The 71,435-nt window shown below is 40.8% G+C and overlaps 4 protein-coding genes and 1 long non-coding RNA gene across 9 annotated transcripts; 3 read left to right on the forward strand and 2 right to left on the reverse strand.

Annotated features, from left to right (window-relative positions):
• Positions 1-17,635: 17,635 nt before the first annotated feature.
• Positions 17,636-35,361, reverse strand: LOC103714442 (nodulation receptor kinase-like). Of its 4 annotated transcripts, none has more exons than XM_088721040.2 (13): positions 35,073-35,361; positions 34,865-34,989; positions 33,468-33,618; positions 33,209-33,280; positions 33,015-33,086; positions 32,729-32,800; positions 32,458-32,636; positions 24,903-25,126; positions 24,351-24,477; positions 24,191-24,259; positions 22,800-22,989; positions 20,481-20,613; positions 17,636-18,282 (listed from the first exon to the last, which is right to left on the reverse strand). In XM_088721040.2, coding segments are annotated over exons 2-13 (1,626 nt in total). In that variant the 5' UTR covers positions 34,866-34,989; positions 35,073-35,361; the 3' UTR covers positions 17,636-17,946. The 4 variants fall into 4 exon arrangements, with proteins under 4 accessions (XP_088577166.1, XP_008799908.3, XP_089786598.1 ...); XM_008801686.6 differs by having other exon boundaries at positions 34,873-34,989; positions 35,073-35,354; XM_088721041.2 differs by lacking the exon at positions 17,636-18,282 and adding an exon at positions 18,320-20,200 and having other exon boundaries at positions 34,873-34,989; positions 35,073-35,356.
• A 1,002-nt stretch (positions 35,362-36,363) lies between these two features.
• On the forward strand, positions 36,364-54,508 carry LOC103714440 (LOW protein: exocyst complex component-like protein). Of its 2 annotated transcripts, XM_008801685.6 has the most exons (8): positions 36,375-36,659; positions 37,395-37,507; positions 38,199-38,293; positions 49,691-50,732; positions 52,246-52,770; positions 53,477-53,665; positions 53,758-53,894; positions 53,985-54,508. In XM_008801685.6, the coding sequence occupies exons 3-8, from the start codon at positions 38,265-38,267 to the stop codon at positions 54,223-54,225; spliced, it is 2,163 nt and encodes a 720-aa protein (XP_008799907.3). In that variant the 5' UTR covers positions 36,375-36,659; positions 37,395-37,507; positions 38,199-38,264; the 3' UTR covers positions 54,226-54,508. The 2 variants fall into 2 exon arrangements, with proteins under 2 accessions (XP_008799906.3, XP_008799907.3); XM_008801684.6 differs by lacking the exon at positions 37,395-37,507 and having other exon boundaries at positions 36,364-36,659.
• LOC148715078 (uncharacterized) lies at positions 43,705-48,394 on the forward strand. Its single transcript, XM_089927371.1, has 6 exons — positions 43,705-44,477; positions 44,811-45,864; positions 45,907-45,976; positions 46,783-46,952; positions 47,040-47,112; positions 47,205-48,394. Exons 1-6 carry the CDS (start codon positions 44,071-44,073, stop codon positions 47,510-47,512), a joined length of 2,082 nt encoding a protein of 693 aa, XP_089783497.1. The 5' UTR covers positions 43,705-44,070; the 3' UTR covers positions 47,513-48,394.
• Positions 54,509-55,720: 1,212 nt separating the features above from the next.
• LOC103714439 (uncharacterized protein PHLOEM PROTEIN 2-LIKE A4-like) lies at positions 55,721-56,206 on the reverse strand. The gene has a single exon (XM_008801682.6). It carries the CDS (start codon positions 56,204-56,206, stop codon positions 55,721-55,723), a length of 486 nt encoding a protein of 161 aa, XP_008799904.4.
• Positions 56,207-64,271: 8,065 nt separating this feature from the next.
• Positions 64,272-66,190, forward strand: LOC149768515 (uncharacterized). The gene is made up of 2 exons (XR_016406486.1): positions 64,272-64,462; positions 64,541-66,190. It is a non-coding gene; the product is annotated as an uncharacterized LOC149768515 (long non-coding RNA).
• Positions 66,191-71,435: the final 5,245 nt, after the last annotated feature.

Here is a 71,435-nt window from a genome sequence, read left to right on the forward strand (position 1 = left end):
GGATGATCATCGGGTTAGCCTGGCATCCGAGGGCCAAGCCTCGGGAGATTCCGCTCGTTGGTCGGCCAAGGCTGGCGCAAGCCGAGGCGACCGGTCGGGGCTTCAGGCTAGTCTGCTCCCGGGATGATCATCGGGTTAGCCTGGCATCCGAGGGCCGAGCTTCGGGAGATTCCGCTCGTTGGTCGGCCAAGGCTGGCGCAAGCCGAGGCGACCGGTCGGGGCTTCAGGCTAGTCTGCTCCCGGGATGACCATCGGGTTAGCCTGGCATCCAAGGGCCGAGCCTCGGGAGATTCCGCTCGTTGGTCGGCCAAGGCTGGCGCAAGCCGAGGCGACCGGTCGGGGCTTCAGGCTAGTCTGCTCCCGGGATGACCATCGGGTTAGCCTGGCATCCGAGGGCCGAGCCTCGGGAGATTCCGCTCGTTGGTCGGCCAAGGCTGGCGCAAGCCGAGGCGACCGGTCGGGGCTTCAGGCTAGTTTGCTCCCGGGATGATCATCGGGTTAGCCTGGCATCCGAGGGCCAAGCCTCGGGAGATTCCGCTCGTTGGTCGGCCAAGGCTAGCGCAAGCCGAGGCGACCGGTCGGGGCTTCAGGCTAGTCTGCTCCCGGGATGATCATCGGGTTAGCCTGGCATCCGAGGGCCGAGCTTCGGGAGATTCCGCTCGTTGGTCGGCCAAGGCTGGCGCAAGCCGAGGCGACCGGTCGGGGCTTCAGGCTAGTCTGCTCCCGGGATGACCATCGGGTTAGCCTGGCATCCAAGGGCCGAGCCTCGGGAGATTCCGCTCGTTGGTCGGCCAAGGCTGGCGCAAGCCGAGGCGACCGGTCGGGGCTTCAGGCTAGTCTGCTCCCGGGATGACCATCGGGTTAGCCTGGCATCCGAGGGCCGAGCCTCGGGAGATTCCGCTCGTTGGTCGGCCAAGGCTGGCGCAAGCCGAGGCGACCGGTCGGGGCTTCAGGCTAGTCTGCTCCCGGGATGATCATCGGGTTAGCCTGGCATCTGAGGGTTGTCAGGCCTCAGGAAATTCCGCTCGCTGGTCGTGCGCCTGTCGCTTGCCGCCCGACGGGATTTCTCCGTGGCCAGCTGCGATCGCGTTTCTCCTCTCCAAGCGTCGCCTGGGGAACACCAGATGGGCATTAAATGCTAATTGATGGGTTACCTGGAAAATCGGATCGCCAGTTGCTGCTTGCGAGGAGTGTCAGTTAAGCGGCCGCGATACGCGCGTTCTTCGAGGCGGATGCGGCCTGGGCGCGAGCGGAGATATGTGGACCTAGGGGTACAGGCCACCCGGAGTGTCCTGCACAAAGAATGCGATTAAGGAGAATAACGCTTAGAAAATCGCGGGAAGATACGCCTCGAGAGCCGGATCGGCTCCGGATTCAATGCGCCCGCATTTATTGGAGCCACCCGCATCGGAACGACCGGGGGGCCGCAGTTTGGCTATAAATATAGGTGCAGGTGCGATGGAGCTTGCCAAGCCGGAGCTGTTCAGGTTGCCATGGATCGTGGGCCTCCTCTCCGGCGCATGGTTGAGAGACCCCTACCGAAGGAACGGGAGGCGCGCCCTTCGCGACTTCCGCCAACTAGCCGTTTCATCTGGGATCAACAAGGAGGTTCTCCCCGGCGGAACTCCGCTCTAGGCGTTTCATCCGGGATCACGTCTCCCCTCCTTGAAGTTCAGCCTCCCGATTGAGCTCCGCGCCAGACGCTTGATCCGGGACCGCGCCTCCATATGCTCTTCTCCCTTGTATTCCTTCTCTCCCCTAACACTGGGGAGGACCGGAATATCCCTTGGAGGTGGCGTTCCCCTGGAGGCAGCGGGAGCTTCTTCTGCGGCGGCTCCTCGTCTTTTTCGTGAGGCGTGGATGGCGCCTCTGGGTAGGAGCAGTGTGGACTTCTCCTTCGTCCACTTCTTCTTCATCCGCGCTGGCTCTTCGTCTTTTTCGTGAGACGTCGATGACGCCTCCGGTTGGAAGCACCCACTTCCGGTGGGATTGCAGCCGCTTCGGATGGAGGTTTCGGGATCCCAGATCTTCAGCTCCTCGGAGTCTCCACCTCTTCTTTACTTTCTTTACACCCTAATTCCCCTCTGGGAATTCCTTGTAATCACACGAGCACGTCATTGTAACCAGAAATTATTGAAATGAAAAGTGTTATACATTTTTGAACTGTCTTTCTGGCATTGTCGTTCTACTGGTAATACATCCGCAGGTTAGCGGAATTCCAGCTCCTTGGAATTTCTCGACCATCTAGGGCCTCCAACTGGTAGGAGCCAGGTCGGTTTACCCAGCGAACCCTATACGGGCCTTCCCAATTTGGCGCTAGCTTCCCACCTTCCGCAGGTTGAGATGCTTTAGCTCGCCTTAGCACCAGATCTCCGATTCTGAAAAGCTTCGGTTGGACCTTGGAGTTGTAATATCGGGCCACCCTCCGCTGATACATCGCCATCCGAACCTGCGCCATTTCCCTCGCTTCTTCCAAGAGATCCAGGTTCCCTCGGAGTTGCTCCGAATTGGCCTCGGGTCGGTGCGCGGCCACCCGAGGTGAGGGGAGTCCGAGCTCCACGGGGACAACGGCTTCCGTGCCATAGGTTAGGCTGAAAGGCGTCTCCCCGGTAGGGGTCCGATGCGTGGTCCGATACGCCCAAAGGACATTCTCGAGTTCTTCGACCCAAGCTTGCCCCGTCCGACCGATTCGCGCTTTGATTCCTTGGAGGATTGTCCAATTTGTGACCTCGGCTTCGCCGTTGGTTTGGGGATGCGACACAGATGTGAACCGATGCTCGATCCCGAACTCCTCGCAGAAGTCACGGAAATGCTTGTTGTCGAACTGTCGACCATTATCCGAGATGAGGACCCGAGGTACCCCAAATCGGACAATGATGTTCTTCTTCACGAACTTCCGGACTTGCGCCTCCGTGATAGTGGCCAGCGGCTCTGCCTCCACCCACTTGGTGAAGTAGTCGATTGCAACAATCAAAAATTTCCGCTGAGCTGAAGCGACGGAGAATGGTCCGAGGATATCCATTCCCCACTGGGCGAAGGGCCAGGGTGCAGTGATTGGTGCCAAGGGGACAGAAGGGACTCTCTGGACGTTGGCGTGGCGCTGGCAGGCGTCGCATTTCCGTACATGATCCTTTGAGTCCTCCAACAAGGTAGGCCAATAATAGCCTTGCCTCATGATCTTGTGCGCCAAGGACCTAGCCCCCAAGTGTGATCCGCAAACGCCTTCGTGGACTTCGCCGAGGACGTAGGCCGCTTCCGAGGGGCGGAGGCACTTTAAGAGGGGGGCGGTGAACGAGGTCCGATACAGCCTCCCTTCATAGAGTATGTAGTGGGCGGACTTCATAACAAGTCGCCGAGCTTGATCTTCGTCTTCAGGGAGAATCCCTTCGGCGAGGTAGGCGACAAGCGGGTCCATCCAAGACGGCTCCGGATCAATCGCCATCACCGCTCCAGCCTCGCCGATGCTCGGGGCATCCAGGGTCTCCAGGTAGATCGCCCTCGACAAGTTGTGCGCGTCTGCGCCCACTAAGCGGGACAACCTGTCGGCCCTGGCATTTTCACTTCTTGGGACCTGCTGGATGTCGACACTGCCGAGGTCGGAAATGAGTGTTTGCACCTTCCGGACGTAATTCTGCATGGTCGGGTTCCGGGCCTCGAACTCCCCACGGACCTGCCCGACCACCAGCTGGGAGTCGGTGAAGACCTTCAGGCGCCGGATGCCGAGCTCCTTGGTGAGTTTGAGTCCCGCGACTAGGGCCTCGTACTCCGCCTCGTTGTTGGTCACTGGAAATCCGAACCTCAAGGCATACTCGGCTATCACTCCATCAGGACTGGTAAGGACCAGCCCGGCCCCTCCACCTTCGGGGTTCGACGACCCATCGATGTGAAGCGTCCAAATCGGGAGGTCGAGGCTGGGTGTTTCCGGCGACCTAGGTTCCGCCTCCTGCACCGTGCACTCAGCGAGGAAATCCGCGAGCGCCTGGGCCTTGATGGCGGGTCGGGGCTGGTAGCGGATGTCGAACTCACCAAGTTCTACTGCCCACTTCACCAGCCGTTCCGCATTCTCAGGATTGCTGAGGATCTGCCGCAGCGGTTGATCGGTCAAGAGGGTGACAGAATGGGCCTGGAAATAGGGGCGAAGCCTCCTGGTCGCGGTCAGCAGCGCGAAGGCGATCTTTTCAGCCTTCGTATACCGCGTCTCGGCATCCCGTAGGACCCGGCTGATGTAGTACACAGGCTTCTGGAGCTTTGCCTCTTCCCGAACCAGTACCGCACTGACTGCGGTTGGGGAGACCGCCAGATAGAGGTAGAGCATCTCCCCTTCTTGCGGCTTGGACAGCAGGGGAGGAGACGCCAAGTATTCCTTGAGCTGGTTGAATGCTGCTTGACATTCGGCCGTCCAGAGGAAGTCTTTCGGGCGTTTCAACACCTTGAAGAAAGGTTGGCAGCGTTCGGCCGATTTTGCCACAAATCGTCCGAGCGCGGCGACCCTCCCAGCGAGCTCCTGAACCTCCTTCACTTTGGTCGGAGGGGACATATCTTGGATGGCCTTGATTTTGTCCGGGTTGGCTTCGATCCCCCGCTGGTTGACAATGAAACCGAGGAACCTCCCGGCCGAAGCGCCAAAGGCGCACTTCGCTGGGTTCAGCTTCATGCGAAACTTCCGCAAGGTGGCGAAAGTCTCCTCCAAATCCGCGATGTGCTGGTCTGCATGGCGGCTCTTCACCAGCATATCGTCCACGTACACCTCCATGTTCCGGCCAATTTGCTCTTTGAAGATTTTGTTGACGAGGCGCTGGTAAGTGGCGCCAGCATTCTTCAGACCGAAGGGCATTACCTTGTAACAGTACAGCCCCCGGTCTGTTATAAAGGCAGTTTTCTCCTCGTCCTGTGGAGCCATCATTATCTGGTTGTAGCCGGAGAAGGCGTCCATGAAAGACAGCAGCTGATATCCGGAAGTCGCGTCGACCAGTTGGTCTATCCGCGGAAGCGGAAAGCTATCCTTGGGGCATGCCTTGTTCAGGTCGGTGTAGTCGACGCACATCCTCCACTTTCCGCTCGCCTTCCGGACAAGTACGACATTTGCCAGCCATTCGGGGTAGCTGACCTCCCTTATGAATCCTGCCTCCAAGAGCTTGTCTACCTCCTGGTCGACCACTCGGATCCGATCCGGGGCACAGTGTCTCTTCTTCTGTTTTACCGGTCGGTGGGTCGGGTCGACGTTGAGGGCGTGAGAAATGACCTCCGGGTCGATCCCAGGTACATCGGCCGCCGACCAGGCAAACACATCGACATTGGCTCGGAGGAATTCCACCAACCGGGCCCGAGCTCCCGGGTCGAGATTGGCGCCGACCCGGATCGTCCTGTCCGGGCGACCTTCCTCGAGGGGAACTTCGATCACACCCTCGGCCGGCTCCCCGTGCCGCAAGGCCACCTCGTCTCTGGCGTCGAGGGACTCGACGCTTAAGGCTTCTACGGGCTTCTTCCCTTTGAGAGTTGCTAGAAAACATTGCCTCGCGGTCGGTTGGTCACCTCAGACCTCTCCAATCCCGGCCGCCGTGGGGAACCGCATGAGCAAGTGGTACGTAGAGACCACCGCGCGAAGGGCGTTCAGTCCGGGTCGTCCGAGGATAGCGTTGTAGGCCGAGGGAACACGGACGATCAAGAACCCGAGCCGCACCGTGGCTTCTGCGGGTACAACGCCCGCAGTCACAGGCAGCTCAACGACACCTTCGGCCGAGATAGCGTCACCAGTGAATCCTATGAGGGGGGTGGATGTTTTGTGCAACAATTGTCTGGACAAGCTCATCTTTTGGAAGGCCTCGTAAAACAAAATATCAGCTGAGCTTCCACTATCCACAAGAACACGCCTTACATCATAGTTTGCCATAGTGAGGGAGATCACCATGGCGTCATCGTGGGGGGTCTGAACCCCCTTTACATCTTCATCACAAAAAGTGATTACATTACCGACCCTTTGCCTCTTTGCGACGGCTGCCCCTGACGCTTCAGTCGAGCCCCCTGCGTTCCTCTCGGGCCGGGGGCAGCCCCCAGTGATAGTGTGGATCACGCCCGCGACGGGTCGATTCTGCTCCCGAGGCTCCTGAGGGGCCGGGTCGGCCGGACGCGGGTCTGCGGGGGGACGTCGGTCGTTCACATATCGACCGAGACGCCCTCGGCGGATGAGAGCCTCGATCTCGTCCCGAAGCTGGAAGCAGTCTTCGGTGTCGTGGCCGTGGTCCCGGTGGTACTCACAGTACGCCCGAGAGGGCCTCCTCTCAGGAATCTTCTTCATCTGTCTCGGGACCGGGAGGTCCTCCCGCCCCTTGATTTCCATGAGGATCTGGGCCCGGGGAGTCAGGAGAGGAGTGTACCGGTTGAAACGTCGGGGCGGAGAACGAGGGCGTAGGGCGCCGTGGTTCCTCGCCGGCGACAGGCTTCTGCGCCGACGTTGAGGCGTCGGGCTCCTCCTCTGGTGTGCCTCTTTTCGCCTTTTCTTCCCGAGCTTTGGAGGGATCTCGGCGGCCTCCTTGCTCCGGTGGGCGGCCGCCTCCTCGGCGTCCGCATACTGGTTCGCCCGGGACAACAGCTCCGGGAAGCTCCGCGGCAGGCGTTTGTCCAGGGAGAAGGTGAGTCTGCCCTTTCGGAAGCCACGCTTCAGGGCTGAAAGAGCCACCTCCTGGCTCAGGTTCCGGACTTCCAGCGTAGCCTTATTGAAGCGGGTAAGATAATCCCGCAAGCTTTCTCCCTCGTTTTGCCGGACATCAAAGAGGGAGTCGGAGACCAGTCGCCGCCGGCTACTGACGGCGAAATGGGTGATGAAGAGGCGAGTAAACTGGTCGAAGGACTGGATTGAGTTAGCCTCCAAGCCGGCGAACCACGCCCTTGCCGGACCACGGAGGGTCGCCGGGAAGGCCTTGCAGAGGAGAGGATCTGATGCTCCGTGGAGGAGCATAAGGGTCCTGAAACTCTCGACGTGATCCCGCGGGTCCGCCGCCCCGTCATAGGGCTCGATCGCCGGCATTTTAAACCCCGGCGGATTCGGGGTCCGCAGGATCCTCGAGGCAAGCGCCGGCTGGGAGGAGATCTCCAAGTCGGCGAAGGGATCTTTGGAGTGGCCCTTCAGGACCTGGAGTTGTCGGTGGAGATCGTCCACCCGCCGGTCCAGGGAGCGCGACCGATGGGTGGGAGACAAGGAGCACCGAGAGGGGGACCGACTGGAGCGCGGGTTCCTTGAGGACTGGGGGGTCTGGGAACGCGCCCGGGCCCGCCTCTCGTACCCCGCGCAGCTCCGATGGGAAGGTCCCGGCAGAATGGACCGTGCTCGAGAATCTTCCTCGCGCCGGCGCTCCTCCCCATGGGAGAGGAAGGAGCGCGGGTTGAGGAGGACAGGTGAGCGCTCAGGGAGCAGCGGCTCCTGGGCCCGCTGCGGCGCCCGAGACATCACACCCTGCAGGTTCTGCACTGCCTCCGAGAGGGTGCGAACCTGCTGGGCTAACTGGTCGAACTGAGCGGCTTCGACCATCTGAATGGGAGGTGGAGCGGTGGAGTGTTGCTGAGAATGTGTTGGAGACGCAGCGGCCTCCCGGCCAGAGGCGCGAGAGGCCCCGCGACCGGAGGCATTGGAAGCTCCACGACCACCTCGCCGTGCCATTACGATCGCTCTGAGATTCGGCCCTTCCTCTAGCGCCAACTGTTGCTGGTGGTCCAAACCGAGAACGATTGGCACAGCGGTGTGAACGGGGTTCCGTTTGAGTTGCCTTGGTTGGTGTTGATTGCGCTCCACCTTCCACCGGGAAACCTGCAAGCAAGCCTCGCACCACCACTAGGGTAGCGGGGGCCCTCCGACGATCAAGTCAGAGGAGATTGGAGGATAAGGAGAGATAATAGTAGCAAGTAAGAGAATGCTCTGGAAGTTCTTGCTTACCTCCACCCCCCTCCTCCCCCCAGCCGCATATATACCAGGCTGGGGGGTCTTTCAGGGGGGTTCGTCATCGTGGGGCACGATGGAGCTGCCACTGACACGGCCGTTACAGGGCGTCGTGGGGCAGCGCTGGGTACGGCCATGACAGGGCGTAGTGGAGCTCCGCCTTGTACGGCTGTTACAGGGGATCGTGGAGCAGCGCCAGATACAACCGTTGCAGGGAGTAGTGGAGCAGGAGGCTGCGGCGTGCCTCTGGGGAATAGCCTGTCGTTATCGAGAGATGTCCGACTCGGGGTCGGGCTGCGGAGACGAAGATGTCCGACTCGGGGTCGGATTGCTGGATCAAGGGGCAGCCGACTCGGGGTCGGGCTGCGGAGCCGAAGATGTCCGACTCGGGGTCGGATTGCTGGATCAAGGGGCTGCCGACTCGGGGTCGGGCTGCGGAGACGAAGATGTCCGACTCGGGGTCGGATTGCTGGATCAAGGGGCTGCCGACTCGGGGTCGGGCTGCGGAGCCGAAGATGTCCGACTCGGGGTCGGATTGCTGGATCAAGGGGCTGCCGTAGTCTTCCTGGGCGCGCGTGCCGGTCACGTGGGGCATGGTGGCTAAGTTCCCCCGTAACAGTACTGAGTGGAGTTTATTGTTTCTATATCTAGATATGATTCATTAAAACATCAAAACTGCATTTGACATTGACTAAAATTAAAAGAAACTGATCTATTTGCTATGATGCATAATTCATTTGGAGTAAATGGAGCTCTTCCAGCTCTAACCACTGAGAAAACCACAGAAAAATGTAAAACCTCAATTATCTTGACCTCCTTCGGAAAACATAAAGATAGGTGTACATAATGCTACGGGAGGGCTCTACTAAAAGGAAATACAATTAAATTAACACCCATAAAAAATGTAATAAATACAGAAGATTACAAGTCTGGTCCTTCCGTTATTGTTTGGGAAGGAGAATTAGAGAAAAGAAAAACCATATACCTGAATAATAGAACAAGAATATCCTGCCACAGCATAAGAAGCAATACTTAAAGCCTTATCATCCCTAGTAGCATGTACAAAGCAGGTAGTGGCACTAGCATAAGCCAATAGTTGGCTTCCATTCCAGTTTCATAAACAAATGGCAGCACTTTTTCAGGTTCCTAAATATGAACTCGTTGAGCATGTTACAGTAGACAGAAGCCAAGAATATAGCAGCAGCAAACATGTACGACACAGATTGTGGTGCCCAAAAATGTGGAAACACCACAACAATAAGCATGTGGTATTTGCAAGATCTATATGACACCTTGAGAAGTTGTCAGGTCTCAGCTTCTGCATTTCAGATCCTCTAATTAATATCACAGCATGACTCTCAAGCATTACTAGATCTGTCTCTGATCATTGTAGCATATGAAAAAGAATCTTTATTCTGGCTCTGTTTAAGTAACTTGTACACATGCATGCTGCATCTTAAGCTAGTTCTAAGGTTCTAACAACTTGTATCCCTTCCTAGCTTGTCATTAACTCCATATCACTTATAGGGCACTCTTCTGCTTGCTACCTCATTTTATTTTTAAAACTTCAACAATTCAACCAATCCATAAATTTGATCTTATCATATTCCTGAAAACAATTCTAAGATCTCACTAGCAAGCACTGATATAGAGAGGGCAAAATAATGAGAAAAGAAACCACAAAAATTAAACAATGTAAAGATAGAAGTTGTTATCAGAACCCCATGAGCATACAGAATCACAAATCCACTCCTTGATTGTAGAATTTGAAGAAAGTAGCATATCTTTAAAACGCTATACAATATTTATTAAAGAATACCTCTAAATATGTCACCTTATAAACAATCATATTTAAGAACACAAAAACAGTGCAGGCTTGAGCGTTTCTTGCAAGACATGGTTGCCGGAAAATGGAATAGTATTCTACTTCTACCACTAGAAAACAGATAATAATCGGTACAACAATGTATTCCTAGGTTTTCTAAGGGCGAAGAAGCAGAAGAGGAGGAAAAAATTGTTTATGCTTTATTGAAACAGAAAAAAGGATGTACAAGATTAAAAAAAGAAAGAAGAAGAAAAAAAATGAAAGAAGAAGAAGAAGAAGATGATGATGATGATCCAAACAGAAATCAGACAGAAATCAGGCTTAACATCTTTGTGCATGTTCTGAAAAGTAAACCACTATAAACAAGTAGATACAGTAAGATGATTAAATAAGAGAAAAGGAAAAATTTTTGAAGAAACTAGACTAGATTAGGAAAAAATTTTGAAGTAATTGTGACTAGATTAACTAAACCCATGTATAAGTCATGTGCGCCTTTCCTAAGGTACCAAGAATAATAAATAAATAAATAAATGGTAGAAGCCAGCAGTACTCCCCTACAATTTCTCACTTGGAAGCTGAAATAATGCCTTGTTAACCATTTAGGCCCTGTTTGGAAAAACTTTTGATGGGCTAGAAAGCTTTTTCTGACCCTCTAAAAGTACTTTTGGATGATATAGTGGTGTTTGGTAAAAAAATCGAGAAATTATTTTGACTTTGTCAGAAAGCTGAAAGTGTCTATTTGGAAAAAACTCTATTTCAGAGCTTCTCCCCAAAAGTGCTTTCTGGCCATTATGGAAAAGCTATTTTGATTTTAATAAAAATTTTCTAATGACCAAAATGCCCACCAACAAATCTCATGATGACATCTTATATTATATCATATCATATCATATCATAATATATTATTATACTATAAATATAATATAATATAATAATAAATTAATAAAATATTATATTATTATATAATATTTTATATTATTGTAGTAATACATAATTATAATATAATATATTCTTATTATAATATTATTAATAATATAACAAAATAATATATTAGATTATATTACATTATATTATATTATATTATTATAATATAAACATAAAATATAATATAATTGTATTACAATAATACAATCTAATATAATATAATCTATTATTAGATTAGATTCTAATCTGTTGTATTATATTATATTGTTATATTATATTACAATATTATTATATAATATTATATTATATATTGTCATAGTTATAATAATATTATATTATATTGTATCATATTGTAGTAATATTGTACTATTAATAATACATGATTATATCATATCAAATCATATCATATCATATTATGTTATATTATTATGCTATAGTATTCAATATCATATTATACTATATTATAATAATATTTTAATATGTAATAATATGTAATAGTATATATTATATTATACTTCACAATGCAATATCCTTTATTGTCATTTTATCATACGAAAAGCATTTTCTTATTTCGGTTACCAAACATATGTTAAAGTTTCATAAAAATGTAATTACTAAACAGCAAATAGCTTTTTATAAATATTCTACTTCCAAAAGCTCTACTTTCCGAAAACTCAACTTCTAAAAGCTCTAATGCTAATAGCAATCCCAAACAGGAACTTAGACTACAAATCCCAATATGCAATAGTCTTTTGGGGCTTTCTATAAGCTTTTAGAAAAGACATTCATATGCTGCATTGCCCTAAAATGCTCGATTCACATGGACCCAATTTGTCTGAAATCGACAAACCTCACTAGATAATGTTCCAACACACCCAAAACCTGATTTACCCCAACTTTCAGACTCCATAGGGCTTTCTCAATACATACAACATCAATTCTCCTCAATTAAGGGCCTATTTGGGAAATCCAACAGGATTGGGCTGGATTTTCTGTTGGATTCATGGATTGGGCAGTCTATTTAGGTAGAGCTCATATCAAACCAATAATCGCCTCGCCCAAATCTTATGGGAGGCAATCCATGCATCTTTTTTTTCTCCTATAGGCCTACAGGCCCACAAACAGGATTTGGTCTAAAACTAGAAGGGGCCTACAGGCTGAGCAGGCCAACAGGCCTGATTCCTGCAGGATATTCCTGCAGGATTTCCCAAGCAGGCACAAAATGAAATTTAACATTTTCATCATCTATCAAGTAGTTGTTGAGTTATGACTGCTCTCGTGCAAGAAAGGACATAAGTTCCCTTAGTGGCAGAATCACTCTCCCAATAAAAATTCTAAGATCAGCAAAAGAGTGTCAGAGGTGGTCATTCAAAGAACAACATATCATGCCCAGTCTGTAAAATACTTGCCTCGAGCAAACTAAGCATCGAAGCTTTCCTACCAACTTGCTGCCCTTCCATAACTAGTAAAATATTATGTATAAACAGACAGAAATGTTGATGCAGGCATCATAAATATATCAAGTTGATTCTTCCCTTTTAAATTATTTTGAGTTGATTCTTCCCTCCTTTTTCTGTTTTTAAATTATAAGTTTCAGAGTGGTGAATTTGACTGAGAATAAGTTCATGAGTTGTTAATTTGACTGTAAAATAGGCTGTTGATGTGGAAGCTATTTAAATCCCCCTCTATGGATTGTAACATGACTAGCATAACAACATTTAAGCACCATACAGGTGCAGTTGTAAAATGTGTGCATGTGTTTGCAATGCGCACCATAGACTCACTTATGTATGATGGTCCACCTTAAATTGATCCTAGGGACATTCCATAAACTAATAAAATCTCTCTATTAACCTAAATAGATCTAATAACGCCCCATTAACCATTTAAATTGCGCCCATCGACCCTGAAAATAACTTAATTAACCACTCATTTCTCTCTTTTCCTCTTAGGCTGAACCAAGATACCTTGTACAGATACAACAATTGAAGGGTCAAATCCCTGAATATTTTCCCCTCCTTTCCTCTCTTATATTTATATCAGTATTTTACTCGTCTTGCCATCTTCCACACCTATCAACTACTCCTTTTCCCCTCTTTCCTCTCCACTTTCCTTTACATACTCATCTTTTCCCTTTCCCTTGGCTACAGCAATAACTAAGGTTTCTCTTCATGGCATTTCCATTTATTGGATGTGGATATATGAGGCTTCGAAGAGATATCTCCTTTCCCAACATGGCATGGAATGCTCTGTATTCATCTAGCAGGCACCAAGGTCTTCTTCTTCCTTTTTTTCTTCCAGTGGACTTAAGCACCTTGCACCCTCATCCCTCATTCTTTCTTGGATTTCATATTGAACATGATATGGATCTATAGAACCTACAATGATTACAGCACTCTTCTACAGCAATTTCTTTATTTCAGCCCACGCCCTTTTTTATATTTACGATTGATGAGACAGTTGCTAATAAATTGTGAGGACCTATGTAGGTGTGTGTTTAGTCTCACATCGGTTATTTGCTAGGTAGATCTTGAATACTTATATATGAACAAGAAATCCAAATAATACTTTCCGGCTAGCCTTTTTAGGTGAGGTATTAGGTTGTTATAAATGTTATCAGATTTAAATAAATTTGAACTCTTAGCCTAGCGATGATGCCAGAGCTTAAACAGGGGACTATATGAGGATTCGTGTTACACTAGGTAAATCTTAGGTACATATACAAGACCAAAAAATCCAAATAATATCTTCTGACACAGACTATACTGTAGTGTTTCTTTAGGGTTGTTATAGGTAATATGTTTCTTTAGGGTTGTTATAGGTAATATCTAGTCTCTAATCTAGACTACTCTCAAGAACAAGACAGAAGAGAATAAAGTTGAGCATAACTATGAATTTTATCTAATCGTTCATGCTTTCCTCTTCAAAATCAAATTTTGATGCAAGAGAACAGTCCCAATTCAGTAACAGGTTACCTTGAAGGACCCATTGAACTTTGACTCCCTGTTCCATTCCAGCCCGAGATGCTTGGACGACGTCTGGTAGGTGGCCTTAAGCGAATCACCCCCTTCAAACTTTCTCGTCACCGCAAAATCCCACGAGTTCTTCGACACGTCATAGCAGGGCTCCAGCACTGTCCTCCTCAGCACCCCGTGGGTGTACACATACTTCACCTTACAATTCCCCGAATCCAGAGCATAACTCACCGACACCTTGTTCGCCGGATCGAACGCCACCGAGCCGTCGATGCCCACCCGATTGTCCCCGCGGGCATGCGTGTAGGTCAGATTCACCGTCTTGTCCAAAACCCTCGCCGAGTTCATGAACTGAAACCTAACATCCTGAAGACAAACAAGCAAATATCAGAGATTACACAAGAAATCACAAACCCTAACCCTAAGAGTCGAAGCTTGCGAGGGGAAGAGGGATTGGGGGGGGGGGGGGGGGGGGGTGCGACGGATTGCCTTCTTGGGGACGTTGTAGTCGATGATGAAGGAGCCGGGCTTCTCGAGGGAGAGGGCGAGGCCGTTGAGGGAAGGGCCCTGGACGAAGGTGGCGTCGGTCATGGAGGCCTTGAGCTTGAGGTCCCCGGCGTTGACGGCGAAGGTGGCGGTAGCGGAGCTCTTGTCCACCTCGTATCTCCCCTTCACAGTAGCCTTCATCTTGCTATCTCTCTCTCTCCCTCTCGCTGCGCTCGTTCTCGTGGCCTTGAAAGCGGCGGACGGCGAGGACGGCGAGGAGAAAGAGAGGAGAAAGAGCGGCGGCTGTGGAATCTCCGCCGGAACCCGTTCTAATTTATATCTGCTAGCGGGGACGAGCGGATGGCGCTGGTGGGGTGTAGGAGACCCGGGGCCTCATTTTTAACCTTTTTATCGCCTACAATGCTAGAGAGACCTTGAAACGGACTCGGAAGGAACCAACTCAGATAGGGGCGAGAGATGGAGGATTAGGTGGATGGGCCCATGATTGAGAGAGAGGGTTCGATGGCTGTGTGTGAGGTCAGGTTGCGAGGCTGATAGGTAAGGACCGGCTCCGTGCGTTGCGGTGCTCTAGTACTTGACACGTGAAATGCACGAGATCGATGCAGCCGTGCAGGAGGATTGAGCTTGGGGTGTACCAGCGTTCGATGGATGGATGGATGGATGGGCTTGTATGATTCCCTTCAAAAAGGTCGTGATGTTATTATTGTATAAATAAGTTGATGGATACTATCTTACTACCAGGGCCGGCTCGGGCCTTAGGCGACTTAGGCGGTCGGCCCCCGACCCACGGTTCCCACTGCATAGTTTTTTTTTTTAATTTAATCTGTAGCCTTCTGCCTTTTCCATCCGTCTCCAATAGCTAGAGTCGTAGCTGGGCGCTGGCCTGGGCAGTGGGCCATCAGGAAGAAAAGGATTTGGTTGGCTTGATACACGCCTGAAGCCACTCTCATCTTTCATCCCTTCTCTTTTTTGGTTTTGGTCTTGGTTTTCTTTCCCTCACATTACTCCTGACCCAGCCGGGCCATCAGGAAGAAAGGGGGATTGGAAATGGACTTCTTGGAGGGTGGAGATTCTTTTAATTTTCTCCTCTCGGTTTCTTCTTCCCTCTTCCCTCTTGGGTGGTACAGAGAGAAAAGGAGGGAGGGGGTTCAATGGCTGCTGTGTGATGTTGCAGGCGCTGCTTGGGTACTCATTGGAAGGGGAGATGGTGGGATGGGACTTTTATTAATTAGATGGAGTGAATTTTCCATAATGCCCCTACTTTCTTTTATAGGGAGGCCCCTTTCTGGACAAATTCTTTTTTTTTACCTTGGCCATGAAGTGCCATGGGATGACCTTTTCCTATTCTGCTCTTGCTTGACGGGGTAAATAGTATTGTCAAGCATTATCTCAGTTATTTAATCAGTTTCATGGCCCTTCTTTTAGGGTAATTATTTTTCTGTGCTCCCATTGAAGAGTTATATTAAATTAAAAAAGTTTCTTGTCTGTTTTTATTAGATTCATGCATCTTCGTTGAAATAGTGTACTTAATAGCTATCTATTTTCATATCATTTTTTAAGTATTTTATATTTATTAAAAAATTTATTATTAAAAAAAAGGCCTCATTTATTGGATTCGCCTTAGGCCCCCAAATGTTTTGGGCCGCCCTTGCTTACTACCTCGTGGATAATATGTCAACCTGTTTCTCTTCTCACCCTGAAACCTTTCCATGTTTTTTTTTCAAGGTAAGCCACATCTCTTCACTATCTCTATAAAACTCAACCCTCTCCAAAATTCAAAAAAAAAAAATTAATATTTTAAAATATATATATCTAAATATATTAGAAATTATCAGGAGAGAAAAAATTTAGGAAGTCCTGATCCTTTTAAGAATATTTCCCTCCATACATATAGAGAGAAAAATTTAAAATAAATTTCATCATTTTAGAAAGCTGTGTATATCTAAATACGTTAGGGATCACCATTTTGTCACTTTCAAAAATATTTCTCTCTACCCCAGTAGAGTAAAAAATAAAATTTGAAATAAATTTGGTGATTTTACGAAGTACTATATATCTAAATATATTAGAAATCATCATATATAGATTTTTTTTTTAGAAAGCCATATTTCTTTTGGGAATATTTTCCCCTATGCTACTAGACTTAAATACTCTTCTTAGTTTTTTTTTAAAAAAATTGAATTTACAATTATTTTATAAAGTCATTAACTAATTGATTGCATGTAGAAGTAAAAAATTGAAAAAAATAAAAATAAGTTCTTTTTTTTTTTGGGGGGGGGGGGGGCTCTTCTTACTTATTTCAGAAAAAAATTATCGTAAAAAAAAAATAAATTTTAGATTATTCTAAAAAAATATTAAATGGTTTAGAGTCCATGCACAAAAAAAAAACAAAAAAAAAAAATTTCTCCATGCACATAGAGGTAAAAAAATAAAAATAAATTTTATAATTTTAAGAAGCAACGTATATCTAATTATGTTAGAAATTGTCGCGCATAGGAAAAAAAAATTTAGGAAGCCATATTCCTTTCAAGAATATTTCCCCCAATGCATGTAGACTTAGTTCTTAAATTTTTTAGGAAAAAATCAAATATAGAGATATTTTAGAAAGCCATTAACTAATTCCATGCATGCAGAAAAAAATTTTCAAAAATATTTTAAATAAGCTCTAATTTGAGGGAGACTCTTCTTAATTATTCTAGAAAAAATATTGTAAGAAAAAATTGAATTTAGATTATTTTAGGAAAAAAATATTGGCCATTTAGAGTCTGTGCAAAAAAGAAAAACAAATTCAGAAATCTTTTTCTCCAATGCAAAGGTTAAAAAAATCAAAATAAATTTCATGATTTTAGGAAGCCAATTTTCCAATAAAGAATATTTCTCTCCACAAATTACTTATTCTTTTAATTATAACTTGATATTTATAATTTCATTATCTTTCTACACATTGCTCAAGTATCATACTTGCAATATCTTAATTGCATTGCTTATAGGCACTGTATTTTGGTTAATATTAGGATAACTATGAGCACTAATACAGTGGAACTTCTCTTTTAGCACTGATACACAACTGCAAACGCAATCTCGTTGGTTAGGTTTCTAGAACTTATTCTTCATTTTCGAAACACCTTTGTTTTCATTTTTACCATCAGTAAAGCTTCACAAACATATATACATAAAACATAGCAACAAAAAATACGCAAATAGCAAATTACTAAGCATGTTTTAACTGTTATGGCTCTTCTTTGAGTAAAAGACTATTATAACTTTTTAGAAAGGCTTAAAGAAAGGGAAAAATGGGTGCACTTATCAATTCCCACATAACTGTCTGTTGATTATTCCAATAGACTATAGCAGTACATGCCCCTACAATAACTATACATTCCCTTTCCCACGTTAGTGCTCTCAAAAAGTAGATAGCACAAATAGTCACACAAGTGGTTGTTAATTAAAAAGCAACAGGATGTAAATTTGGCATTTAGTAGCGAAAGATGGTTTGATGTAATTTTCTCAGAAAAGTGGCTAAAGCATTGATAGCCACAAATTGTTTATACATGTACTGGTGATAGAAAACCAACACAAGGATCATGCACTTCCCTGCAATTCCTTGTGCCTAAGATGCCCCACCAAGTTTTCCCCAAAAAAAATTAAGAGAGAGATGCCCCACCAACTACTTCTCATTTACCATAAATAAATACATGAAACTGAAAATGGTTTCACAACAATCTGTTTGTCTATAACTGAATTTTGTTTAGTGTTCCACCATTTGTCTGATGATCCATGCATAACTATCTGGGAAGTGGAGCAGCGATGGTTTGACAGTGAGTTGAAGATGGTTCAGTAGGTACTGAAGATGGAGCAAATATTTTCCTCTCCACTGAAAAGCGATTGGACCCTCCCATGCTTTCAATGGACCTCATATATTCCGAGGCATTGTTCTCAATTATCAATGCATCCTCCAGCTCCCGGACAATATCCACCATGCTGGGACGGTAGGATGAGAAGGGCTCGGTGCATGCTAATGCAGCCTCTACCACCCTCCACATTGCCTCTGAATGGTACTGACCCTTTATACTAGGATCTACAATTTCTTCAATCCTTGATTCCCTAATGAATAGTTTTGCCTAGATACAAATAATGCATCAGTTAGAACTGAGCTTTGCAAGGCAAGATTTAAGATGGAAGATTTCTGTGCTGTAAAATGAACTGCTATATTTGAATGGAAAACATTTTAACTGCCAAAATCAATTATTCATTTAACTAAAGAAAACACAAAGTGGTGATTGTCACATGAGATGTACCGTCCATTTCTTATAACTAGCTAAACATCTAAAGGAATCACGCAGAACATCATATCATGGAGCATTTAAAAATTAATGTATTTGTGAAGTATGGTTCTGAAAGATGTCCAGCATATCCAGGTGATAATGTAGGACATTCACCTCACAGACTATAGGTTGGACAAGATATGCAAGCAGAAGGGTGGGAGTACCTCAAATCCTAGTATGATATTGATGGACGATCATATCCGATATTTGCCTTGAAGTCAAGAGGAGAGATCATACACAATGACCACATACATCATGAACAAGACAATGTTGGGTCAAAGTAGAAGCATGTTGAGATGATATGTGGAAGGAGCTCAAGAGTTGAAGGTGAAGTCTAGGGCTAGGTAAGCTCAACTCAAGCTTGGTTAGGGATACGAATGACAAGAGATAAGACCCTAAGCTTTGTGAAAGCATTGATCAACAGAAAGATTGCTATATCAGTGATCTCAACAAAAAAGGCAAGATTGGCATAAATGGTGGAGCAACACAAGATTGAAAATGGGGGAGGGTAAGATGATGAAATGGTATGCAATTGGGTCAAAACATTGTCTCTGTGTGACAATGCGATTTCTAGTTCATGATGTTCACCACGGTGAACATGAACAAAAACAAATTCAGGTCATTTCTCCCAAGCATGGGAAAATAGAAACCTATGAAGGGCAGGTACAAGGAAAGAATTTCTACAAATTACTACATTCCCAGACTTCATTATGATTTCTGATATCCAAAAGGAGACTGCATGTCTTGTAAGAGTTGTGTAGGGAAACAATAACTAATGTCAATCATTTTTAAATTTGTGCTGCTTGTGTTTGCCAACCATCTTTGAATGAGTAGGATTTCTGTAAAAGGAGGAAGACACCAACTTTAAAAGCAAGTGTAGATCTGCAAGAAATCCATGTACAGTATAATTTTTGTCCTATCATCGTCTTGCCTGTCGGATTACAAGTTGTACAATGATAATTCTTGCTATCCAGCCAAAGATGCATATTTCAGACATGATGCATGTGCAAATAAAAATTGTCCACTTGCCACATGATTTTTTAGCACAGGAGAATCACATAGCTGAGATCTCTACTGCTAACCAGCAACATACTTGCAACCAAGGTTCGCCGTACCGGTATCGAACCCCGTACCGATGCCGTACTAGCATAGGCGTACCGAGTATCAGTACGGTATGGTATGCGGTACGCCAGGCGTACCGACACTAGCGTACCGATACCGGTACCCATCGGTACCGGTACGGTATGCCCAGTACCGGCTGGTACCGATCGGTACAGCATACCATGCTTGCAACAATAGAAAATAAACCATGTAATAAACTTTAAAATAAGTGTTTGTAACTTACTCTGAAAAAGTGTTAGAAAGTGATGATTATAATACATAAAAAGAATGACCACAAGTTAAAAAAAAAAAGAAGAAATCATGTCTTGTACCGAGTTCTAAAGAATGGGAAAATGGTGTTATAAAGGAAAAGGGATTGAAAAAGAATGTTTTCTTTATTTCTTAGAAAAAAATGAAAAGCATTTTCTAAGTGCAGATGCAAAATATATTTTAAGAAGGATGGTCCCGTGCACAAGATTCCTACCATTGTAGGGCTGAGGAGGATCAGATGTATGTAGCCTTACCCTCACATGTGGAGAGGTTGCTTCCTTATTTCAAACTAATGACCTCCAGTGTATAATGGAGCAACCTTATCGTTGCTCCAAGGCTCACCCTTAGATGCAAAAAACATTTATTAGGGCAAAGTTATTCATAATGTTTTCTTGCAAATGCATATTCTAGCAAAATTATTCCATCAGAAAATGCTAAGACAAAGCAATTCTTCACCGGTTGCCTAGCTAGGAAGGCTGCAACTGCCAAAACTTCATTGTTATCCGAAGAAAACTTATCTTTGTAGCAAGCTTTATAAACAGAAAGTTCAGATATTATGTTCAGAAAGGAGTATGCACTTTTTTTGGGGGGAGGAACAAGTATATAAAACTTGAAAACCATACCCATTCAACTAAGCTCCACTCATTGCGTGGCCTGTGTATATTTAGAGGCTCTCTTCCAGTTATAATTTCTAAAAGAACCACTCCAAAGCTGAAGACATCACTTTTGGTTGATAGCTGCTGGGTCGAATAATATCTGCAATAAAACAATGTGAACATTACAACTTGTATTTATATTTCCATCTTCCAATAATTTTCTGGTCACTGAACATGACAGGTTTAGGAGAATATAATAAAGCTTTTGGTTTCAGATTTGTTATAACTTTGTGTCTTGGTGGCCTAGCAATCATTCAGACTCAGAAGTTGCTTGATCACAACGCTAGAGTTTTGATCAGCTTGCTTCAAATTCTGTATCATCTTGCAATCAAACTCATGGGCTAAGCTGTAGTACACAGACCAACAGATGCTGCTTGGGAAAATGTTTTGGATATGGTTAAACATAATTCGAGCTTATTAGTGTGCAGCTGCAAGCAATGCAATTGCTTACCAGAGAGCTGAACTTGATTATGCAGCAGTATTTTAATAACTTAGATGACTCATAATAAAAAAAAATCCCAGAATTCAAGTACTCGAGACAACTGAGCATTCCATTTTTGAAACATAATCAAGACAAGAAAGTAGAAACTACTGTTGCAAAAGATTAGATGACAATTAAGATTGCCATCTGACTTATTAAATTTCAATTACTTTGATTTTCCAAACTTGGGTGCAGCAAGCGCCTTTCTCTACAGAGAGATACTGAGGTCAAAGAAGCTTGAGTTTTGAATGAATACAAAGAAGTTAAGCTTGACTTTTACAAAACAAATTGACTTGGAGCTTACAAAGAAAATACATAGATAACAGCAGCATTAACAACAAAATGCGAATGGAGAACACAAGAACACATGAATCTTTTTGAAAAGAACACATAGTTGGGACTCAAAGAAAGAAATTTTCCCATAAAGTGTCAACCACTTTCTTGATGGCTTAGGTACCAATGCTTGTAAAAACACATTCTCCCGAACTGTAGAACTTTCTTCAATGATAACAATAGGATCACTTCTTTACTTCAAGATAGGCAAATTATCATGCAAGGATAGCAGCATATAGTTATAGGCTTATAGCACTTTGCGAGTAAAGAATGTACCAGCCAATCCCTCTTCATCTAAAAGATGAAGGTTATTAGCCCATAAGAGGAGGCTGAGGGCCAGTGCAATCAATTTATCACCATCTTGTTACTCTCTTTTCAGTTTCAGTTTCAGTTTTTATCTAAAAGATATTAGTAAGTCAAAATGAACAAGTATTGAGAAAGCTTGCACAGTTAGTTTTTTAAAAAATTTTATGGATACCATTTGTGTTGGCAAAAGGCTTTGGACCAAGGTCCGCCGTACCGGTACCGGTCGGCGTACCGGTGGCAGCCCGGACCGGTCCGAACCGATCCCGTACCGGTCATTCAACAATAAACTACTGGTACCGAATTCCACGCTGATCCGGTACCGGTCTCAAGCCAGACCGGAACGTTCCGGCCTGTACCGGCCGATACAGACCAGTACGGCAGACCATGCTTTGGATATTTGAACGTCTTTGGAGGCTTTATAGAAATAGGTAGTTAAAGCCACATATGGAATTAACAGAACCAGATCTGCAGCTCCTAGCAAACTTCTCAGAGAGATTGTAATGCAATGAACATCTTGATACGGGAACTAGATTAGAGGGAACCAATGGAGCTGGAGCTATTGAAGTTTAAAGGAAACGGGCCAAACCAGGTCATGTTTAGTGGTCTGTTTTTTTTTGCATCTAGTTTGTGAAATCAAACATGCAATGAACCTTGTTTACTTAGGTGAGACCAGGCATATGGGTTAAGAGATCAACCCATATGATGGGACTTAAGCGAAAGTCATTTTCAGGTTGGAAAACCTATTTTAAGTTTTATAGAAGCCTCACAGAATCTTTGTTCAGTTGTCAAAAGAAGATTAGAAATTCAGTCTTGAACAAATGTAATATTGGATGTTCTTCTTGATAGTCACTCTTTTTGGCCCGAGTTAGGCCTTATAAAGTGTTACAGCAGTTGTTATACTCCTCGTAACCCGACGTCCAAAGTTTGAATCTTCTCCTTGTTGGAGAGAAAGCTTTAAGGTACAAACTCTTCTATGACTATACTTGATATACTTATCAGCTCCAGTTGACTTCAATATCAATCCACTATAAGATATCTCAAAACATGAGCAAGATACAAAATCAGAACATAAGAGTAACATCTAATGAGGGCTTAAGAATGTGAGTTAAAAAGAATATCTATAGAAAGTTTCTTTCAACCATCTAAGAAAAAATATATAAACTTACTCTGGATCCAGGTATCCAGCAGTTCCCCTCACTTCCAGAGAAGCACCACTGTCTCCCTCTTGTGGTGCATATTTAGAAAAGCCAAAATCGGCCACCTTGCCACACATGGTGTCATCTAAAAGAATGTTGCTTGACTTTACATCCCGGTGTATGATGCACCGTCCAGCAAAAGTGTGCAGATACATTAAGCCTGAATTATATTAGAAAATAAAACTAGATGTCAAACTATTTTTTACTTACCAATACAGAAAAGGATTTAAAAACCATCCATATATTAAAAGTTAAACAATTAAAGAACAAAACTTGCAAATACCAATTAAAGTTTCCAAAGGCTTGCCTGTTTGCCAGGTCTAGAGTGTACACATACAGTTGGTTTGAATATATATCTGTTCAGACAACTTGTGACCGTTAAGCAGTCTAAGAGAACATAATGGACAGCTTAATCATAAGAAATAAATGTTATTGAAGATTGACCTAGACACTGAAACACTATGCTGACTTAAACGAATATTATATAAAACCTAAAATATGAGTTAATTTGATCAAATTGTCATCTTTTTTTCATCTTTCTTTGATGAAAGGACAGGTTAACCCACCAGTTTATTAAGATAATAAGAAGTTCTGGGTAATCCTATTTTGGTGATTAAGAAACATGTGAATATTATCAATTTATCACAATTGGTAAATGAATCTACATTTACAACTGGCTAATAAACTAGCTGTCTGTACCGTACATGACATATACTTTATATCATAAAAAATTCCAAAGATGGACCATCAATAAATCATTGATTTTAATAGCTTCACCATAATAAATTTATGTAGGCACATATCCCATACCATATAGCAAAGAGATATTTCTTGAATTTTTCAGGAAGAGTAACATGAGCTAATTCATTCACCACCTCTAACACAAAAGAGTAGAAATGATTTTATGAGTTCATTTATCATAAGATGAACAGGAAGGCAACGAGAACGTTAAGATACAGTGAAGACTTGAAAGCAAATTTAAAATGAATAGAATGAACTTAAAGGATAAACCGGCAAAGAAATAATTGAGATGGCATGCCATGTGCAAGATAGGAAAGAGGTATGGACAAGGACAAGGCTTGATTCATGTTACTCAGATTTTTTTTTTGATTCTACTTTTATAATATTGAAAAGTATGAAAGAATTTTTTTTCTCAACATGAACTTATTCCTTCTGTCTTTCTACAGTTCAATTAAAAAAAGAAAAATATCAAAGGCAATATTAGATGTTTTGTGAATATCCAGCCAAAAATTATAACGGTATCTAGCAATTAGAAGTCAGCAAAATTTACAAGATTGACCTTCCACCGCCTATACCCAATATGATCAAGTAGAAAAGTAAATCAATAGGAGGATACTTACCTCGTGCAGCACCAAGAGCAATTGAGAGTCTGGTTGGCCAATCAAGAGCCTTTCTTTTGGCTGCCTCCCCTGTAAACAAAGAAAATCATGATTAAGAAAAAGAAAAATATAAGGAGAAGGCAAATTGAAGTTAAATAGTCCTTCATCAGAAGATAACTACCATAGAGACGATCTTGTAGTGAACCATTAGACATGAAGGGATAAACTAGAATTTGTTGATCATTTTCACAGCAGTATCCAAGAAGTGGGACCAAATTCTCATGCCGAATAGTCGAAAGAAGGTTTACCTGGGGAAAATGTCATAGCAAAGAATGCTTAGAGTAAGTGTGCTCTTTTGGTTAAGATATTGATTGCACAAAGTTGTCAGGAGGTAACTGAAAACCAAAACTCATTCAGGAAAGTAGAAAAAGCACTCATCATGACCACCATCCCATTAGGTAGTAGTGGTATAGGAATATAAAGCAATCAATATGGAACCTAGCAATGACAGACACTCCCAAGTTCCAAGACTCCTACTAATGCCAGATTTGGCTGATGCACCAAAAGCATGCACCTAAATTAAAGATGCTCGTATGTTCATAATAAGACTACATTGTATAGAACCCAAGAATAATATAAGCTTAACTCTCTGTAGTTAAAGAACGCAAAACTGTACCCCCCCCCAACCCAAAGTATACAACTAAAAGAAAGATGCTCTATAATTTTTTTTTACCTCATTATCAAACTCACGGGTTCCCTGAGTGGAGGTGGCTGATCGAACCTTTACTGCTACTTCTTGACCATGTGGCAGAGTACCACGGTACACAGCTCCAAATCCACCCTCTCCTATCAAGGTTTTGTAGTGGCATGTGGCATTATCAATATACTTAAGAGAGAACTGCTGTACCACAGGGCTTGAATGAGGGTCAAGAGTGCTGGACTCTGAGAAAACTGGATCTGCATGTATGAAGGTGTTTCACATAAAAAGAGAGCATCAATTTAAAAGCGATAAAATCATAAAACAGACCAACTAAATCTACAACCGACATGGTAACCAAGGGGTGCTTGAACATTGTAAAACATCCAGAGGGCTGTAATTCTAAAATATACTTGAAAGTATATTTAATTTGCATATACGAAAGTATGATATTAGGAAACAAAGAAAATGTCAAATCTTGGAAAAATGTAGATACCTACTCAAAAGTTGGAAAGGATCTGGGGATAGATGTGAAAGTGATTGATTTATTCATTGTTATCATAAAAACTTATTCAGTTGAGTCAGCTATGGAGCACAAGCATATGCAAGCAAATCTCCTCGGCAACAAGCTCTAAATAAGCAGCACCTAGATATGGCAAAGCAGAATGATGCAAGATTGTCCCTGAAAGGACTCAAACTATGGTAGAAAATGCATCAGAAAAGAGAAAAGATGTTATCGATCCTGACACTTTGGTAGCTCAGACATGCACAATGCACAAACACAGGGCCCCATGCTAGTCAACTCCTGCCAAAAGTCCATCATGAATGAATAAAATACTTTACAGCAAGCATCTTGGAAAGCAGCTGTTGCATAAGTTGATATCCTGGAGCATGTCTTGACTGGACATGGTGGCTGAGTAATCCCACATGTCATGAGCCGTCATGAACTTTTCTAGGCAAAGCCAAATAGAAGGAGCCATTCATCGTGATGTAATAGCCATGATATGGTTATCTACTATTGGCCACTGCACTCTTTGGATCACCATCCGGGGTAGGCTTGGGGTCTGTGCCATCAATATGGCCCCACATATCTCTACCATGAAGATACATCTTGAGAGTCATGGACCATGCTTAATAGTTAGTATGGTCCCTCCGACTTAACATCAAACCCTCCAATAACATCACTAACGCCATGATGCAACGAATGTTAACACTCAAAAAGAAGAAAGGAAGGCCAGACAATCACTAAGCACATGGTGAAGAAAGATGCTCAATAATGGCTTCAAAACAAAGGATCAGCTAGTGTATCAACAGTGGCTAAATTTGGAGGAATATGGCCTCAATATTATGCATACAAAGGTGGATGTAACAGCACAAAAGATGAGGGCTGAAATATGAGTGAGAACCAGCAACAAACGACAATTGATGTGCTAGCTGTAGTATAGCTGCAATACCACTCCAAACAATAGGTAAGCAGTGACTGAGAACACGTAGTGAGCGCGGTGTCAATTACATCAGATATAGCAGAAAGCAATGCTGCAGAAATATTACTAGAAACCACATAGAACCACATAAGGATAAGATCAAACAGTTGACATGCAACATAATGACAGCACCAGCAATTCAGCAACAAAGCAGCAACAGTGACATAACAACTACAGCAATAACAGATGAAAAAAAAAGGGACTGATCTGAGCACAAATAGATCTGTGCAAAGATGATTGATATGTTGGAAGTTTGGGGATGCTCTCTTGGTAGTTTCAAGACCGATCCAAGCACAGCTGGACTGATTCAATTTAATAAGATGATAGTGGTCTAATGTTGTCTAGGATGATTTTCATGGAGGCCCTGATACCATGATAGAAGAGCTAAACATATAAGAAAATTGAGTTACTCAACATGGAGCAAGAGCTCAAGATATATATACATATATGTCTATACATGCATACATACATAGAGAGAGAGAGAGAGAGAGAGAGAGAGAGAGAATGTGGTCACCCATCACCACCATGCCAAGCTGTACAAGAGAAATAAAAGATAACTATATATATAGATTAGGTCCAAGTTACACATGATGTAACTCTTACAGAGTCGCACCATTTTTTGGAATTGAATAATGAGGGTCCTACATCAATAATCTAAGCTACTGAATGTGATCTACGATCACTAACTGCTTATTTGCAAAAATCATATGATTTTGAGACCCTGAGCCTATGCATCAAGTGGTCAATTGTTTGTGTTATTTAAACCATTCAATTTTTGATCACTTGATACATAGGCTAGGAATCTCCAAATCATTAGTGTGTATACAGTTTAAAAATAATAGACCATATTCAATGACACAGATCAAGGTCCGCCGAACTAATACTAGGATCCGTACCGATTGGCAGACAACTCGGTATGGTACTGGTTCGTTACCGTACCGACACATGGTATGCTTGGGCGTACCAGTTCCGTACCGGCATGCCTATTTTTTTGAAATTTTTTAAGTTGATTTAATTGGTAATCAATTTTTTGAACATTTTCAATGATTTTAAGTCCAATTTGATACTTTTTGATATTTTTTAATATTTTTTGATGTTTCTATATTTCCGATTGAACCTGAATGAAGTATATGATTGTTTTAAAATGATGCAAAATATAAAATAATTAGTAAAATGCTGCATGCTACAAGAAACAATATGAAATATTCTCAATTCAAGTAGTAAGATAAAAAATATAAAATAATACAATCAATTACATATATTTAAAGTACAACATACATATTGATATCTAAAATCTCGTCGAGTGGCGATGCCTCTCGTAGATATCCAGATTATTAGCATAGTCGGAGACACATCAGCCTACCCCTCTAACCAAATGGTATTGTAGTCTTGTATGTTCATCCCATAAGGAACACGCTCTAGGTTATAAGCACTCTCGAATCTCTTGCTAAAACTCTGGCTCTGAAAGGTGTCCTCTATCCAATACACTGGCTAATAAAATAGCTGTGAAGGAGCACATTCGAATAAGCCGGCAGCAAAATTCAATTTGTAAGATGCTCCGAGCTGCACAGGATAGTAGCCACTAGAAGGTACCTCGAACGTACATATCCATATCCGTATCAGTATGGATCATAGGCTGCTTGTGGTTGTGGGTAATAGGATCCAGACTCGAAACTTGATACATCTAAAAATTCTACTCCACGTGCGAGATCATCTGCAAGCTGCATCATGTCTTTCTGAATGACCTCGAGGAGCCCGTCTCCTATATACAATTGAATCCTCGCGGGCTTCACCAAATCATGCACCATGATCTCTAGCTTGTGTAACATGCGTAAACTAGGACTCACCAGTGAATCGAAGACCACACTGTAGCATAAACGGTGGTCTCATATCCTCTCCTCTCTTTTTGGTCGGCAAATCCATGACTACTAGAACTACTACTCCTGGTCTCTTAATCTGAGTGAACTGGCTCTTCCTCCATATTCTCCATTGGGGCTGTAGGTACCTTTTGTTTTCTTTTTTTGGTGTATTGGGCAGCTGCCTTTTTTACTCTTCGTGCTACTCGCTGCTTTCTTACCCTTCGTGCCACTCGCTGCTTGCTTATCCTTTGTGCCACTTGCTGCCTGCTTATCCTTTGTGCCACTCTTTGTCTGCTTATCCTTTGTGCCTCTCTCTGCCTGGACATGTTGGAAGGATGTATATCGCCCTCCTGACCAAATTGATGTTGGGATCCCCGCACGCCGTAGAAAAATCAGAGATGCAGCGGAAGAGGCATGCGCGGATCCGTTCATCGCATGAACGTATTTTAAAACCGACGTTCGTAGATAGATTAGGATTAAAACTTTTTTATAAGATTAGGAAGATCAGATCTTTATCTTGTACGGATAGACGATCACCGCAAACTTTTAATCGTGGTATTTGTTGGAAGGTTCGCTTAAAGCCGTACACGTGTCCGGCCTCTATGGATATCCACACGAGGCAGAGAACCAATCCAAATGCCTGAATCTCCCCGGGGCGCTAGCTCCCTTGCAGAGATTTGTTTTGATGGTTGAAATTCTCTCTTTTGAATCAACTCTTGATTGCCTTAGAGAGGTGGAAGAAGGACTAGAAGGGGAGAACCAGATTCACCCTTCTTGCTACCTTTTTATTTTGGTGGAAGAAGGAATTAGATGGAGGCCACCAACACCCATTTTCTTTATTCCCTTATGGCTGGAAAGAGAGACCTTCTCTCTTGTATTTCATGGCACAAAAGAGGGATGAGGAGAGAGATATCACGGCTGAATGGAATAGCCTAAAATCCCTTAAGGGGTCCGCCCCTTATTTCCTCTCTTTGGGCGTGTGGAGCTCCTAAATTTTAGGAGCTCCATCCTTATCTCCAAGGAGGGGCGTACGCCCCTCCCTTTGTGCCGCACATAAGGAAAAAGAGAGGAGGGGCCCTCTTGTGTGCACTTAATCCTCCTCCAAGGAGGATTAGATGGCCCTTCTTTAAGTGAGTCCTAATCTAATTAGGTCTCCTTTAATTTATAAATCAATTTGGACTTATCCATAAGAGTCCTAATCCAATTAGGACCCAATTGGATCATGACTCAATTTGAACTCTTCAATCCTAATCTAATTAGGAGTCATCTTGATTTATTAAATCAAAATTAATTAGGACTTTAGGAATCCTAATCCAATTAGGACTCATTTAGTTTTAGTCCTAATCCAATTAGAACTTTAGAAATCCTAATCCAATTAGGATTCTAATAATTTGAAGTCCTAATCTAATTAGGACTCTAGGAGTCCTACTCCAAGTAGGACTCTTATTTAATAAGATCAAGCCCAATTAATTAAATCCAATTGATTCAATTAAATTGCAATCCAATTATAATTATTCCTTCTTCAACTCACTAACTCTTAGTAGGTTAATCAATTATCAATCAAATTGACAATCTTGAACTATTGTGATTCCAAATCATAATTCAACCATCGGATCGGTCAATACCTCTAATATGTGTGACCCCATAGGTTCTATTCTGTCTGGTAGTGAGATATATTGTGATCCCTATCACAATATCATTGAAACTCCTTTCAATGGGTTGGAACAATTCCAACTATTCTCATTCGGGTTCACTGATCATCAAGTGAATGCCTTTGAGTCTCACAATCCATCAATGACACCTAGTAGCATGTAGCGGCAACCCAGCAGAATGGAATGATGAACCTCTAAGTGCAGTTATCGTATGAGACAGTCCTTATATCGTAGATCCCTACAGGACGGAGGAATAACTCGTCAAACCCCATCATCTGTTATATATCAAGATTTATTCGACTTAAGTTCGAAAGTGGAAAACTCCTTTTCCACTGTACATACTATCCTGGCCGAGGTCTTATAAACTCAGTCTTATAAATCATATAGGATCACTTCTTATCTACCAAGATCGATAGATTCCATGTAGGTGCATACCCTACTCCTACAGTGAACCTACTGCATCCAATCTACACCACAAGAATCCATATGGCTGGAGACCATGTATACGTGCAGTCAAACTACAGCAACCTCACTATGAATAGCCGAAGCACCGCAAGTTAAAGAACTAGTCACACTACTGCAACATCAAGCAAGTCACTGACGAGTGGCTAGACATCCATGTGACTTCTTGTTTTTGGTCACACTTAGTCCTCTTGTTCTCTAACAAGCACCTGCACTATCACTTCAGTGTCCCTACACTGTGCACTTGAGACTCGTCCACCCAAAAGAAAAATGATTTGTACACTAATCTCATCGGATCAATCACCATCCTCGTGATGATCTATCGATCAGAAGCATTTAAGAATTAATCACCAATGACACATAGCTCAAATTCTCAACTCTTGAGGATATGCATCATCATCTTATTAATTTTTTGGACGATTCATAGACACATACACAATATGAATGAAAAAGATGTCCATTTATTATTCAATAATAATAAAGTCAAGTATAAAACTATATCTCAGAATTAATAATGTGTCAGCCAGATTGGCTTCTAGGGCATACATCTAACAGTCGACTGGGTAGTAATGGCCTCATCTAAGCATCTTTCGATCATATCTCTAAGAGGAGTCATATGGTGATCGCCTCTCCTATAGCTATGGCAGATCAGCTGGAAAGAGGCGTGGAATATTGCTCTCTGCCCATGGTCCTGCATCGACCCTAGCCTCGCTGACTACGAAACTGGCCAGTCATGGAGGCGATCCTTGCTCATCAAGCTACATATATTTTTCGAGCTCCGTGAGCATGCATTAAAGGATACTTATGTCTCAATTTTTTTCAAATTTAGACCTAGGCCACTGTGCGCGTGATCGCATCAAAACTTGAATAAATGGACATCAAATTTTGCTGGAGAGTAGCTTGCATGCTCCTAAATACACTTCTGATTTTATATTTTTTAATTTTATTTTTTATATATATATTTTAAAAAAGTATATATAATTTTAAAATTAAAAATTTTATGTCATCGTATAGATCATCTGTAGATCTATAACATATAGTAAAATCAAGGCCAAATAGAAAATTTTGGCATGAACTCTCTTTATTTTGCAAATTTCGAGCTATTTTTTCAAACAAAAAAAATAGAGAGAATGAGATAGGAGAGAAAAAGTACACCTTATTTAGGCTTGGATCTTTCTTCAATCGCACTGAATTAGTGTGATGTCGCAAATTGGAGGGAAGAAAAAGTTGGTGGAACTTCCAAAACAAACTACTGGAAAGGACAACACTTATTTTTAACAAAAAAAAGTAGAGAGGGAGTAGGCCCGGTTTCGAACCGGGTCGACTCAGCGCGAACCATCCGGTTCACACTGAGTTCAAATGGAGCCAGCCAGTTTCGAACGGTTCCGGCCGGTTCGGTCTGCTTCAGACCGGCCGATTCCGGTCGGTTCGGAACTCGTTCCGACCGGTTCGATGCCGGAAACGATTCCAATAGGCAAACCGATCCGGTTTTCCATCGGGTTGGGTCGGTATGGGCCGAACCAGGCGGTTCGGTCTAGTTCGGCCTACCCTGACATGGATTATCAATGTGGAATCCACATTGTTCAATTCAAAAAGGTTGTAACTCTATAAGAGTTACACCAGGCATAACTTGATCCTAATCTTTCTATATATACATACATACATAACATCAACTATCAATTAGTGGTACAACTCCTGGGTAAGGCAACTTTAAGCAAGAGAAGGACCTTTAATAAATCTAGAAGGGCATTTACCAGTATAAGATCAGGCAACCAGAGAGAAACACTCCAAGCTTCCCTTAGACTCGGAAAGATTCTAGACAAAATTGAAGATGAGATTTGATATAAGGGATTATGTTCATCTACCTACCAGTTCATGAAAAAAAAACATAAGCATGGGCAGGGAAATAGCATCATGCAATTATTTGTTATCATTCAGGCTGAAGTAATACCATACCCTTTTTCCCTTTGACATTTTCACACCATAAATTCTTATGCTACATTTCAGAACAACTGAAAATGACTAATAAAAGTTGAGAAAACCTGATAATCTTAATCTGAACATATCTTGCATCACCTTCTACAAGTTTCTTATTTGAGCTTGAATCGAAAAGGTGAAGTTTTGGTGAACATACTCTTTATAATTGGGAAACTTCGCTTATCAGGTTGGCGTGCACGTCTGTGGAAACAAGTGAAAAATATTCCAAGCACAAGAGTAAAGGCCACAGATCCTCCAGCAACAGTACTTATCAAGTAAACAGTTCGTTGAGAAGACTCTGGGTGACAATGATCTCGATCAGCACAGCTTTCAGAACTGACAATCATAGTTAAGAGGCATATGAGACAAAAAACAATATGTTGCCCTTTAATTTGCTGATATAACATAACTCTGGGTAGTTTGCATACCCTATAGTAAGATTCGCCGTCACTAAGGCAGGCGGGAGTTCACTGCTTAAGTGTCGGTTGCACCCGATATACCTAAAAATGGACAATTTAAATTGTTAAGCTGAACTCTTTTTGTTAAAAGACAATTTCCATAAACATAGTCCTTGTCTTACGTAAAAAAGGAAAACAGAGAAACATGATTCAATTCTTCTTCTCATTACAGTAATATAGACCTGGTTTAGTCATGGACCAAATTGCCATATTTGAGACAGAAAAATGAAGATAAAAGAATATGTCACCATCATACAGTTTTGATAAATGGTGGAGAGAGGCAAAAGATTCCGGAATGGACCCTGTGAAGTTATTGTTCTGCACATCCCTGCACGTAGAATGAACTATTGGATTCAGAGAAAAGAAAAAAAAAAGTCAAATATGATAGCTCCTCTAATTCTCAAAAAAAAAAAAAAAAAGATCTCGACAATCAAAAATAGTCAAACGTACAGCTCCTCTAATTCCGTTAGGTAACCAATGGCTGTAGGAAGTGGCCCTTGCAAACTCTTCGATGACAGATTCCTGAGTATATATGAGATTGTTTGCCATTTAGCATTCGGTAGTCAGAAACTAGAATGTAGCTTACAAAGTTCTAATGAAGAAGATGTAGAAACAGCATACATTACAATCAACAAATCTTAAGTGCAAGCAAAGTAGGAAAATGCGGTAATATGGAAGCATGAATCTGTGATGTGTAGGAGGCACTTACAGCTTAGTGATGACAATCATATTATTCCTCTTCTCGCAGGTCAAACCTTCCCAAGGAGAAGGCAAGCACGGGTCCCCATGCCATTTCTCCAGAATTTTGTTTCCTGGGTTTCTCACCAGCAACTGATTCCTCAACTCCTTCGTCGCATCCACTATAAAAATTTGTGCCAGTACATTAATTATTCAAATGGTTAGCAAGAAAAGCTAAGGTCAACTTTAGAAAGTGTCTTGTATCGAATTCCAGCATTTTACTTCTTAAATTTTCTTTATGAAATTATCATTGTTTTCAGATGCAATTCCTATCAACTTCCTATGCAAATGAGATTGTATCCACCGGCCTAATATGTACATACACCCTACACTAGCCACCAAATTCTATTCCATCACTGGCATACAAAATTTACAATACATTGTTTATGTGAATTTACTCAACAATTTTGTGAGCAAAACTTAATTCCAGTTTTCACAACCCTGATTGATCTCATAGTCTTTTCCTTTGTTGAGATGATAAAATGCTAACCTAATTAACAACATGGATCCTTCTACCAAAACTATCTCCCTCAAACAAGAAATGTAGCTCAATTATTCAGCTTTTGTCAGTAATGTCATTAATTTTTCTGAAAAAGGAAGACTATTAAATCCTGAAGTCCGTGTTCCCTGATCATTGCATGTTTTGAGCCATGAATGAGTTTTTGTTAACAAAAGATAATGTGCTCTTTTTTTTTTCTGAGAGCAAGAGAGAGAAAGAGTTAATGTTGGAACTATCTCGACAGAAAAAATTAAAAATGAATTAGCCAGTAGTTCACCAGTCTGTGGACTCCACGGCACAAACCCAATCTTCACGAAAACATATCCTGTAGAAAAAAAAGGCTACTCGCTGTACAGCAATGAAACAAAATTTACTATATGAAACCAATTCACAAGGTGATCGCAACCAATTAACCCTGGCCTCATAAACATACTAGCTAAATGCAAACCTTTTGATTTTCCTTATAATTTGCCATATCTATCCTCAGTAATCAGCAAAATTTAAGAATGATTACAAATGATTGTTACGCATCCAAAAGACAGCCAAGATATATCCTGATACCTTTTTGAATGCATCCAATGTTAATTGACATATCCTGAAATTCCTCAAGCATAATCTCTCATCAATTCATCAACCACTAACCTTTTTTATCCATGAAATTTTTTCAACATGCCCATAATTATGAACTTCTAGCCCTTATAAGAATCCAGCCCTACGCGGCTATAACTCAAAGAAGGCATAACCAAAACATTCAAATTCTCCAAGTTAGCTATCATCAATTTATCATAAATTCCAAAAAAAAAAAGAAAACATCTCAAACTTGGGAAACAAACAATAACATGTAAGCATGATCAAAAAGGAGTTGTAACTTTGTGACCTGGCCGGTCATCACCACAGGCTCGTTGAACCAGAACCAGGAGAAGAAAACAAGCGATCCTCGCAGCCATCTTATCTACAAAATCGCCATGGCCGGCTTCCCACCATAGCCCCAGCTCTGCGATAACAAAACAAACACTACACGATCAAAAACCCTCTTCGCGATACATTCCACAAAGCATCAGTTTTTCGGATTCAAACCCCCTTCGCCGCCGCCTCCGGGCTGCCGGAGATCACCGAAACAATCAGAGCAAGAAGCTCTTTCGATCTGCCTCGGTGTGGCTCCGATCGCCGTCGCTTTCCCTCGGTCGCCGGCCTAAGCTGCCGAAGGTCCACTCCAGAGGAAGAGACGAAAGAGTCTCTGTGGGTTAAGTCGCGGAGAAGTCTCTGGGGGTGATCGCATCTTAGCACCTGTCAACTGTTAAATTTCGGATCTTTATCAGTCAGGTGGTCAAAAACATAAAAGTTGGTGTTCGACGTACTTGAAGGAAAAGTTCCGTCTTTGACCAAAAAAAAGAGGGAAAAGTTCCGTGATAGAAGGTACGCACGGGACCTCTCGGCCCCCACTAATGCACAGGAAAAAATAACAAATTAAGTAAAAACCAATATATATAACAATAAATAAAAAAATAATATTAACTTAATTGTGCATATTGTTTTATGGTTCGATTGATCTACCAGCTCAACAGTGGATCTGATCCATTTCAAATTTCACAATATTACTCGATGCGATAGATTGTGGACTTTGCAATCTTTCACAGGTATGCGTTTTCTTTACTTCCATTGCATCGTGGAGGTAAAAGAAGACTACAATAGCATCAACGTGAGGCACAACATTTTGATCCGTTGGAAGAAGGTTGCTTGTTTAACGATATTGGATGCCTCTGGATGTGTTCTAAATACAGCTATACTTCCCTACTAAGCTCTCTAATTTCATGGGGTGGTATGGTATTAGCACAGCGCATATGTGGATATATGTGGGTGTCAATTGAGGTCCTAGGTATCATTCAGTCAATTCTTCTACATGGGACAAATGAGATGAGCACGGGGAGGGCTAGTTGGGCAGAAAAGTACAATTTTTTCTTCGTGTAAAGCATTCATAATATTTGTGAATTTAATGAGAGAGTATAGTGAGCACGAATCCTAAGGTGTCACCAGGCGGTGCCCTCTCGGACCTTTCGTCAATGCTCTTCCTACCTAGCCCCGCAAGAGGTCAAGCAGCAAGACAAAGGTGATCTGGGGACCTCGGCATCTTAACCCTTTTTGGTATACCTACCATAAACCGTACCACAAGGCGATCCAGACCGTCCAATGAATCGGCCCTTCTCATGCACGTTGACCGTTCCCTCAGAGGGAAACGCGATCCACGCGACAATGCAGATCCAACGGTGGATCACGCCTAGAGGGTCCCGCCTTAGAATAAGAAAATCAAACTAAACGCACCCATTAGTGCCCCCAAAACCGGACCCATCGCGGAAAAGTCGACAGTGGTGTCCTTTCCGTGGGTTTCTTTTTGGACGCCGAAAGCCATGGCCCGGTCCCTTTCCCTTCTCCAATTTCCAGAACTTCCCCTTCCTCTCCCCTGCTGTTCCTCCAGCCTGCTTCTCTGTGGAAGTCAGCAGCAGAGGAATTGATAACTAAGAGGAGAGAAGGGGGAAGGAGGGGAAGAAGTAGAAGAGAAAAGAGAGTAGGATGGAGAGCAGCGAGGAGGAAGACGACTTCCTGACGCACGAGTGGATCACCCCCCAGTCCAGCATCAACTCCATTTACCAGTCCGACACCGAAAAGGTTCACCCGGCGCTCTTTCTCTATTCCATCTCTATTTGGAAGTGATTAAATATAAATATATGGTTTCTTCTCCTAGCACCTATAATTAAGTTGTAATGCCCTAGGGTGAATTACCCTGGAAAATGACTTCAAATGCGGGCGGGGTTACAACGTTGTGGTATTTGGAGAAAATCGGCTCGCGATGTCTTATTCTTCTCGATAAACTGGGTTTTTTTTTGTTTTTATAATATACGAGGGACGTAGGGTCACTAAATCTCCATCGACTATCACATACGAGTTTTGATGGATGTAATCTGTGGGCACTTCGAGATCAATGGCCTAAAAGATGAATCAAATGCTTGGGGTTGTCTGGCCTTATATTCTCGTTGTTTGAATTTCGTGCTTGGTCCTAATCTGTGGTCTTTTTGCTACGAAGTCTTCGAGATTTTAGAAGGATTGGCTAGTTACTGGTGTCACTGTAGAAGTAAGACCATTAGATTGGAAAGGAAGGACTATTAAGTTTGGTAATAGTGTAATACAATGACCTTTGTAAGGATTGTATTGGCTTTGGAACTAAAGCCTAAATGGGATCCAACTAAAGCCTAAACTCAGATGGCCGTAATGATATGATCCTTATTTATTTAATTTTGTTAAATATGTAAATAGAGATGAAAATTTTGTTTCCTAGCTTGTGGAAGGAGTCCTTTATGAGATTGCTATGCCAAGTTGTATTGCCTTTAATCTACTTTATTTCAGATGGCTGGGATATGCATTACTGGAATTAACGATTCCAACTGCAATTTATGTCATCTATATGATCCTCCAAGAACAAATCCTCTGTATTCTGCCTAACAGCTTTGATTAGAGAGGTGCAGTATCTTTTCTTCTCTTTATAAAACCAATTTTAGCTTGTAATCACCTCTTTACCCCACTTACAACAAAGAAAAAGAAAGTTTCTTGTTGGGCGTGCTTGAGGCATGTTTGGTGTTGCTTGTAAAAGGTACTTCTACAACTTCTAAAGCAAAAAACTGCTTCCTCAAAAAATGAATAAGTAATTTGGTAGCAATTTCTGAGAAGTACTTCTACAAGAAGAAAAGTTTAAAAAGTGCTCTTAAGAGAAGCTAGGAAACCTAGCTTCTAGCTTCTCCTTTTGTGACAGTAATTTTTTGGAAAGCATGAGGAGTGCCTAACATGCCCTTGGCGTTACTTCCAAAAAGTACTTTTGCAACTTTTAAAGCAAAAAAACTGTTTAGGTGTTTGGTAACAATATCTGAAAAGTGCTTCTAAAAGAAGAAAAGTTAAAAAAGTGCTTCTAGGAGAAGTTGGAAAACCTAGTATTTGGCTTCTTCATTCGTGAGGGGTTGTTAAAAAAGTCGAAGCAAAACCAAACATGCATGTTATTTCATTTTTATGTGATTGAAGTAATTTGTTATACTTTGTTAGGGTTGTATTCATTAGCAATGATTTCAGTAACCATAGGATACCTACATATCTGTGTTTTTTTTCTTTGCTCATTTGTGGCAGCAATTTCACATCTTCTGTTGTCATCTAAATATACAGGGGATCAGGAAAATCTGTTCTGAGCTTTTGGAATTAAAAGATGCAGTGGAAAATTTATCTGGGAACATGCATTCAAAGTACCTATCCTTCCTCAGGTAATAATTGAAAAAAGCATTATCCTCATTATTTAGCATTTACTAATGAAAAATTTTAATCAGCATTATGAGTGGAACATTGGACAACTTGTCTTAACTATTCTGTAGCTGTCTTTTCTTCATGACTTTGAAGCTGTTAGGTTCACCATTTCACAGCTTAAAAATATATGTGATAAAATACATAAGTTTTTGGGGGCAATGATGCCTTTCGTTGTCTGGTTGTAAGTTTGCTATTGCATTTGGGTTTCTAGAAATCGTTGCAAGTTAGGGGAAAAAAAGGAAAATCATATGCATTGAAGGGAAAAACTAATTCACAGCACCAACAGTGCCAGTTCTGCAATTAGTCAGATAATTGAACCGTATCTGCCCAACCTTGATTATCCTTACAGCATAAATACTCGTGGCACCAAATATGTGACATATATATTATCCCTCCTTTTTGGTGGTATCTTTCAAATTTTAATAGCAGCTAGAATGCACTTTCTGATGCTTTGTGCGAGTTTTTATTTTAGCGTGTTACAAGGTTATTTTCTCATCTTTTGCTGGAGAGTTTCACTACATTCTTTTAGTTTCCATTGTTGAAGCTTAGAGAATTAAAAGCTATGTGATGTTCTCATATTTGATTTTTTGGTGTGACCTTTTGGAGCTTCGGTTCATGTAAATATTATTTAATTAGTCTTATTTTGTTTCAGTTGATAAAAGGTTGTTATTAATAATTGCGAACCTATGGTTTATGCTTATGAATATCATTTTTTTCAGCTTTTCCTTTGTTTGGACTTTTGTATTTTTGTAATTTCATTATTTAAAATTCTAAAAATGTACCAAAAGACATCAATATGTAATATGGAAAAATATTGTGTTATATTCTAGATATGATAGTATTCTCTTTCTTCAAAATCTTGAGTTGCAGCTTGAAAATGCAAGAGGTAGAGTTCAGTATCCTATTAACATGATTAAACAAACCTTTGTTCTTCACTTTTGATCATTTGTGATAGTTACAAGGGCAACACTTAGTAGAGGTGGTTATCACATTATAAGTTGTTTGTAAAGAAAATTTTTATAATAGTGTATGTGCTTTTGAAAAATAAATAAAGGGCAAGGATATATCTCTTGAATGCATGTTGCAGCACAATTTATGCTAAGCATTGGGTGTAACTTTGTAAAATCATGATGGAACATGAGATACACAGAAATAATCAGTGGCACTTGTCTTTCAGGTTATCCAATAATAGGGTATTTGTATTGCTAGACTGTTTAGCCAAAGACTGCCACACCCCAGATCCGGAGCATGACATGGCTATGCTACCGAGGGGTACAACCTATGATAACACGGAGCCAAACGTTTTTTTTAACTTCCAAAATTTTCTCAAACAAAATATAATAAATAACAATTCAATTTCATTATCCATTAAATGCAACTACTATTGGTTCAAAGCGTCTAAATCCAAACATAAATACCAAACCCATAATCTTCGATATGCAGAAAATTATTAACTACAAATTCATAGTCAATTTAAGATATTATTTTTTTTTACAAATTAGTCAAGCTTGCTAGTGTGAACTTCAAGCCTAGACCATCCTTCATTCCTATCGAATCTATTCGTTTGGAGAGAAAAAAAATAAAAATAGAGATATATGAGCGATATAGCTCAGTAAGTAAATCTTTCATGATCTTACTAGAACAAGCATAAGTTTTTGCATGAGTCGATGCATTATATAGAGAAAATAACAATTATTGCAAAATAGAATATATCATAGTATCATATGATAAAGTAAGTCATAAAGTCAATCATGCATACATAAATTATCAATATGTCATAAACATGATTCCAGATGTATAGCATAAAATCATAAAGTATTTACTATTTAACCATATCATTGATCAAATTACTACTCTCAGACTAAATGCTAAGGTCACTATTATACCTATGATAGGACCGTAATCGACAAACACCAACTAGTATTATCCACTGGCAGGATCGTATGCCAATTACTATTATCCGCCGGTATGGTCGTATTTTAACTACTATTATCCGCTGGCAAGATTGTATGACAACTATTTTTACCCGTCGGCAGAGTCGTATGGAATTGGATGTCGATCTACTCCACTTTCTAGGGCCATACATTGCTATCCGAGAACCTTTTTGCCATAGTTCTTAAAACAATTTTTCTTAAGTCATATTTCTTGAATCATACATGAATAAAATACTAAATGGATTGATAGAGTTCATAGCCCATAAATAAGCATTTAACAGTAGAATAATCATGAAAGTATTGTTTTCATAATAAAAATACAAATTTTATAAATATAGAGTTCCTAGTTCATAAATAGTGCTTAGCGGTAAAACAATTATGGAACAATTATTTCGCAATAAAGCATGAGTTTCATAGTATCGTATGCTTGATTCTTGATCTTAAGAAAACATGATATCATCAATATTTAATGCTATTTTCATAATACCAAAAAATAAGTGAAAAATTAAAAACTAATAAGGAGTGTTAGGGTTTTTTACTTTTTTTGTCTTAGACTTTTAAACTTCACTAGGCGAACTTGCTAAACCTATTTAAAAATATTAGGAGTAAGATTAATTTTCATTCGATCACTTTAATAGTATTGAAATAACAAGACAGAGAACGTTTGGCCAGATGACGGTGGCCTGGTTATGTCAGGTCTAAGCAACTCGATCAATGAATCATGGGGCATGAACTCGATTAGGGCCAAGGCCATTCGATGAGGTTCATCAATATTGGGTTTCATAGGTACTTAACAGCGCAAGCTGCCCGAGCACCAGGGCAGATTAGGACCCTTTTGCAAGGGTCAACTTGGGTCCAGTGGGGAGATGGGACTTGGTTCATAGATCCATGGGTTTTCTTAAAGAGAGAAATAAGGAGATGAGAGAGAAGGAAGGGATAGAAAATAAGAGAGAGATTGGTTCTCTCTCTCTTCTTGTTTTCTTCTTTTTTTACTCTTTTCTCGTTGGCAAAACGGGGGAAGGAGGCGGATTGGTGGCTACGATCATGTTGGTCTGACGAAGTAGGAGAATTTTGGCTTGGTTGTCCTCGGGTCCCGGCCCACTCGCCGACGGCTGCGGGGTCCGATTTTTTGTATATGTATATATAGGAAGTTGAGGCTCCGTTTTATTATTTGTTTTGTAGAGATATAATTGCTCCAATCTATTTTTTACTAAGAAAATCGGCAATAGCAGCAGCTTTAGCTTTAGCTTTTCAGTAATCTTTAGTCAGCAGCTTTCCTTTCATATTTGGGAGGTATATCGCATTTTAAGCTTTGGGGCGTGCCAGAATATATAGAGATTTTGTAGGGAAGTAATCAACTTATTTTTTTGAATAAAGGGGGTGGGAAAGCTGCAGTAATATTTTGGGGTAAGGGATTGCAAACATCTTTTCTTTTCAGAGATTAGGTTTTCAAAAGATATCCCAACTTACTAAGGAGGGATCTTAGGTGTAAGAGGTCTTTAACACGCGTTGATAAGGCTTTGCTGATGCGATATAGCATCTGCCCTCTTCCACTTTTGCAATCCGGAGTTCTTTGAATTGGAAGTGAGGAGGTGGCGAAGCTAGTTCCATTTTGGATTTGCCAGCTACTTATTTCATGGCTTTCATTTGAATTGCGGATAGACGGAAAGATTTCATAATATTTATTACAATAGGGCGAAGATGAAATTGGCCAAGCAACTCAACCAAGGTCTCGACATTAAGAAATAGTAGCATCGGTGGCCGAAAAAGAAGAAAAACTTCGGCCAAAAACAAAGGGGGCTTGTTCGCGATCAATCTGGCGATTCACTGGCCAAATTCAAGGTAAAATTGTGGCCTAACAATCGGAGAAAGGAAGAGAGGAAGCTAACCTTGCCTCTGTTAAGCTCTCCCGGACAGATTGACGACGAATCCTCCAGTATTCCCCATGAAATACTTAGAGATCTAAGCCTCTAATGGAAGAATTCCCAAGGTTGATGCAAAAGGAGGAGGAATGGGGCACTTCGATAGCTGAAAATAGGGCTCAAACATGGAAGGATCGACCCGCTTCAATCTCCCCCTCCCAGCGGGATCAGAGGAAAAAGAGGACTCCTATTCGGAGTCCAACTTCTTCCTCTCCCATAGCAGGTTGCGTGAACCTTTTCTCACGTGGGCTTGCGGCCCAATTCATGTGCGGGCTGGTCAATGGATTGGGCCTTCACAAAGACTCTTCTATTGCTTTTATATTTCTGAGGCCTATTGGCATTTGTGTGTCTGCATATTGAATCTTGCCCTGCTTCCACATATATATGCTGCTACATTGCTTTACCTGCATGATCCGTCACTGAATAAGTGATTGAGACATTTCTGGACCCTAAGCAATTTGAAATATGTTAGTGTTGCACTATGTACTTTTGTTTCCAACATTAGTCACTTTGAATATGAGTGATCGAGACATTTCTGGATCCTAAGCAATTTGGAATATGTTAGTGTTGTACTACGTATTTTTGTTTCCAAGAAGAATTTATTTTGTTAATCGTGTTGTTAAAGATGCATGTTAGAATAGTTAAGTGACATCGGCAGCACCAAACACTATATGCAAATTAATCTATTCTAGTGTGGGAGGCTGTTATATTAGCACATAGTGTTATGGATCGAAGTAAATCGAAACAAGAAAAACATGTAGTAATGCTAGACTCAACAGCGCTTAATACCGTTGTCATGAGCATTTGGCACAATATGCTGCTATGACATGACCTCTTGATAATATTAACTAAAAAATTATTCTTCAAAATAGCTAGAGAGAGAGATTAGCAGTAAAGGTGAGTCCATAATTAATACTGAATTCTCAATGCTTATGATGCTTTGACCATAGTTGTTCTGTGCGTGCCGGTACATACCAGTCCGGCCCTAGACCGGTACCGGATCCGCGTGGAATCCGGTACCGGGTTATCTTTTTAGCAGAACCGACCGGTACGTGCTCCGTACCAGTCGGTTCCGGATCCGCGTGGAATCCGGTACCGGGTTATCTTTTTAACAGAACCGACCGGTACGTGCTCCGTACCAGTCGATACCGGCCGGTACCGCTTGGTACCGGTCTCGTATCAGTGCGAACCGACCGGTTCGCACCGGTACGCTTTTTTTTTTTAAGAAACACAGCACTTCGCACTGTGGTTTTTGAAGCCACTGCGCGGCGCGTCGCTTCAAAAACCACGCGCTGCGCGTGGGTTCACAAAGAAGTGGTCCGACTGGCCACTTCTTTCTTTTCAGGAAACACTCGGCCACTTCTTTTGGCCTCTCGGCCACTTCTTTTTTTTTTGTTTTTTTTTTTTAAAAGAAGTGGCTGAGAGGCCACTTCTTTCTTTTAACAATAGTCAAGAAGTGGCCTCTCGGCCACTTCTGCTTCTTTTCAAAAGCACCAGAAGTGGCCGAGAGGCCACTTCTGCTGCTTTTGAAAATGAATCTTGATGGCTGAGAGAGATTATGGTTCTGCGCCTTGGCCTCACTCGTTCGATTATAAAAACCGAACGAGAGCATTCAATTCAAACTTCAGAATAACTCAAATTCAGTTAACCTCTGAGGAGTAATCAGAGAAGAGAAGATTTGAGAGATAGCCCACAAATTCAAGAGGAGGTTCTGCCCAAAAAATCCAGCAGAAACTATTTAAGGTGCGGTTTTTTTGTCCTATGTTATGTCATTAATTTTGATAATAAGTAACTTAAAAAAATAGTTTAGAAATTACTTAAAAAATAAGATCATGCAAAAATTTACTTCATTAGCTTAATTTTTTGATATGTTGTACAGTTATGGTAGAAATGGAGCCATCAAGAAAAACGAACCCTACAAAGCGTGATATTAGCTGGTCTTATGGGCGAAGACTTGGAAGAGAGAGGCAACGGCACCAGTTTCAATGCAACTTTTGCGACAAGGATTTCAAGGGAGGAGGGGTAACCAGGTTGAAGCAACACTTAGCCAGAAATTCCGGTGAGGTTGCTACGTGCCCGAATTGCCCTGGCGAGATTCGTGTGCTGATGAGGCAGAATCTCGTTGAGGTCAAAGAAGCGAAGGAGAGGGCTTCCAAGAAGAGGGCGGAGGTCGATCGCCGAGCGGCAGAGCCACCTTCCTATCATTTTAGGGAGTCAGAGGAGGTTGAGGATCTAGATGAGGAGGAGGCAGATATTCAGGCGGCCATGCAGGCAAGCCTGGATGATTAGTGGCAGCAGGAGGAGGTGGCCAGGCATAAGGCTCGATTTGGGCCCTCTGCATACGAGTCGGGCGGCGGTTCTGAGAGCACTAGACAAGATCCAGAATTCTTGAGGATAACTTCAGTCAAGGAGGGCGTCGGCAAAGAACGTGGCCGGATTGCATCTATGCTGGGTAGTTTTGGTAGCCGAAAGAAGTCATCTAGAGGAATTCCAGAAGGAGCGACAATTCATGATGTAGATCCGCATGCTCTCCCCAGCAGAGATTCAAGGCAGCAGAGGGTAGACACAATGTGGATGAAGGATAAGAAGAAAACTATGTGGCGAGCTATTGGATCCTGATTTCACTTCAGCCACATCTCAGCGAATGTGGTAGACAATACATACTACAGGTCTGCCATTGCCGCCATACAAGCTGCCGGTCCCGGTGCAGTTCCTCCAGATCCGAAGGATATATACGGTGAGCTTGTTGACAACAATAAGGAGAAGCTGAAGAATTGGATTGACTCCTACAAGAGTAAGTGGCCCATATATGGACTAACCATCATGTGCGATGGTTGGACCGATCCGACCAGGCGGAGCATCATCAACTTTCTGACATACTGTGATGCGAAAATCTTCTTCCACAAGTCGGTTGATGCTTCGGCTTATGTGCACAACACCGGGTACATGCTGAAACTTATGGAGGATGTGATTGATCTGGTAGGAGAGGAGAATGTCGTGCAGGTCGTCACGGATAATGGGCCGCAATATAAGGCTGCCGGGCAGGTCTTGATGGAGCGGCGACCACATATTTTCTGGACCCCATGTGCTGCACATTGTATCGATCTCATGCTGATGGACATTGGAAAGATCCGTAGGGTGCAACAAACGGTGGAGACAGCCCAACGCATTACCAGATATATTTATAACCATAACTGGGTTCTTTCACTGATGAGAAAGTATGCAGGGAGAGAGATTCTTAGACCAGAAGTCACATGGTTTGCTACCAACTTCATCGCACTTGATAGCATACTCGAGAAGAGAGGAGGCCTACGTCAGATGTTTGCCAGTTCCGAGTGGTATGATAGTAGATATTCTTATGCCGACACTGAAGGGAGCAAGATAGAAGACTTGGTGACGAGACAGTCATTCTGGCAGCGGGCTACTACAATAGTCAAGATTATCAAACCATTATATAAAGTGCTGCGGACGGTAGATAGCGAGATCTACCTTCAGGTGGGGTTTTTGTATCACATAATGGTCAAGGCAAAGGATCAGATTATTGAGGCAGATCCAGCACATGGCTGGTCGTACATCAACATCATTGAGCGACGGTGGGGAGCGCAAATGGGTAAGGAATTGCATCTAGCAGGTAAGCTAAGATATAATTATATTTTCACAATTATAATGATGGATGTACTTATATAATTATGCTAAGATAGTCTCGTATATGTGTAGCATACTATACGAGAGGAGGGACCTAGCTATTCTGTTCCGGATTACGCCTTTCTTCTAGTCCTTTATTCCGGTTCTATACCCCATCTCCCTTTAACGCTGTGTCAAGGCCACAACGAGTGGAACGGACATTGTCCTGCCATAAATTACCCGAGGGAAATCTTTCATCTTTGAATGGTTAGCCCGAAAAGCCAGATCGGGATAGCCGCGCTTACCTCAATGGCGGGGGAGACGGGGTTCTATACAGTCGAGTTAGATGGCATTACTCGAAAGAAGAAAAGTAGGATTGATTCCTAATTAGTAGCTTCGTCATCATGATCGTTAGTGCTCTATGAAACCGGGTCATTTTAATAGGAAAAAGAATGGATCCGCAGGGTCCCAAATGAATTGGCTTATTCGAAAAAAGCCTTGTTCTTTGGAAGAGCTAGGTTAGTTAGGAGCTCGCGAACTAACCTAGCGAACGGAACACGGAATTCTGAAATTCCGTGTTCTAGAGGAGTGAAAGAGGTAACGGATTTTCATGAAGCTTATCGAGGGCAGCGTATGATCTTTCATCTGGGCGGGATTCTCATAGAAACAGAAGCTTGCTTGAACGAATCTGCTCTCTTTGCTGTGAACAAGAGGAAGCTCTGCCGCCTCGGGACCGGCAAAAACCTCCCTCGACAAAGGGAACTATAGATGCTAACCCACCCGCTGATGAAAGTGTCCCGAACCAAGCTGGGTAATCTCAGGCAGGAACCTCACTCGTCTATTGAAAAGAATAAGAACTGGTCTCTTTGTTGGCTTGTCAAAATCCCTGGTCTGCTGGACAAAGAAAGTCAGATGGAAAAAAAGGGTTGTTCCTTTTGGAGCAAGCAAAATCTTCGTCTCAGCAATAAGACTTTTATTTGATAGAAATTCAATATTCAAGAAATTCTCTATTCCTAATTACTGCGTTTCAGTACAACATAGATGGAATTGGTATGGATGAAACACTTCTGGATGCTTTGCGTAATGTAATTTACAAGATGGAGCATGATTCAGAAAAAGCGGCCCTATGTCTTGAAGAGGTAATTATGATTTAGTAATTACCAGCATGTGTAAGTATACCGACATTTTCAATTATTAACATGGTAGAACATGCTTATTTTTCACAGAGCAAATTATTTAGAGAGGGCAGCTACAGTTTTGGCCGAGCGGCTGTCGTCAGTAAATACAATATGAATCCAGGTACGTGACACATCAGGAAGACATTCATCTGGTGTTACTTAGTTACTAATATGGAACTATTATATATGTAATTTTCATAAATATTTTTGCAGCTGAATGGTGGATGCATTTTGGCGGATCCGCGAAAAATCTAAAACGGATAGCTATTCGGATTCTCTCCCAAACAGTCTCCTCTAGTGGCTATGAGCGCAATTGGTCCACCTTCGTCCTTATCCACAGCAAACGAAGAAACCGTTTGACGCAAAAGTGCTTCAACGACCTTGTTTATGTGCACTACAATTTGTGGTTGAGGCTAAAGTGCATTCAGGAGGAAGCGGAGCTCAAGTATACAGATCCGATTTACGGGACCTTCATCGATGATGACGATGATGCACTACTCGGCTGGCTTGTAGGCCAGTAGCAGAAGCCCGAGTTTGACGAGCCAGGATCGCCTTCACGACCAGCTAGCTTCATAGCCACCGAGGCTAGGGTCGATCCAGAGCAATGGGCTGAGCGCAATATTCTACCCACTCCCAGAGCTGATCAGCCGTAGGCACAGGGGAGCCAGTCACCACATGATTGGTACGAGACATCCTCCGAGAGAGCTGATCGAGAGATGCTCGGCAGACAAAGGCAACATAGCCAGACAGAGAGGGATAGGAAAGGAAAACAAAGGGTCCCAATGGAGAGTGTCGAGGAGGAGACTTAGACCAGCAGTGATGAAGGTTTTGGTGGTGATGGATCTTCTAGCCATGGAGGGAGCGGAGGACAGTATGGTACTTATAAGACACAGCCGGAGGGTGGTCTTTATTTCACCAGTGAGTCCCAATTTACGGGTGCTACACAGGATACGAACCACGGTCGACCACCTGATAGATTCTGTGAGGATATCATTGGATATAGAAGATGGGCTCCTCGAGGTCGTTCAGGAAGATAGGATACGGCTGCAGATGAGCTCGCATACGGATACAGATTCTATTATCCTCAGCCTCAGCCTGACGAATATGGATATGGTGCATCAAATTGCTTGCGCCATATTTGGATGCACCCCTACACAATCAGAGGACACCTCTCAGAGCTAGAGCGCCGGTGAGAGATCCGACAGTTCTTATAATCTGGCGCGCGTTCCTTTTGATTGGGTTGATTTGCTTCCTCCTGACTATACTTATGATCCGGATATCTATGAGAGCCATCGGCACTCGTCCCGATTTTAGCTATCCGAGAGTGCTTTAAATGTATGTAAATGATTGTATCTTAATTTGAAGATATTTTATGTGTATCATTTTATCATTTGGAACGGGAGGAGCTAATAACATGCATCATCTATGTTTCAAATTTCAACCCTAAATTTAAACATAAAAACATCAAAAATCATGAAAAAAGCAATAAAAAAACATCAATCTTCACTTAATTTAAGATCCAACAGAGACAACATTAAAAAAAAAAATCCAGATTTCTTGCTCGCGGTACCGGCCGGTAAGTATCGGACCGGTTCGGTACCGTACGGGTCCGGCCAGCCACCGGTAAGCCGACCGGTACCGGTACGCCGGACCTTGGTTCTGTGTTTGCTTTATATTACAAGAGTGTTGCATGTGAGGCCATATGTTTTGGTTAAACATTATGGCATACAACGTATGTTGTAGATTCTCACTAGAACCATAACTATGCCTTAAGAATTTGTGAATTTTTCTCTGTCATTTGTTTTTTGAGGGGTACATCTTGGTTTTGTTAAAAAAGAAATTACATGTATGTTCCACATTTCGCATCTAGATATTATTAGAACAAAAGATGACATTTTCTTTAAAAAAAATTATTTGGTTAATGTCATAGTCTCCAAATGATTGGGCTTCCATATGATAAATGGTGATATTAATAAGTTGAGATATAATCATGTAAGGGGTTATGGGGTTTGTGGTGGCTTGCTTCCTGTAATTTGTTTGTGGACAGCACATGTCAGATCTGCATGTTTTAAGGAAAAGGAGTGGTAAGGAGTAATTTTCTAAATTCTCTAGGGCTAAGGGTTGATTGAAGGCTGGAAGGGCTAGAGATATATAAGAGAAGAACTGGGATTGTGGAGATTTCTACTGCATTGCAAAGAAATTTAGATATGTTTTAATTGAATTCTGTGAGAGAAAGGGAAATAAATGTTTGCTTCAAGGTTATTATGGTTCTGAACAGCCAAGGATTGTTAATGCATTATGCTGGCTATAATAAGGTAACCATGAAATGGTCTGTAGCCTAATGGAATCAGATCTGCACATATCTGATCCTTAAAATGTTTAATCAGCAAAGCTGATGTTTGAAACCTTATTTTTTTGGTTAATATTAAATTTACCAAGACACATCGATATTCCCACATGAAACAAAGCAACCTGTATATGTGGTCTTGTTAAACCTTTTATAATAACTGGATGATCCTTATGGTATTTATTTTGAGATAGCCTTTTAGTCTTGTAGTTATGTCAATGTAATGAATATGATTCTAGTGGCCAAGTAAAGATGATATTGCCTCTCTTGTTCAAAGCTTTTTCGTTTCCTTTTTAAGTTTTTAATTTTCATTTATACATGTGCTGATTGCTTCCATACCAACTGCATGCAGAATATCTGAGGAGGTTATTGAAGTGGAGCAAGAGTTAATCGAGCTACAAAAGCACGTATCTGCTCAAGGAATTCTTGTACAGGATCTAATAAGTGGTGTTTGTCGAGAATTAGAAGTGTGGAACAAACAAAGCAGTGAGGAACAAGATGCTGAGCTAGACCCTCAAATTTCTGAACTTGATGAACTCTTGCATGCTGATAAGGAGGATCCTAAGGTCACTTTTTTGCAAACTGTGGATGTTTTGTTGGCAGAGCGTAAAATAGAAGAAGCACTGTTGGCTTTAGAGGCAGAAGAGAAAAATTATCCAGAGTTGAATGACTTGGGGGAAAATCCATCTGTTGAAAGTTCTTCATATAAGACAGCATTCCTTGAAAGAAAGGCAGTGCTTGTGGATCAGCTTGTTGGGATTTGTGAACAACCATCTGTTTGTATTGCTGAACTGAAGAAGGCTTCGTCTGGTTTAGTTAAACTGGGGAAAGGTTCTCTGGCCCATCAGTTGCTGCTAAAAGCATATGGTTCTCGTCTCCACAAAAGCATCGAGGCTTTTCTTCCTTCATGTTCTATATACTCAGAGACATATACTGCTACTCTTTCTCAGCTTGTTTTTTCAACAATTTCATTGATAACAAAAGAATCTGGTTTAATATTTGGAGATGCGCCAACTTATATAAATCGAATTGTGCAATGGGCTGAATGTGAAATAGAGTCTTTTGTTCATTTGGTGAAAGAAATTTCTCCATCACCTGAGACTGCTTCTGCTCTTCGTTCTGCCAGCATATGTATTCAGGCTAGTCTTAGTCACTGCTCAATATTGGAATCGCAAGGACTGAAGTTCTCAAAGTTGCTTATGGTATTATTGCACCCTTATATTGATGAGGTCCTTGATATGAATTTCAGACGAGCAAGAAGAAAGGTTCTTGACTTGGCAATGGATGAAGATGAGGTGCTTCTGTCCCCTCGAGAAGGTGGTCCACTTACTGTTGCTGCCCCATCAAATATCATGTTTACAAACAGTGGGAAGAAGTTTATGTTCATCGTCAAAGTAAGTAATCTTGTTGCTTTAAGGTGTGAGTGCTGCCCCTGCATCACATATTATGTTTTTAAGTAGTTGGAGGAAGTTTATGTTCATAGCCAAAGTTATCAGGTTGCTCCAACATGCAATGCTGCCGACTTAGTAGGGTGCAGCATTATGCAGCAACTAGAGTTATTGGTCACTAGCTGTAACAACATACTGTTTCGAACATCTAAGCATTAGATCTTCTTGAATACAAGTATACCACTAGATAACTGAACTGGAGAAACCATCTGCTTTTGTTTGTCTTCGAAAGGCCTACTTTCTGCTTTGACATTATTCCATTTAAACATAATCTTGTTCTGATTCTTCGAAAAAAGAATAGTTTAAAGCCTTAACACATTAACATAAACCCCTAACAAATTTTGTTGGTAGTTTCCTTTGAAGTTTGGTTGTTTATATGCCTTCAACTACCAAAAACGATAGGAACGCCATGCATCTTTGAGGACAACCAGAACTAATGCACTGTTTGAGTTAAGTCTCAAGATGGTTCATGTGAATGTACTCTCTGATATCAACATGTACCAGTACCCACACGATGACAATATCAGCCCTGTATGTTGTTATCCTATTGTGCCACTTAAATGACTCTTAAAGTAAAGAACCTAGATCACTTGATTGCTATTCATCTCTTACTGGGCATCCAGCTAAAGATTCATGTGTGGAGTATATGAGTGCACCCACTAATGTTTATGGCAGTGGTATACATCTTCTCATACACTCTGCACTGCTTGTATACTGTGGAAGAAAGCAATAAAATTTAGGAAACCTACCTGTAGTGGCTACATTTACTAGATTGGAGCAGATCAGAAAATAATATTATTTCTCTAATATTTCACTGTTTAATGAGATGATACATACTAAATAGGGCATCTGCATTGGAGCTTGATATATTATGGTACCCTTCTCTATGCACGAGTCCTTTATGCTCAAAACTCTCATGGTTGATCAAGTGAAAAATTGAACCTAATGAAAGTTGTTATTTGATCCTTCATCTCTCTCTGCCCCTGCCCCCTCTTCTTTCCATTTTTTAGTTACAGCTGTACCCACTATGGACTAAGCTCAAGTTCAGCAGACTGATCCACATGGAGCTGCTGTTCCAAATTCTGACCCAGACAAGCCCTCTTGGGTTTTGCCTTTTCTGGGTCTGTTTAGGTCTGAGTTTAAGGAAAAGACCTAAAATGAACCCATATTGAGTCGGGAATCTAATGCCTAATCCATCAGGTCTAAGTTTCTGATGTGATTGATGCAAATATTTTCCTGTATCTGTAAATCTACTTGTGGCCCTAGATTCTATTAGGATGCAAAATAAGAAGATTGAAGAGGATGGTGCAAATGGTTTGAGAATATTGTGGATGCTTTTGCACACTTCTATTCTTTCCTGTAATGTTGATTTTAGTGCTTTTACTATTTAAAGTGAAGATCTTGGTATAACTAGATATATTTATTAACATGACATTTTTGTCTTTTGTACCTTTTACAGGATTTATTGGATCAGCTGACATCAATGGCTATACTGCATTTTGGAGGGACTATATTAAACAAGCTTCTCCAACTATTTGATAAATATGTAGAAACATTAATCAAGGCCCTACCTGGCCCTTCTGAAGATGATAACCTAATGGAGCAGAAAGAGTCTATAATTTTTAGGGCTGAAACTGATGCTCAACAACTTACACTTCTAGGAACTGCATTTACAGTTGCTGATGAACTGTTACCAATGGCTGTATCCAAAATTTTTAGTCCACAAAGTGAAAGCAAGGAAGCAGGTGGTGGGTCTTCTGAGGGCATAGGTCCGGTCGCGATTAGTACCGTAGAATACAAGGATTGGAGGCGCCATCTCCAACACTCGCTGGATAAACTCAGAGATCATTTCTGTAGGCAGTATATCTTAACCTTCATTTATTCTCGTGAAGGAAAAGCTAGATTAGATGCTCGGATGTATTTGGAAGGGAAAGGAGAAGATCTTTTCTGGGATTCTGATCCATTGCCTTCCTTGCCATTTCAGGTGTTCCAATTTTTTTTAACTCTTTAATGGTTCTATATGTTGAAATGATGCTTGTAGTATAATTATTGCCTGCCAACTTCTGGAGTTGATTCCTTCGTGCCATTTTTAAAACCATGGAAAATATCCATAGGCTCTATTGTTAGATTTTATCGTAATATAACTTTATTGTTATTTTATTTTAAGCTACTTTCAAATTTATTTTCTTTATATGTGTTTTCTATAATTTTTTTCAGAAATCCTTATTTTCTATAATTTCTAAATGATCATGATAATTTTTTACACTATTTCATAGGCTCTATTTCCTTTTTTATAAACTTTTGGAGAGCAGGATGTAATTTGGAGCTATATACTACTAATTTCAACATAGGTAACAGCTAGACCCTTTTTCCCTTCTGCTTATCGCAGTTTGGACAACGTGGTTAAGACTGTGATGGACCTTTCCCTTTAACTAAGGATGGCATCATTTTTTGTGCACCATGTTATTGAACTAATAGCTAATTCCCTGCCTAGGAGACTTTGAATGGTACAGAACTACAGATTATTTATTTACTTTCTGTGCTAGGTTCTAGCTAGCTGATATGTAAATAGCGGAACTGATTAAAGAAGCTTTGATCTGTACTATGGCCAATATTTTCCTAGTTCAGAGGCTTCTTGATGGTTTTATCACAGAACTTCCGCTTTAACATTTGTTATGTCATTGCTGCAGGCTTTGTTTGCAAGGTTGCAGCAATTAGCAACTGTAGCTGGTGACATCCTACTTGGGAAAGAAAAGATACAAAAAATTTTGCTTTCAAGGCTAACAGAGACTGTAGTGATGTGGCTTTCGGATGAGCAGGAGTTCTGGGACGTGTTCGAAGATGATTCTGTTCAGCTCCAGCCATCTGGGCTACAACAGGTGTGTCTTTTTATTAAGCAATCGCCTAATTATGGACCTATTGAGCTGTCCGGAGTTCTAAACTCTCATCACTTGTTTCTCTTCCCCATCAGTTAATACTTGATATGCGCTTCATTGTTGAAATTGCTGTTTGTGGGGGATATTCATCGAAAAATGTTCACCAACTTGTGTCGGCCATTATAACAAGGGCTATTGGAACGTTCTCTGCTAGAGGCATAGACCCTCAAAGGTAAATATTCTATCCATTTCCAGCTCTACTTTTTCTGTTGCTTCTGATATATTCTCTTGATTTCTCGAGTCTAACCGACCATTTCTTCAGTGCACTTCCGGAGGATGAATGGTTTGTTGATGCTGCTAAGTCAGCAATAAGCAAGCTAATGTTGGAAACTTCGGGATCTGAGGAGTCTGAACCAGATGAGCATATAGCAATACATGATGAGATATCAGATTCTGATGAGACCCCTACAAGCCCATCAACTGTAGAGTCTACAGAATCTTTTGCTTCTGCCAACATGGGCGAAACTGATGGCCCTGTTTACTTTACAGACACCGAATCTTGAAGAAAGTAATTCTGGTAGTGGGGTTGTTGAAATAACCACAGCCATAAGTCCAATCCGAACAGTGTGGACAGGAAAATTGTTGTTTTAAACCCAGAAGATTTTCCGCCAATATTCAGACATGGCTGTATTTTTGTTTTAGCAGAGAGCTCATGCCATTAGCTTCGTTCCATGCTAGGTTTCTGATACCCCAGCCTTTTGTTGTGCTCTTGTACAAGACAAAGCAGACAATGTTCCATCAAATTAGTGCCTTTTTGCAGGCATATATTTGCAAATAACTTAACTAGCTGTGCGTTTGTGATGGTAATTTCAAGGTCATTGTATCAGATACTATTAAAGTAGTGTTTCATCGGACACCAATTGCAGCTTCAAATATTTGTTGGGAAAGGGCTGTTGGATCCAGCCTCCCGTAGACCTGTTATAAGGTGGTCAGGAAAGAAACTGAACAAGACTATAGGAAAAAAAGGTGGTATGATACACCATATGTTTTCGTTTTCTAATCTATGAAGTAGTTTGGATTAATCCATCTTACAAAAATTTGGCATATAGAGAACCCAAAATAACTTTGCTCCATGCGATTATACCTCATATTCTTGTGAATGCTTTTTGAATTTTTGCTTTTGTTCATTTGAATAATGTGAGTTCTGCAGTGTGCCATCGCCATTTTTGAGGCCTAGTCACTTTTTTGGTATTTGATGGGACGATGCTTATGCTGCATATAGGCCATGCAGTGGCTCGAGGGCTTTTGAACTTCACTAGGAAATGCCTGATTTAACCGAAGAAGCTAAAAATTGCTCTGTTTTCCTAAGTGATACAGGTCGTTTACTCCCAGTGAAAGGTCTTAAAATGCAAATAGAAGATTACTGGCATCACTTTGTTAAGATCAAACATTACCTACCTTCAATTCAGTCTGTAATTGATACCGGCAGGCTTATGTTTGAATCAAGCATATCATTGTAGCTGATATATTGGAAATTTTTGTTAAATGAGCTTTACTAAATAATTGGTAAACAAGTTTTCAGTCTGCAAATGTCCAAATCCTCCTCCTTTGAGAATAGCGGATGCATGCCCAACATCTGAAGAAAGGATTTACTCACTCACTCTCTTAGGTGAATTATAATGACTTCAAGCTTCGTGCTGCCTTTGATAATAATTTCCCCCAAGCCCCCCTAACCCCATGCGTGGATTAACACTTAATTGCAGTCAGGAACAAGTCCACTTCTGTAGACCGGAATGTAGACTACAAATGTATTTCATCCATCTTTAGACAACTAGTAGTTTAATTAGTACGATATGGCAAGATAACTGCAGCTTCCTTATGTTTACATGCTATTACACAAACCAGTGTCAGCACTCAGCAGCAAAGACCTGACTGCTATTTTTAGATCAAATGATTGAAAGCATAAGTAGGTGCAAATTCTGCTTATTTTTTACTCAAGAGAAAACTGGTACAAGAGGAAGACTGCCACCTATATATATATATATATTATATAGACGTTTAAAGTTGGCTAAATTTCACTTCCTTGATCATCAAACCTTTCTTCCACTTCTCACCCCTAATTTCATACATGGCAAAGGAAAGTTCCCCAGAGACGTCCTTAGGTACGGTGAACTGCATCCCTCCTTGAGGAACATCCACCCAGTCTTGTCCCATGTATTCATGCAGTTTGACTGCTTTTGACGACACGACCGCTCCCGGCATTTTGAGACTAAATATCACCGGAGAGTTGTCCCAACCGGAGGCCCCTGGCTTGAGCTTGAGGGTAACGAAGAACGCGTACGTGGTGCTTGGGCTGAACTTGTTGAGGGGAACTTTGCCGGTGACCTCGAGCCAGTAGACGCTCACGAGCTCGGCGACTTCAAAGGAGTTGATGGGGGTCCTCCGCCAGTACCGGCCCCTGCAGCTCTCGCCACCCCATATTATACTGATCGCTTTGGTGTTGAGTGTGATCACTTCCTTCTTCCCTTCTTCTTTGCTCTGCATGCATCAGTCATCCAGGCTTCATTCCATCGTGTTAGCAGTTTTGGGTTCTATACTTGAATTTGTCATGATATTTATGAGCAAAGAATATATATCTATGCATATTTATATATCCATACGGAAGGAAGGAAGGGAAGCTACGGAGATATTTCATCTGATAAAATATTAGCCAAGAGAAAGGTAGCACTGACCACGGTGAAGTTGCTATCAAGAACACCACTCTGATGGGGGGATGCCATGGTTTAATTCCGATGCAAATGTCTAGCTCTAGCACGAGGCTGCTGCACTCCAATTCCTTGTACATGCTAGAACTTTATACTAATTTTTTTGGTATCTAACGTGCCTCATGATCGACCACAATCCGCACAAAAAGGCCGGTCAACCAAAACTTGTTATGAAGCCTATGAAACAACAACCAGAACCTGCCACGTGGTAGGCCTAGAAGTGCACGGTTGATTCTTTAAATTTCAAAACCTCCACGGCTGGCAATACCTTGGTCATGATCTTAGATAGTTTCCAAAATCGCACCAGTAAAACCTGTGGGGCATGATATGCGTGCATAAGGTCCGTGCTTAATTCTCAGGGCGCACGGAGACATGCCAACCACAGCCAACCCACTGTCTGAATATCTGAGCAACGGGTGCTAATTTTTGCTTATATAATCTACTCTTCGGAGGATCTTTCAGATAAATGCTCAAGTACTATTATTATGTTGTCACCCATTGAGAATCTTTTATAAATTTTAAGTATCGTCTTGACCTAGGCATCGAAAAGTCTCTACAAAACATACTTTGGTAAAAAAACTCCCACATCTTTGTTGTTGCAAGTCGGAAGATAGTTGCAAATCAGGATCAGACACAACCGTCCATTCTAAATTGTAGCTCGTCCGATCCAAGTAGCTCAACGCTAGGTCTTCTAGCATCTTCTTCTCTCGGCATATGGGTTAAGTGGGTCCACATCGGCAACAATACGGCCAAAAGAAATAAAGAAGAAAAAGAGCCCCTGTACTTGAGGTGATTGATGTTGCCTTTCACGTTGAAAAGAAAATTCTTTGCGCATGTACATCTTCTCGAGCATGCTCTTTGTGCAGCCATGTCATATTTTGGACGTGAAAACTTAGCTCAATAGGAAATTGCCGTGTCAGCACCGGAGAGGGCCTACTAGCCAATCACAGCCATCCGTAACTGAAGCGATGCTAGGCAATCTCGTGCATGATAGGCACCAATGTTTGTGGGCCGCATCAGAGTTACTAATTAAGTTAGTATTAATCTTGCTTTGGAGGTTTTTATTTGAATATTCTTTTTTACATGGCTGGGGTTGATAGACCTCCTTGCAACTCATAATGAAAGCATCATGCCGTCTAAATGATTATGAGCAGATGGTAAATTTATCGTTACTACAACTATTATTATTATTATTATGTAATTTTGAGAGAAAGGAAGGGAGGCTTATCTGCTCTTTCAACATTCAAGTCAGATTGTTAGAGATTACGTACCATTCGGTAACCAAACCTGGAACCATTGATTGATGAGTATAAAAAGTGCGGCTCTCGAGACAAGCCATGGTTTACCACACCTCTATTATTTTATATATATATATATATATATATATATATATATATATATATATATATATATATATATATATATATTGTTAAAGCGGATGTATTATATATGTCCGATACGGATATATCTAAAAAAATCAAAAAATAACAAGTTTCAGAAAGCACCGGATAATTTTTTCTTCTCTAGCCATAAAGTCTTTTCAGAATGGTTGGGTACATATGAGACTACCTAATTTGCTACTCCGTTAGCCTCACGATATATATTTTGCTTGCAAAGCTATTCTATCACTGATTATAGTCAGGATATTTTTGAGCAGTGGGTTGGACACGTTTGGTCCAACAAAACTTTTCAACTAACCTAGTTGCTGCCTGAGAGGAAAGGAAAAAGAATTCATCAGCCAAAAGCAGAAGTGCATCCAGAGAATAAGAGACCCGCAATCACCACTTCCTCTCACGAGATCATAGTCACCACTTAAACCCAGGAATAAAACGTCACCCTTCCCTCATCTGCGTGACGTCGAAGGAGCAGGTGACTCTCTCCATCAGCAGTTACTCAAAAAAATGGGATGGTAGCTTCAAAAGTTATCCTTTCGTGGGTTCCTAAAAGTAGCGAGAATCTGATGAAGTGGGGTTAGCAATAATCGAGGGATCTGATGCCTGCTTGCTGCTCTTCACGTAACGTAACTAAGAAAGCAACATGGAGGCCTCAGAGCATCCAAATTGCTTGGGTGGTCTACACCAGAGTTGCGTTGTTGACTGAAAAGAATAATTGCAGCTGTGAAAATTCCAGCTTTTCATCAGTAGATACCCCTATCTTTTTCGAATTGAAATGATTGGAACATGTCAAGTGCTAACTGGGCATATGTAGGTATTGGAGAGTGTCAGTTGAACAAGGGGAATGGGGTAATGATGTTTAGCACTTATAGCATGGAGGTCGGATCTAGCTTTGACTTGAATTGGAGAGGGCCAATCTCCCCCTTATACATTGCATGTTGATTGTAAATGCAGTATTTGGGTCATAGTGTTCTACATGTGACTTATTGAATCATGATCATTAATTGCATGGTGCATAGATGAATGACCAATGACCATGATGGGGAGATCGGATCTCTTTGGTTTGACTTGAGCCATAGAGGATCTAAACTCTTTCTTATTGATTCAGTGAGGAAAAACATAGGCACCGATGGAGAAAATATTAGACACTAACCTCGAACAAGACCATCCTCGACCTCGGACAACTTTAGCTCCAGTCGAGGAGCCGCCAGCCTGAGGTAAACGACTCTGACTGTAGTCGAAGATCTGACCACCCAAGGTGAGCGACTTTGGACCTGACCGAGGAGCCCGTCAACATGTGTCGATTTGGACTGACAAATCTCAGCAACCGACAGCCTTTACAGCACGCAATCGTGACGACACCACAATCTATGCCTGACCAGCGCTACACGCCGCCCACGCGGACTGACTCTATGCCGCAGTAATACTACCGGTCGTCACCTATTCATCAGTGTACACCACATCAGCCTATATAACGAAAAATCTAACTCTCCTATATAAATGGGCAGTCTAGGGGACCTCAGGTATGCATGCCATATTACTCACAGAGAACAAAACTCTTCTGAAATCTTCTTCCTTCCATACTATTGCCCATCTATTCTGACTTAAGTATCGAAGGATTCTTCACCGGAAACTCTCCGACAAGCGGACTTTTTGAAGGTTGCCTCCGAAGGAGACCGACACCTGATGCCACCACCAGTTTGTTTCCAGCAGACCTCGGGATTATCCGAGCTAAACTCCGACCTTGGTCTAGATTTGGCAGCAACATGCACTTAGGAAAAAAATTGGATCATAATTGGTGAATGAGACTATTGATGATGAATTATTTGGGCATCCAAGAAAACCTACAATTTCAATGAAAATTCCAACCATAAGAGCCTAGCACTGTGGTACTCAACCATTCAATACTTAATGCCCCCCCTCCCGATATCCGTAAGTCATTTCTTCCATGTTAGGAATTGGCCTCGCACCGACATGCTAATGAATGGATATTGTTTTGCATGTTTCGGAAGGGGGTCTTTTAAATATTTGACATTTTAATATGGATTAATTAGAGAATAATTAGATTGATGATTTTTAGGTAGGGACATGGGCAAGTTTGGTTGTATCAGACTTGCATATTTCAAATTAAATAAGATCTAAAATTAGATTCGACCTTAATCTTGTTTTTTTTTGGTTCGGATGATCGGTGAAAAACAACCCAAAGTGTATAATAAACATTGTCAATAACCAAGAATGACATATATTATCATTAACCGCACAAATTGACGATTGATTATATTCAAATTATTAATAATAGAAAATTCATTCCTCGACTCCAAGAAGGATCATATATATCTGATCCATATTTGGGATGGATCATAATTCTTTTCAATTCAAGCTGAACCCTAACATCTCTTATTGAGATGAATGTTATTCAGCTACATATTTTATCATGAGTTGTGTAAGTCAACTACTTAGATCAAGACAGAGGGCATTTTTCGACAATTGTTCATGAAATTTAAAAACACTTATTGTTTTGAGTAACTGAGCCATTTTGTGATAGACATGTTGGTTCGGCCGGACCATCTTGGTGGTTATTTCAGCCTTTATGGGATCTAGCATGCCAACTTCATGTTCCTATGTGCATATATATTAACCAATTATCTTAGCTTAATTCGAACAGAAAGTTACGTAACTCTTAAATAATTTCGAGTTCAATCAACGAAGAACTCAAACTTCTTTTACACAGGGAATGTTTCCATGGCCATCTGTCACCAAACTTCTTGAACTACTGCATAAGATTTAGAAAATCTTTCTTGTTAGGGTCCAAAACCATGTTCTTGATCTTTATGGATGATTGACTAGATTCTGTCATTGCCAAAGAACTCTCTGTCTCTTTCACGGTGTGGTCATCCTGATTATGTCACATAAAATTCCTTACGCATATCATACCCTTCTTTTCATATAAAGGGGAAAAAAAGGGAAATCATGCATGCCCTTAATGAGGGACTAAGAATTCAGAATTGTTTTGCCCTTATCTTTGGGCGTTCATATTATAAAAATTCAGAATTGTTTTGGATAATCAGCCATTAAAGATTCATTATGGCTACACTAGTTTTGAGGGACTAAGAAATAACCTACGTGCTTTGGCAAGAACACCAAAGACGAATTGAAGTATCTAAATCTTTGTAGAGTGGCTAAAGCCTGGTTAGCCCGAGCCATTCATCGGGTTAGGTTGGGTTGGGTTGAGCCAATATATTTGGATTGCGTTTGAATTTGTTGGTTTTGGAGGAAAATTGGATTGGTATGCTAACCCAATTTGAGGTGGAGTTGGGTTGGCTTTGAAAGCTCCGACATTCAATTAAATCTTTTATGTACCTCCGCACCTCAATTTTAAGTAGAAGTATAGATAAGTGTTGTAGTTGGTGCTCTTGGTGGGCTAGTGCAATCCGAATTCCCAATTCGAAAGCTTTGGCCCGAATTGCTGGCTTAAGACCTTGACGTGGCTTGGTTCTCGGGATCTGATGAATTCTGGACTGGACCTAGGCAGAGAATTCAGTAGAAAATAACAAGCGACCCAAGTGGCTCCCCCAAAACATGAATCTGAGCCAGGTCAAGCTTGGGACTAAGGGTGGAAATGAGCTAAATAGGAGTCGAGATTGGCCCTGTTCTAGCTTAGCTCATCTAATAATTCAAGCTCAGGTTATTTTGAGTTCTCAAGCCGCTCGTGAATGACCTGCTTAAGAGATCCGGTAAGAACTTAATATTCGAAACTTTAATTTTGTGACAACTTATGTGGGTATGCATTTAGTCCCACATCGACTATGCACTGGGTAAATCTTAAATATTTATACAAAATTAATAAATCCAAATAATATTTTTTGCCTAGCTTTTTTACGTGAGGCCAAATGGTATCAGAGTGCACCTGACCCGTGGTCCACATGGACTAGGAGATGTTGCTGCACAAGTTCATTTGGATTGACCATGGTATGAACTTGGTATATGGGATTGGATTTGAATGGGTTTAAACATTTAGCCTATTGAGGATGCTAGGGCTTTAATGGAAAAAGTATGTGAGAACACATAGGGGCTTGTATTTAGTCCCACAGTGACAATGCATTGGATAAATCTTAGGTATTTATATAGTACCAAAGAGCTCAAATAAAAACTTTCGGCTAGTTTTTTTGGATGAGGCCCTAAGTTGTTGTATGTTTATCTAATTTAAAACAATAATCCTAATTACATTTTAGTGTTATACTTAAGAAATCATATTAATAAATTAGAATACATTATATTTCAAATAATTTTTAATAAAGATAAAACAAATATTTTCGTTGATAATATAATCAAAATAATATATAATATTAATAAATTATTTATATATGAGTACTTTGAGTTAATTTGACTCAAGCTCAAGCGATCTAAATTCGAGCTAGCTCACAAACAACTTGCTTGTTTCTGGCTCTATTCGAGCCTAACACCCTACGCTGGTTGGGTTGGATGTGATTTGTTCCAAGTTTAAGTCTGGGATTTAAATCCCAACCTTGTTTTCGACCTAGGCCTAAGCTAGCCCATGATGCCCATATTACGGTCGGACCACATAACTCTCATTGAAGGTTAAAATCATTAGTAAGGCAGTTTGAAGGAAACGCCTATGTTATGCCTACGGGAAGTGACATAATTATTTAATCCTGGTAAATTTGGGTCTAAATAATCCTAAAGAATAAGTTACTGGTAAATTTGGGTTCCCCCTAATGGTCGCATTCCTATGCTTTAGCAACTAAAGATAAAGATAGAATATATGCTTCATAAAGTGAGCACTTAGATAATATGGAATTTTCTCTTCCATATTGCAAGCCTTTAGATTATTCCTCGGACACATACCAGCTGTATGCTTGAAAGGTACCCATAAGAAAATACGTCCAATCTTAATGCCATAGGCCAGAATATGTTCCAAAAGAAAAACCGAGCACTCTCTTCTTCCATGCAAAATGCCCTATTACAGTATACTTATCCCTAACATCAAACTTGATTTCTTGAATTCACCTATGTGATGCATCTCTTTGTTCGGTACCAACATAAATAAATTTCGAAAATCAATTCTCATTATCTTAAATATGAATATCCTTTCCCCTGCAATGTTAAAAGCAACATTTGTTCCTCAATGTTAAAGATTGGAGACTTACTTGTTCGTAGAATTGTGCATGCCAAATAATCCATGAGAAATTCTGTACCCAATGATCTAAGTTTCAGATGGCTGGATGGGGGGGTTAATCCCTCCCTTTAACCCAGGGAAACAGAAAAAAAAATTCATAGAATTATATATAAAAACAGTTTGGGGTGAAAATGGGCCCAAAATATTGATATAGGAGAATCATCTAACCTGTTGTGCAGCAATTTGGCCATGCGAGTAGGTTAGACTAAACTCTAGAAGCATGATCCTCTATATCTAAGATTCTGTGGAGCATGGAAATTTTGGAAAGCTATAACTTCTAATCCAAAAAAAATAGTATTGTTATTGAAAATGAAGTTGATGGAAGAAACAACACCTAGGTTTTACCCAAATTTTTTAAAAAATAAAATAATTTTATTATTTTATAATTTGTAACATCTTTTATTTAGGATAGGAGTACAACTCGATTTAGGCTGAACTTTATTAGTATGAATAAAGAGAAAAATTAAAAGAGTAACTCAAATAAATTAAAGAGAGTGCAACTCCATAAAATAGTAGAGAACTTACAATTTCTTCCTTTTTAGCTAAAAAAAGAATTCTACTCAAATAAGAATGATCTCGTTGGTACGAATAAAGAAAATATCTTATAATTTTGGAGAAGGAGAATAGAGGGAGTGAAAGTAAAGAATATATATTTTATATTTTACCCATTAGATTTCTAATAGAGGGAATAGAGAAAGAATGCAAAAAGCATAAACTTTTCAATCTATCAACTAGAACACAAATAAAAGGAGTGAAAGCAAAAGATACAAATTCTACTTTCCACCACTTTCTATCCTTGATATATACTATAATTTGTAATTCATGAAAAATTAATGAAAATAAAGGGTTCAAAGCTCCACTTTCTAAAATTCTCATTGTTTATTATTTTATCTTAAGGATTTCTGTATATATATTTGAATTTTTCTAGATATGGATATAAATTTGAGCATCAAAGTTATATCCACATCCGTATCCATATTTGTCAAAGAGAAATGGAAAACCATTCTATATATATATTCGAATATGCAAGTCTATATAGTTTTATATATTTCTTATGAATTTTAAAGGGAAATAAGAGACAACATTAACTAGCATTTAAGTTAATTTACCACTTATTTAGTGATATCTTTGTTTTGATAGTTCATAGAGTATAACTATCCTATTTATATCTATATTTTTATCTATGTTGTCGATATCCAATTCTTATCCATAACTATTTAGCACAAATACATCCATGTTCATACTCATATTCATCGAATAAATAGGGACACCAATATGGATGTTCTGATGCCCAATCTGTATCATTCTCAGTCCTATAAAGGTATATTAGGAGGGGGGAAGAGGCCACGAAGGAACAATAGGAATACAACTACAGAGGAGGACAGAGGCGCCCAGAGACACAGAGCTCTGTAAAGACTCCACAAAGCAGGCTCCATTCTTCAAGGTAGCCGATAGCCTAATTCAAGGTTACTTATTAGGTGACGATTTGTTCGGAAAGATACAATTGTTTCTTTCTTACCAGGTACCAACTGATCCCAAGCTCTTTGGAAAGGTAAAGAAACTTTCTTCTCCAATCTATCCACAGGTTTAGTAAGCAAGCTGCACTACCTCTAATCCCATGCCTATTTTGTCCATGTAGTGTATTTAGCAAAAGAAAAGTTTAAAAACAGATGGCTGATAGTTTCTTCTCGACACACTTGCAAACTAAACAACCTCCTGCACCAATCCACTCACCTATAAAAGTCTCTTAATAACGGCCAAATATGCAGTGACACAATAGGAACATCAGAAACAAGGAGACTGAAGTTGGGAAATGGCTGGTTGCACTCAATCAAAACCAATCCCTTCTCCTCCTAAGCCTCAAAAAAAGAGAGGAAGTTTTATATGGACAATTAATTTATAACTAATAGGACCTGACCGCTGATCAAAGGTTTATTGGGAACTTCATGCACTCTTTTGGCTCCAAGATAGTATTGTAATCAATATTAGCATTCCTATCACTTTTACTATTGAAATTTGCATGCATTTGACGTGCATACATACACCTGCATTTGACAAAATATGCAGCCATCCATATTGTTGCATTTTTGTCCTACATAAACCAGACACCTTACCCTTTGCAAAAGAAAAAAAAAAGAAAAAGATGTATGAGCTTCAATGGAGAATTGCAACAATTCTTTATAGTTAAGTTTGTTACTAAATTAGTCAGCTACTTTCATTACTGATTTTGCTATATAGAAGTGTTGGGTGGAGAAGGAAACTATGGACAACTGCGTCATAATATTGGCAAGAGGCCTATCAATTAAATTTGGTGAAGAACCGGGACGTTGGACCTGGTTCCGTATCAAAGGAACAAGGTGATATTGTATTCTTCTACCTGATTCTTTGTATGTGCAATTCCCCAGGTTAATTCCCTTTTTAAAAATAGAGGAAACAACTGATGCCGTAAAGTTAAAAATGCGCTGCTTTTCACTTGAAATATGCAGGAAAACTTGTTTTTACAAACAGAAATATCGCAATTATTGAATAATATCACCCTCAGTCAAGGAAAAAATTGTTTTTATGAAAGTAATTAATCTTGGTATGTATGTACATAACTACGTGCCTATATATGTTGATTCTCAAAAAGTACTAATGCATGTATTATAACCTTGGAGAATGTATATTAATCTTGTGTGCCATTACTTTTTAACTTTTTCTATCGCAACTTAATTTCTGTGAGCAGCTGTTATTGTGAAGTGGCGTTGCTATTAGATGTGGGTTGGCTGGAAATCCATGGGAAATTTGAGACCTGTTATCTTACACCGGGTGTAATGTATGAGGTTGTGTTCGTTGTGAAGATGATGCCGCCTACAGATGGTTAATTGGTCTTCTCCAGTGAATCTAATGCTCGAGCTCCCAGATGGAAATGTTCAAGTGCGCCAAGAGTCCTTGCAAGAAAAGCCTCTAGGGCAATGGATTGAGCTTAAAGTTGGTGAATTCATGAAAAACTCAGATCTAGCAGGAGAAATGAAGTTTTCTTTATTTGAGTATGTTGAGCCCTCGAAGAAAGGCCTGGCAGTTAAACACGCTGTCATTCGGCCCAAGAAGATACGCAGTTCTACGTGTCTCTTTATGTGATAATCTATGTATGTACCTTCAATAAACAAGAAGCTTATGCCTTTTAAGGATAGCATAATTACTCGATCCTGTTTGATCGGATTGGATTTAAGTCTTAACTTTGGTCTAATATATTCTAGAGAACAAGTTATATTAGCAGTAATCAAGTTTATAGTCTATTCTCTGGACATCATGGCGGCCACAAAAAATTTTGTCAGCATGCTTTTGGTGTTCTTATGGTGGCGAGATGAGGATGGACTAAACGCTTCATAACGTTTTGAGATAATGTGGAATAACACTTTTCCCACCTTCCATGTGCTAAGCTTTAAGGTTTAGACAGACAAATGCATGTGTGCAGGCACTAGCTGAATGTTTCAAGAGTGCTGCAACAATTCAAGACCTCACCTAAAAGGCCAAAGATTATCGCATACTCTTTTTGTTCAGTTTGACATCTTGATCAGAAAAAGCTGGCTAAGAAGGTATTTTTTGGATTTCTTAATTACATATAAATACCCAAGATCTACCCAGTCGGACTAAACATATATCTGCGTGGTTCTCATATACTTCTCTGTTTAACCATGGCATCCTCACCAGAATAAAGGCCCAAATCTATTCAAATTCAATCATAAATACCATGATCAGCCGGCCGTCAGTTCTAATGGACCCATTTAGGCCATGGGTTGGTTCTGTTCTAATAGCATCTGTAACAACTTAAGATATGACCTGAAAAGACTAGCTGAAAAGATATTTTTTGAATTCCTTAGCTCTGCCTAAGCATCCAAGATCCATCCAGTGCATAGCCGATGTAGGACTAAAATTATATTCACATGGTCCTTAGAGGTACCGTAAGCCAAATGTCTTACTACCCTTAGCTTTTGACAAGTTGTTCTAAAAGAAAAGGTAAGCACTCTCTAAAGAATCCCTCAAACAAGCTAGAATTTTATTCGAACGAAATGACAAAATGATTGATCATGTCCTTTCAATTTTGGACAACATACCTCACTCATTTCAAACTTTTTGTTTTTTTTATGATAAAGGAGGTCATAGACCACCCAGCATTTATTAAAGTAAATGAAAAAATTATGGAGTAAGAAAGCTAAGGGAGACTTTTAGATGCAAAGAACAACATAAAGGAGATAATATAAGCATACAATACTCATCAATAATAGAAAAGCATTCATAGACATAATGCGTGCGGTAGAAGAGAATGGAGCAATCTCACCTTGCAAACCAGTTGAGAAGAATGGCATAGCCTGTGGTAGAAGCTTCACTTGCTATGCGTTTGAAAGACTATGGAGAGGAAGATTATGTAGCTTTCCAACTAACTTAACCAAACTGAATTTTTTCGAACTCATTGACATAATGCCTCCCTTTGTTGGATGCTAATTTAGCATAATTTAGTTTCGAATATCGACTCTCATCATCTTAAAAGTGGATGCCTTTTCATCCATAAAGTTAAGAGCAACATTTGTTCCTCAATGTCAAAGATTGGCGACTAAATTTTTCTATAGAATTACCTAGGGACTTGTTTGGTTCGCGGGAAAAGGAGAGAGAAAGTATGGTCAACGAGAAGACAAAGAAATATCTCTTATTTGGTTGGAGTTTTTAAAGGAGAGATATGGAAAAGTAGTATTTCTAAGAGAATAAGATTCTCATATTTCATGAAAAAGCTATTTTTACACTGGTTGGAAATTGGGATGCTTTTTTTTTTTCAAAACTATCCTTAAGTCATCAAAATTTATTGATAAGGTCTTTTTCTTTATTAAGAGTATAATAGATATTTTATACAATTTTTAGGAAAGTAGATGCTCAACCAAACATAAGCTATTCTGAAATGGCCACTTTTCTAGCTATGGTCAACCAAACATGCCAAAATTAATTTTTCAGGTATATATTATCAGGAATAAGGTTTTTTAAAAAATAATTTGATGAAGAAAAATTTTTTCTACGAACCAAACGAGTCCTGAAAAAATTAATGATAAATTCATACCATCCCTCTATATAAAAGCACGATAGTGATGACCGAGTATGCTGTCAGACTGTAGGTGTTGGCTTATCAATAAAATATATAATTAAAAATTTTGAGGTTTTAAGAATAGTCCCATATTCGATATTTAACTAGTATATATCTACTTAAATATAACTTCTTATTTTAGATTCTCAAAGAACTTAGTTTTTTAAGTAGATAAGATTTAGTTTTCATCTTCATTTCTCTTTCATCTTTTAAAATTCTATGATGAATAGAAGAATCATGTGAAGGGATGCATCCAATTAAAGGCTACCCAAGAATCCAATTACACTCACCCTTTTACATCTATAAATAGATAAGGAGATAGTGCTTCGTATCAACTAAACAACACCACTCAGGTGAATTAGAGAAGAGAAATTGTGAGAGTAAATTGAGCACTAAGTGAGGGAGAATTATTTTCAATTTATTTTGCTGATTTTCAGCGCATACGGAGTTGACAAGTATATTATTAGAGTATATTTCAAGGAAAGCATGAAGCGGTTCGTTGTATCTTAAGAGTAAATTGCTGTCAAGAATTTGTACCTGGGCATGGCGAATCTTATTTTGAAGGAAGCGCTTCCATAATGTGCCTCGAATCGAGTAACATCCAAACTTGATTTATTTATTCAGTGTATGTAGAAAGCCATTAATTAACATTTAAGAGGAAACAATATTATCCTATAAAGAGATTTACAACATTTTAATAGAAAGAACTCCAGCAATAGAAACATTAGAAGGAAGAAGAGTGAAGTTAGGAAATGGGCCCCAGACCAACGCTAGCATAGATTCCTGCTCCTATGGCTAAAGAGGAGTTCAAGATGCCCAACGAGGATCCAAATTAACGAACTTATGGGATAGCAAACGAAGCTTCCCCACATGTATCATGCTATCAAGAAGGAGGCAGGTAATCCTTCCTTGATATCTAGACTTGACACAAAAAAAATACTATCGCAGCAACAAAAGTTTCTCTGCAAAATAGAAATATTCTTATGGCCAAATTGTTTGTTGCCATTTTCTGCATATTTCCTAGTGGTAATAATTTTTGCTGCTATATGTGCAAGCTATAATATTGTTTGCCCTATAAAAGCATAGCTAAGTGCACGCGCGCAGGATGTGCCAGAAGAAATAGATTTGCGATGGGTCACTATGTTTTGCTAAGAGGAAAGAAATGCCATTTTTATGTCCATGGATTAGTATTCGCTCTACCGTTGAATTTGCTTGATTGGTGTAGGTATGGCTCTGTCTAATTTAAATATTTGACAATTTAATATGGATTAATTAGAGAATACTTAGCTTGATGATATTTTAGGTAGGGACATGGGCAAGTTTGGTTGTATCAGACTTGCATATTCCAAATTAAATAAGATCTAAAATTAGATTCGACCTTAATCTATTTTTTTTTGGTCCGGTTGATCTGTGAAAAACATCCCAAAGATATAATAAACATCGTCAATAACCAAGAATGGAATATATTATCATTAAGTACACAAATTGATGATTGATTATATTCGAATTATTAATAATGGAAAATTGATTTCTCGAGTCCAAGAAGGATCATATATATCTGATCCATATTTGAGATGGATCATTATTTTTTGCAATTCAAGCTGAACCCTAACATATCTTATTGAGATGAATGTTATTCAGCTACATATTTTATCATGAGTTGAGCAAGTCAACTACTTAGATCAAGACGGATGGCATTTTTTGCAACTGTTCATGAAATTTAGAAACACTTATTGTTTTGAGTGACTGAGCCATTTTGTGGTAGACATATTGGTTCCGGCCGGACCATCTTGGTGGTCATTTCAGCCCTTATGAGATCCACCATGCCAACTTTCGTGTTCCTATGTGCATATATATTAACCAATTATCTTAGCTTAATTTGCATAGAAAGTTACGTAACTCTTAAATAATTTCAAGTTGAATCAACGAAGAACTCAAACTTCTTTTACACAGGGGCTGTTTCCATGGCACTACTGCATGAGCTTAGAAAATCTTTCTTGTTAGGGTCCAAAACTGTGTTCCTTATCTTTATGGATGATTGAATAGATTCTGTCATTGCCAAAGAACTCTGTAAATCCCTAACACTAGTGTGGCTAATTATCACGCTGATTATGTCACATAAAATTCCTTATGCATATCGATCATACTCTTCTTTTCATATAAAGGGGAAAAAAAAAGGAAATCATGCATGCCCTTAATGAAAGTTTCAGAAATAACCTTTTGAACCATGATATCATTTTGACTTCAGAACATTGTTTTGACTTTAGTTTTAAATTGCTTATCATCTCCACCAAGACAGATCAACTTTCTTGCTTATGGTTTTTCCTTGTTGTCCTTGATATATTGCTTCATTGGGGTCAGTAAAATCGTAAATAGAACTAATGATGTTAGGTTAAGCTCTTCGATCCGATCTCACATGGTAATCTTCTCTGATGCTGCTCTTATCCTTGATTTTTATCTTTGGGCATCCATATTACAAAAATTCAGAATTGTTTTGGATAATCGGCCATAAAAGATTCATTATGGCTGCACTAGTTTTGAGGGACTAAGAAATAACCTACGTGCTTTGGAAAGAACACTAAAGAGAGTGGCCAAATTGAAGTATCTAAACCTTCGTTAATAGAGTGATAGAGCTAAAGAAGGGGTGCAAAGCAGGCTCGGTTTGCCCGAGCCATTCCAAAGGTCAGGTTGGGTTGGCTTGGCTTGGATTGAGACAATATATTTGGATTGTGCTTCAATTTGTTGTTTTTTGAGGGAAATTTGGATTGGTATGCTAACCCAATTTCAAGTGGAGTCGGGTTGGTTTTGAAAGCTCCGACATTCAATTAAACCTTTGATGTGCCTCCCCGCCTCAATTTCAAGCAGAAGTGTGGATTAGTGTTGCACTTGGTGCTCTTGGTGGGCTGGTCTGATGCAAGCAATCCAAATATCCGATCCGAAAGCTTTGGCTGGAATTGCTGGCTTAAGAGCTTGACGTGGCTTGGATTTCAGAAAGTCTGATGAATTCTGGTTTGGATCCAGGTTGGGATTTTGTTAGAAAATAACAAGCGACCTGGATTGCTCCCCTAAAAGATGAATCTGAGCTAGGTCAAGCTTGGCACTAGGGTGGAAATGAGCTAAATAGGAGTAGAGAAAGGCGCTGCTCTAGCTTAGCTCATCTAATAATTAGTTCAAGCTCGGGTTAGTTCATTTTATTTCGAGCTCTCAAGCCGCAAGTGGACGACCTGCTTAAGAGAACCAGTAAGAACTTAATATTTGAGACTTTAATTTGGTGACGACTTATGCGGGTGTATATTTAGTCCTA

Source organism: Phoenix dactylifera, chromosome 1, assembly GCF_051530095.1.
Source record: "Phoenix dactylifera cultivar Ajwa chromosome 1, Ajwa_hap1_PhDact_Kaust_v1.1, whole genome shotgun sequence".
NCBI lineage: Eukaryota > Viridiplantae > Streptophyta > Magnoliopsida > Arecales > Arecaceae > Phoenix > Phoenix dactylifera.

What these genes read in the sequence shown, in the direction of transcription:
- LOC103714442 (XM_008801686.6), bottom strand. Translation starts at nt 34,942, where the DNA reads ATGGCTGCGAGGATCGCTTGTTTTCTTCTCCTGGTTCTGGTTCAACGA. An exon ending in CTAACGGAATTAGAGGAGCT is followed by an intron (nt 33,087 to 33,208) that starts GTACGTTTGACT and finishes TTCTACGTGCAG; the next exon opens with GGATGTGCAGAACAATAACT. An exon ending in TGCTCTTGGTGCTGCACGAG is followed by an intron (nt 22,990 to 24,190) that starts GTAAGTATCCTC and finishes AATATAATTCAG; the next exon opens with GCTTAATGTATCTGCACACT.
- LOC103714440 (XM_008801684.6), top strand. Translation starts at nt 36,564, where the DNA reads ATGGAGAGCAGCGAGGAGGAAGACGACTTCCTGACGCACGAGTGGATC. An exon ending in ACCAGTCCGACACCGAAAAG is followed by an intron (nt 36,660 to 38,198) that starts GTTCACCCGGCG and finishes CTAAATATACAG; the next exon opens with GGGATCAGGAAAATCTGTTC. An exon ending in AGTTTATGTTCATCGTCAAA is followed by an intron (nt 50,733 to 52,245) that starts GTAAGTAATCTT and finishes TACCTTTTACAG; the next exon opens with GATTTATTGGATCAGCTGAC.
- LOC148715078 (XM_089927371.1), top strand. Translation starts at nt 44,071, where the DNA reads ATGGTAGAAATGGAGCCATCAAGAAAAACGAACCCTACAAAGCGTGAT. An exon ending in CAGGCAAGCCTGGATGATTA is followed by an intron (nt 44,478 to 44,810) that starts GTGGCAGCAGGA and finishes TGGATCCTGATT; the next exon opens with TCACTTCAGCCACATCTCAG. An exon ending in TCTTCTAGTCCTTTATTCCG is followed by an intron (nt 45,977 to 46,782) that starts GTTCTATACCCC and finishes CTCAGCAATAAG; the next exon opens with ACTTTTATTTGATAGAAATT.
- LOC103714439 (XM_008801682.6), bottom strand. Translation starts at nt 56,206, where the DNA reads ATGCAGAGCAAAGAAGAAGGGAAGAAGGAAGTGATCACACTCAACACC.